Raw genomic sequence first — 60,948 nt, 5'->3', positions numbered from 1 at the left:
CTGTTTGCAATGAGTAAAAGGACCAGATCTGGCCGGACCTGCTGCTCTGCTCGTGCAGGATGGACAAGCATAACAACTGCGGTTTTCGGTTCGTGCCAGAGGATGGAAGACAGAGAGAGAGATGAAGGTTCTCAAGACAGGAGAGAGAGAGAGAGAGAGAGAGAGAGAGAGAGAGAGAGAGAGAGAGAGAGGGGTGGGTGAGAGAGTGGAGAGGGAGAGAGAGAGAGAGAGAGGCAGAGAGAGATTGAGCGGGGAGAGAGAGGCGCAGAGAGTAGGTGATGGGGAGAGGTAAAGGGCCGAATGAGATTAGGGCACCATGATTTTTATTTAATAGGGACCCTTTGCCCGCGGCCGGCTTTGGTTCGCGCCGGCAAAGAGTTCCATCCACCGTCAGTTTTGCCCTCATTTCTTGTAGTGTCTGTCCAGCAGGTCCCTGCTAACCTGAGCAAGCATTCAAATATGTCCCACATTCATTTGCAAAGGTGGTACTTATGGGTTGAAGACCACATCAACTGATGTTCCTTGCAAATAGGGCATATCTTGTCCATGGAGTTTGCATGGTCCAACTGACCAATGTTTTGGATTAGTTATTTAACCATGGGCCCCACTTGTCAAAACCTGTCTGAACACTTGAGAAATGCCTGACTCAGCTCAGTCTACTAAATTGGGTCAGTTATTATTGTGAAACAGGGAAAACTCAAAACTTCACACCAGACTTAGATGTGTCAAGGCTCTACAATACCTAAAATTTTAGATATAAACATTACTAGGTTTTGGTGTTAAAGACCCGAAAAAAGACTGACCAAGCTACATGACTAGACAAGATCATGCTACTGTGCGCCTTGCATATGCCGGCCAACATGTCATATACAAGACATCTAGGCCATTAATATGGTTGGCCCCACATTGAATTACAAACTGCTGCTTGAGATAGATGTGAATGCATATAAACTCCAATGCCAAATATTTAAAACCACCATTAGTTTTAGCATGCCAACCTGTTTAAGGCCATGATTCTGCCACTGCAATAGGAGTAGAATTTCCAAAATCCATTAAATAAAGGACCGGTTTACGCAGAGGCAAAGCGGCAGACGGGATAATGTGTGTCATAGAGTGCACCTGCTGTCATTTCTAGATGAAATGGAGCTGCTGGAGCACTCTCCCATAGAGTGACATTCAGCTGACGTTTAAACATAACTCAATGCCGAGATCGCTAGCTGCACCATTTGCTTTCAATGACTAATTCCCACACCCAACCAAATGGCAAAGAAAAGTTTATGAAACATAAAAGAGGAAGATTAAATAGAGATCTGTAACTGATCATAACAATATTCAACACAATTAGTGTACAAAAAGGGGAAGAAACCCTAATCCCTGTTAGGGTGATTTGTATATTAGATGATCGCTGAATGCAGGTGGGTCACCCCTTAATGATGTGGGGATGATCAACTACATTTAAATAGTTCAAAGGACACATCTCAAGGCTCATATGAACCACTGCTGCCTATCAAAACTGTGGGCCGCAGAAGCTACGCGACCTGCATATAACCCCTAATGACAAAAACAGAGAATAATCATCCTAGGGTTCTGAAAGTGTAGTGTATCTCATCAAAAGGTGCCACTGTGATGGTTAGGCGGCCATCGGCTATCTGGTCATGCAGCCACAGGCTTTTTAAGTCACCAAGGGTCAGATTACAATTCATCATGGGACTCTGACTCTGCACCAGCGTCCGTGTCAGATGAAGTGGAAGGATCTCCTGTAGGTTGTTCAGTTTGGGAAGAGCTGTCCTCAGTAGTAGAGTTGGTGGTGCTTGTGTTCTCCTCTCCGCTCTCAGTTTGTTCTTTTGGAGGTTTCTCGATCTTCGGCTTTGGCTTGGGGATTCTGTTGATGCTTGCAACCTATATGAATATGTTTCTCGTTTCCATGAGAAAAATTGATAGAATTCGATGAATACAGCTTGTTAATGTTGAGATACATGAAGTTCAATGGAGCATTTGCACAGCCCTATAAACTGAATTTCATATGGTTGGTCATTGGGAGATTATACCACAAGTCTTCCCCAATGGATGGATTCTAACCATTCCACTGGGACCCTGGTTAAGTGTGAGGCATTGGTTTCTCATTCTACGATTTGCATTTTTATGGCTAGGATCATCCGATGGGGGAGTTTGGGGCATGGCTCATCAAATGATATTACTCACAAGATCAACAGCTTGGGGCACACCAGTAACACCGTTTCTTTTTGTCAAGCATTACATGATACCCCTCTATTATGGGTTAGTTGTGGGTAGAGGAGAATTTGCATTTACCTTGTCTTGGAGGTTGAAAACCTTGTCATACACTTCATCTGATGTGAATATCGGTGTGCTTGATGCAGCAGCCCTGTCAAAGAACCACAATACTGAAATTAGCAGTGCTGGTTGTAAACGAGAAAACAAGGTATAATTTAGTCATAATTTAATATTAAAGCTTCACACAAACATACAAAGCCTGGAATAGAAAATATAATGAACTTGCAAGTCATGACTCTATTTGAGTGAAAAATAGCTCTATTTGCAAATGCAAACGTAAGAGCTATATATGGTAATCAACCATTACTTGCGTGTTAAAATAGATCTGCTGCTGGATGCTCGTATAGCATGAAATGATTAGGAAGTGGCTAAATATTTGTCAATGTAATCTAAATGCCTGAAAGCATAAGCTAAACTACATAACAGTATTCTTTTCAAAAAAAAAAAAAAACTACATAACAGTACAAGAGATCCTACGCATCCCAAGCTTATTTAACAACGTATATACTCATTATGATAGAACATGAAAAATAAAAAATGAAGGAGATCCATAATATTCTGATATCTGCTTGCTGATAACAAAGCAGATACAAGAACCACTACACGGATAATGACTGTTTGGTCTTGGGAATAACAATGTGGGATCTTCTGTGTTGTCCAATAGAGTTTTCTATCAACTTATATGAATGAATACAGGGATCCATATCAGCACAATAATATGTGAAAATGTACCATTTAGACACGCTTGATATCTCGGCATTGACAGTCCCAAAAAGGAAAAAGTGATGCATATCATATTTAACAATAATCCATCTAAGAAGGCACTTTTATTAAAGGAAAGAAAATCCATAGTGCATTATCGCTTATAGAGGCTGAGAACATAGCCACATAATGCTGAGTGTCATGGACACCACTAGGTGCACAGTGGACTAATAATCACTCTATTTAGCAATAATCAGGTTACCATCCACCAAAATACTTCCATGCAAAGTCAAAGTAAATTGATACCAGATCTCTCTCCACAGAAGGGGTTAAATGATTTGATACTACCCAAGTAAGAGATTTTTGCAACCCCTTTACTAGAGTACCTGGAGCTCAATCAAAAGTCATCACTGAAAACCAAACAATTTGAGAAACTGGGGATTTTATGATCCCGAGGAATGTTCTATGGGCTCAAAAGTCAGAAGCACCAGATCCTGATATTCTAATGTTTTCCTAGATTGATCCCTAGAACTTGCTAGTGTTCTTTGCATGAATCAAGTAGAGTTGTTTGCATTTTCCCTACTGGCTCAACTTTTAACTGACTTTAGAACAATCGTCTACACAAGAAAGATCCATCGATGAACAGAAAACTTGTTTATTTCTTTCTTTCTTTCCCCAATTTTTAAAAAGAAAATAGCAACATATTCATGATAAGGATTATTAACAACTCTTGCCTAAAATGACTACTCAACACAGCAGATTCTTTCAAACAAAGAGTGGCACATACATCTTTTGTTGGGCTTCCTTCTCTTCTAACCATGTCTTGAACTTGTCAGCCTCAGTCACAACCTGAAAACAAATATCATTTATATGTTATCAGTATAAACTTCCTTTATCCAAGAGGTAAAGCTCTAACATGCTAACTCAAGATTAATCCTTAGATTAAAAATAATAATAATAAATAAGGGGGAAAAAAGGAAGAGGGAAACTTCACTGTTTAGAGCTCATACCTCATCTATTCTGGCTTTAGGTACCCAAGGTTTGTCATTCTCCCAGCCAATTACAATCTGCAGGAGATGAAACAAGTAGAAGTCAAGGCACCAGGCATCTGCAACATCGGAATCTAGGTATTTCCAGCTAAAACAACCAACTGATTAGGTGCCGGTTGTAGGACATGTGATGGAGAGGAGAAATCAGACTGCAAAAGAGAGTGGGCTGGACTGACTCAGCCTGCAATAGCTCAACCCACTTTGGGCTGGAGCCTAGAAGACCATGGGCTGGACCTAGACCCAAAAAGACAGCACGCTCTGACCAACTTATTCAACACTATTGGGCTGGGCTTGAGCCTGAAATGGATCCTCAGTTATAGGGTTGGTCTTGGCCTATACCCAGGCATTTAGCTCACGGGTTGGAATGACAATCCTTAACCCAGCTTGGCCCATTTATACCCCAACACTAAGAATCATGATTCAGCTTATGGAATAGAAGTGATGAATCAATGGGGATATGGAAAAAGACATTGTGGATTCTGGGTTAAAAGAAGCTTTTTTTATTCACTTTCCTAGGTGTTTCCAATTGCTGCTCTTTGTTGCTAGTTGCATGAAATGAGTAACAAAGAAGCATGGTAAAATAAAATTCTAGTCTCAATTTGAAAAGAAAGAAAAAAAATGTTGAATGAAATTTTATCTCCAATTCTAAAAATAAGCTGTTAAAATGGAATAACTTCCTATAGGTTGCCCCTCTTGGATGTTCCATGCGGTAAAGAAGAATGGCAGGAAAGTAAAGAAAGATGTGAAAAAATAAAATAAAATTAAAGAACATATTTATCAACTAAATCTGAGTTACAGTTTCCTACAGAAATAATCATGAATAGTAGGCAATATTTTAAATATCGACGATATCGACCGATATATCCCATGATATTTCTTGTATCCCACTTGTGCGATACGAAACACACAAGTAGTGCGATATATCCCACATGTTCGATCTGGTAAGCATTTTTTTTTTTCCAATCCTTTTTTTTTTTTTGTAAATCATGTTAAATCAGTGTCAAATTGTTACAAATCCATGTTTTTCCATATTTTGCATGAAAAATCATGAATTGGGAGCTTCGATTTTGAGATTTGTAGAAGAAGGACCAAGCTGCGAAAATTTGAAAAAATAAAATAAAATTTTCCCAATTTCTCACAAATTGGTTGCAATCTATGTCCAAAGATGTATGTAACCTGATTTAGTGATTCTTCTTTTGCTTTTGAATATATTGCTTGTGTTTCCATATGTTTTCTTACATTTATAAATTATATGAATAAACCTTGAATATACTTGCATCAATTCAGTTAGACAACGCATAGATTAGGACCCCATACAAAGAAAACCCATTATGTTCACTTGTTTTTTGTAATGTTTTGGTTTGTAAGTGTGTATTGATGTCTTTTTTAACAATCACTAAAATTTCATTAAAAAAAATCTACCAATTTCCAATGTTTTCCCATGTTTCCAACAACAGCAATACATTATGTGATACAACTGATATATCACATGCGATAACTGATACGTATCCGTATCCCAAAGGTGTGATACGTAATGCAATACCGATATTTCGAACACTGATAGTAGGTTATTCATGCATAAACAGAGACAAGTCCCAGTTAAATGGATCTCTCAGTGTACTTGTGCTGTTTAAGTTGCTGATAAATAAACAAAACTTTAGAGCATTTTTGCAATTTCTGAATTACGTTGAAAAGTCTTTATTCCTTTCGTTTTTTTGTTTTTGTTTTTGTTTTTTTCTGTATGCCTTTGTAAAAGGATAAAGTATCTCCCTTTCTTGATTTCTATAACCCAGTCCATGGAATGGGTCTGAATTTGGGCATTTCAATCCCCTTTTCGATTTATCAGTTATGACGAAGAAGCCAAAACGTATCAGCCCATCCATATGCTCCATAAAGCAGTGTTGTATATCATTCATGATAACTCCATATTATCACAGCATGCTACTACTCACTATCTTAAGTACCTTTTGCAGCCCAGCCAGAAATTTTTGAGCATGTTCGGATGCCGCAGGGCGTGCACTTAACTCATTCAATCTGCATAAAATAGAGTCAAACATTAGGATATATTCCCTGCCTCGAAAACGAAGCCTTTTTAGAACTAATTGCAAAGGAACAGACCTGAAGAATATTGGATCACCAATAGCTTTTAGTGAGTCTAGTCGTTCTTGGAAATCAGTTGCAGAAGCATCCTCACCATCAGTATATAGCCACTCTTGCACCTGAAACCATAACAGGTGGAAGAATTAAAAAAGAGTTGAACCATAACATGTGGAAGAATTAAAAAAGAGTTAAGAATCTATCCATAATGGCAAAGATGGGTCATTTACAAAGAGATCTGAGAAGAGAAATCGAAAAACAAGGAAAAGGCACAGATTACAAGAGAGTGAGTCTCTAATCAATATCAATGGTCTAAGCCCTGAGGAGCACCAAGCAAAGCTTACCTCCTCAAGTTTCTTTATGAAGGACTGACGCTCCTGTTCAGTTGATATTTTCTGAATGTCCGAAGAATCTTCTAACTGGCAAAAGAAACAGTGGCAACATCAAAAGAAACATCAAGAGAAGTATATAAGTTAAAAAGTCAACTTCAAAGGATCTTGCTACAATCAAAAGAAAGAAAGACAAAACAGGTTACTTGGTCCTAATGAATGGAAACTGTAATGAGTTACAAAATGAGATCTTATGAAACAAGAAATATCATTACAAAACCTAGACAGAAGACTCGGTGCATGTTGTTTGCAGATGACATAGTTTAGATTGACAAGATGTGGTAAGGCATAAACACAAAGCTAGATTTATGGAGGGGTGCCCTAGATTCAAAGGATTTAAAATTAGTTGGACTAAAACAGAACATATAGATTGCAATTTTATTAACAATAGGAGTGAAAACAAGGAATTAGTTAAAGAGTGCTGACCAAGAAATTTCCCAAAATGACCACTTTCGATACTTTAGGTGAATAATTCATGAGTGGAAAGATTGAGAAGGATGTTGCCCATAAGATTCAAGCTAGGGGAAAGAAATGGAGATGTGCCTCTGGAGCTTTATGGGAGTGTCATGTACCACTCAAACTGAAAGGAAAATTTTATAGGATAGCTATAAGACGGCCATGCTTTATGGTACAGAATGTAGGGCAATTAAGGAACAGAATGTTCATGGGAAGTGCTGAAATGAGGATGTTGAGATGGATGAGTGACAAGACAGGGAGGATCAAATTAGAAATGAATGTGTTAGAGGAAACTTCGGAGTAACACAACTAGGTAATAAGATGAGGGAAAGTAGATTTAGATGGTTTGGTCATGTGCAATGGAGACTAAGAACTTTGCCAGTTAAGACTGAGTTGGTACAAGTTAAAAGTCTCTAAAAGGGCAAGGGGAAGGCCCAAAAGGACATGAATGGAGGTAGTAAGAAAAGACTTGATGACCCATGGTCTAACTGAAGGGATGGGCCCTTGATAGAGTGGCATGTCAGAACAGGATTCATGTAACTGACCCCAAGTAATTTGGATAAGGCTTAGATGATGATGATGACCCTGCACAAAGGAAACGATACAAATGGAGATTTTAATAAGGCTGGCAAAGGGCAGGGCCTGAGCCTAGCAAAATCAAATTTTGAATAGGCCTGACCCGAAAACCTGCCCCAGGTCCAGCCCATTGCCATGCCTAGATTTTAAGAACCCTTAACATGGGAGCAACCAAGATGGCAGAGTGAATTTTCTCTCTCAACTATACTTTCCTACCCAAAAAGTCATATCAGTTATGGGTGGAAAAGAATGAAATAATGATTCCAGGGTCTCCAAGGATAGTCAGGCTTTTTTTCCCCTTCTTTTTTGAATGGTCCTAAAGGATGCTCGGACAAGCAACAAGAATTTCACCAACTTGAAGATGAGAACAATTCTAAAGACGGAAATATAAATTCTCAGTTCTATACCTCAAATATAGATCACAATAAGGACATAAATGAGAGGAATAGCGAACTTAACACAATCCAGAACCATCAACCATTGAAATCTGAAAGTAAGATAAGATACCCAAAACTGTTGACTAAAAAACCACACAACATGGCAATTGTCATCTCTTCAAAAAGCATACAATTTTATAACTTCAAACCTTTTCTTTTGTGGCATATATGTATTCCTCCAGGTTGTTTTTGAGTTCTGCAGTTCTCCTTCGCTCTGCATCTTTCTTATCCAGTGCCTCCAATCTGATCTTAGCTTCATCAAGAGCTTCTTTTGAAAGAGGCATTCCGGGGCCCACCGTTTTCTCCACTACCTATGTATGGCAGATGAAATGTTAATGATGTGATAAGATGGCAAAATGGTCAAATCAAAATGAGCCCAACTCACTGCACTCCTATGTCACACAGTACTTGATGGTGGGGGTGAACCCATTTTTGGGTAAGGAACCTCCCCACCAACAGTGGACCTTAACAAGAGGTGTGAGGGAAGTGGGAAAGTGTTTGTTTCCGATAGTATATATGGATAGGAAGCAGGAGAAAGGGCAGCATAAGTTTGAAGCAGGAGGTTCCTGCAGCAGTGGGAGATTTTGGTACACTATACATTAGGAACACAATTTCCATTCGAAATTGCCTCCAGTCAAACTACAGTTATTTTCTATTACTGAATGATAGTGCTAGAATTCAGATTCAAAGTAGCCTATCAGCTTTCACCTTCAGTTGTACCCTAAAGATTCGCTTCTTCAACTTCTTTTCTGTAGCAACCTCTGTAGTGCGTTGCTCCTCTACATTGGGGTTTGCTGTGTTATTAGTCTCCCCCTCAATATTCAAGTTGTCTTTGCTCCCATCTGAACTGTTCTCAGGGCTTGCCTCAGCTGACACATCAAGAGTGGCAGTAGTTGAATTCTCCGCAGTTAAATTTTTTACAGGAATTTCCACCCATTCCGAAATCTCAATGACAGCTTCTGCTCGATCAAGAGAAAGTATCCCACTTCTGCTCAGAGAGAAATGTAGATTTGCCTTGATGGGAGAAGATAGGTTGCGAGATGCATACCTGAAAAGGAACATAAAAGATAACACCATAGCTAAATGTTACCTAACAATGAGTGCCAATGTCTAAACATATCAAGGCAGGATTCAGCTCAGGATTTGTGTAAGTTAATTGCTCGCCTTTCACTGGCATCTGTCAAACCAGACACTGCATACTGGGCAAACTTATCAGAAGAAATCCCAGGTGGCAATGCATCCAAACTCTCATAGCTAAGTGAAACTTCAAAATCTTTGTTATGCTTAATAGACCTGAACATCTGTAGAATATGAAGTATATCCATACATGATTAGAAAGAAGCTGAGACTATTTTCTAAGTGTAATTTTAACATTTTTATTGAGGAGGAACACATTCAAATTACGATGCGCTTACCTTGCTGTTGAGCTTCTTCATTCGCGGTACAAGTAACTGTTTAGTGCTCTCATCTTTCAAAAGATCAGGACCATCTAATTCCATCATGAAACCATATGAAGAACCATCGTTCATCCCTAGCTTACGATTTAGCTTGATTCCATCACTTATATTAGCAGCATGAAGAGCTGCACCAAGCACTATAGCTTCATCAGCATCAAGGTGCTTGTCGAGATCCTGTCTCCCAAGAAATTCCTGAAGCTTTGCCTGTATGGAGAGAACAAAATTAAAACTGGGCCACATTGTCATCATGGATGAATTGTCAAAAGCTGAAATCCAGGCCCAAGTCAAGCTTAAGCATGAGATGAAAATTTTGGGTGGGGCATCAGCTTTAAATTGTAAGGCATGCAAAGAATCACAAATATTCACGCACCCACAAAGAATGGTTTCAACTGGATCAAGCGGGCCATATATCCTTGGAAATGAAGTGTTATATAAACACTAGTGGGTATGGCACGTGTGATGCACATGGAGAGAGAGAGAGAGAGAGAGAGAGAGGTTGCAGACTACACTTAGGGGAGGGTGGGTGACGCAGGACAACCCTAATTATGATGCATGCTCATGGAGATAATTAAACAGCGGAAATAAAAGGAATAAATGATCTAAAATTCTAGCAATAATCATCATAACTGAGAAAATCATAAAGGAAACATGCAATGGAGCGGGCCATCACTACAACCATGGAGTATGGAATTCAATTACTACTTAGGTTGGATCCGGCGAGGGATGAGACCTCCCGATCTTGCATGGTCACACCCAATCGATCAATGAAGATCACTAGTCCGAAGAACCAAGAAGTTTCTCGGATTAGGGATTTGAGAATTTGGGGATTTAGGGTTTAGATCGGTTCTCAAGATTTTGATCGAAGAGGAATTAGCCAAAACAAAAAAAAATAGAAGAAAGAAAGTTATTACCTTGAGGAAGTTGGAGGGGCACAAGAAGAAATTAGAAGAAGAAGATCAAGGGGAGAGAAGAAGCACCATTAGAGAGAAGAGAGGAAGGAGGCAACCAAAGGGTTTGCTTTTCATTCATCAATAGTTGAAATTCGTGTTTAGGGCTTTACCCCACTTAAATAAGCACATAAAGACATAAAATTACTAAAATACCCCTAGGATAAGCAAATAAAGATATAAGATTACTAAAAGACCGCTAAGTCAAAAAACGTGCAAATAACATAAGTATGGGAAAGTTTGGGCGCTCGGTCCTCTTTCTCCAATCTTCCTTCACATGTGTCTTCCCTAAGTGGGGTCTTCTATATGTCCAATCACATGTGAAAGGTCTTCAGCTCCTCAATATTCGCCTATCCACAAGGACGGCACTTGTGGTTGGCGCTTTCTTCGTTGGTACACCTTGAATGCACCCGTGTCCGCATCAGTGGGTCTGGAGTACACAGAGCAGGGGGGAGAAAGGGTTGTGCGCTACTCACATGAAAAACTAAAATGTAATGAATGCAGGAAACAGTAAAATCTGAGCCTTTGATTGACTTGCAGGCTTGCGGCAGGTAAAGTCCGAGCCATCCATTGATAAGCACACAGACTTTCAAATTTCCCTAAATACCCTTGAATTTTATTAGGAATCCCTTTTAATGTCATGTTAAATGTCAAACATTACAACTCTCTTAAAACTAATTGTGTGGGCAATTATGCCTGTTTGCTCCTGTGTTACATGTAGAGATATATCAGTTTGGAAAAAGATAGAAAAGATTTCTTTAAAACAATAATTCCAGTAAATAAACTAGTTAAAATCACAATATAGCAATATTACAGTAACAAATATAATATCATATATCAGAAATAATATTAAACCATGAAAAAAGTACTTTTCCACTTTTAAAACCTTTTTCTCTTTTTTAACACGTTATATGGAAGACAAATTCTGTGTTAAATCAGCAGGCTGTCTCTACTTTTCCATCTCAAATCCCACAAACCACATAAGTATATTTTTTTAATTGAGATAAAAACTCAATAATAGGAAGAAAAAGCAACATAAAAAGATAACAAAATTAAAAATATTCAATCCAGTTTGCTTGTGTGTGCGCGGGCGCATATTCAGTCCAGTGACTCACGATTCAGTGTCATAGACTCATATTTTTATGAGCAAGGCTTTTAATGTGCGAAGCTGAATCTATAATACACATGTATAGGATGCATAAGCAAATATATGCCTGAATGTGCAAATGTATGTAAGCATGCATGTGCATAGACTGTGTGAATATACATGCACGCATACATCCGAATATCTTTATACATGTGTTTATATACTTAATCACATGCCTTTTGCTGATAAAGACAGCCAACATTAGTTTCAGCAACATAAAGAAACTATTGAAAGGGAAAAAACTGTGTTTCCCATTTGGTGTGCTGTTAAAGTTGAATCATATTCAATATCTTCATAAGGGAGAGATACATAAAATGAAATAAAAACCTACTAAAGTAAATCTAATAGTATGCCCTTCTCAAGTTCATTGAAGACATTGGAAAATCTCTTTTAGAATTTACAAGGAGCAACTGTGTAAATGCAAAACAATTTTGATCTCTATGGTGTAAAAAAAAAAAAAAAGGAATAGAATTTACAAGGAGCAACTGTGTAAATGCAAAACAATTTTGATCTCTATGGTGTAAAAAAAAAAAAAAAGGAATAGAATTTACAAAGAGCAACTGTGTAAATGCAAAACAATTTTGATCTCTATGGTGTAAAAATAATAATAATAATAATAATAATAATAATAATAATAATAAAATAAAATAAAATAAAATAAAAAAGAAGAAAGAAAGAAAGAAAGAAAAAGAAAAAGCACTATTGATGCAGGCCACGGCCCATCCAAGATCACAGTATGGCTCAACAAGATATAGACCCACAGCCCACCATAGGCCCAACATGTGCTGATTTTTGAATTGTTTATTTACAGATTTAAGTGTCTAAATCATGGATTGTAATTTACTATTTTTGAGTGATATGGGGGATTAATTTAAAAATGTGATTTGCGTGATTAAAGATCAGTGTTTTAAATAGTGAATCGCGTGTAGAGTAGCGTTCACCCCTCTGAAGCGTGAAGCATAAGCTACATAGCGTGTAGCGTATGCTACATGCTACTTCTAGATTTTTAATCAAGGTCGTGCTTAGTTGCACCAATTTCATGATATTTCGGACCAAATTAGACTGATTAATAATAAAATTTAACAATATTTCATGATATTTGGTGCAACTAAACAACCTAAAATAATATAAGGTAATGATTAAGAGTAAATGTAAAGAAAGCAACAAAACTGATTTAATACTGTTACTTATATTATTTTTACTAAAAGTATTGAAAAATTAACTAATTTTATTGAAAAAAAAAAATGTAACAAATCATTGAAAGCATTAATTGATTTTAATGTTGTAGTGAAAATTTAATTGTAATGTGAGCTATATAGCGTGTAGCGTAGTCCATGCAGCATGTAGCGTAAGTAAATTATCATGTAGAGTAGACTACACGTGATTTAAGCTATTTTTATGAGCTACGTAGCGTTAAGGCTAAGCTACGCTACGTATCATAAGCTACACGCTACATATGGTAGTTATTTAAAACACTGTTAAATATATAAAGGAGATGTGATCGATATGATTGAAAATATGGGACTGATTTAAAGATACAATTCCTTTCTATGTTTGTTTTTTATTATTAGGCTTTTACTATATTAAGGAAGATTAGATTGGTTTGAAATAAATTGTGATTGATTTAAAATCAATCTCTTAGTTGGGGATTTTAATTAAAGATTTATTTAGGATCTGTAAAAGAGGATTGTGGTGTAAAAGTTAGTCATTCGATTTTTTTGGTAAGTGTGAGTTTTCTTAGAGTTTTTTTAGGAGAAGAAAGTTGATGCCAATAAAGTTCTTTCCAGGAAATACTTCTTTATTTTTATTTTTTTACAATTTGGGTATCGAGATCTCATTGACTTGATAATTGGATTGCACCAACTATTATATATTTTTGGCTCATACAGATTCAACTATAGGACATGCACGTAACCAATGAAGACAGTGACCTGCAATTTCGGCACACGAGTTGAACCACCTATCAGCTCCACCGCATATATCTCATCAAGCTTCAACCCGGAATGCTTGAGCACTTCCTTCAAGGGGATAAGAGATTTCTCCCAGAGGTCCCCACATAGTTCTTCAAATTTCTCACGGGTTATAGTACTCCTGGATGATAACAAATAAAGGGGATCTATGAGAACATGGCTATTTCTGTCAGTGCATTACAAAACAAGAACAGAAACGCATTTCAAGGTTATTTCAGATGAAGAAAAAAGACAAAACAGCAAACAGCATCCTCTTACATCCCCTCTGTTAACTATTACCAATTTGTTAACTGTAAAAGTGATTTTTGAACTACTTACGTTTAACAAGACAGGAAGTTGCATAGAGAAATCATGAAAATCAAATAATTAATGCTACACAAAAACAGGCTGCACAAATGATAGCATTTACATGCATAGGAGAAATCATAATTAAAACTCAACCTAATGAACAAAACATAAGAAAGAGTAACTAATCCACAGCATAATCACCGCAGTTCAATTCATCATTCATCAGCATCAGCATAGCCTTTCTCCCAAGCAATAACGGGTCAGCTTTTAATGTTATATTGGCAGAAGTTTTTCTACTGGCTTCCACCAGATATCAAACTTCCTCTTCTACCCAAGCACTGGAACCATCCATGGCAGAAGTTTGCAAAAGATCTTTTCCAAATGTTGGCTGAAAGTACATTACAATCTGCATAGCTCATGTGGTAAGAAATCTTAATTATAGAGAGCTGCAGCTTAAGCTGACATAGCAACAACCCAAAAATATCTACCAGTTCCATTGAGGTTCTGACATCAGTGCCATGGAAAAATAATAATAATCCTTGGTAGTACGATATCATCAAAATGTGAATACACACTGTAAGCAATGTGTTACTATCTGTGTTTAACAGAATAGCAAGGTTTCGTTAAAGAATAAGTTTAAAGAGTATCAAAGTCAGATAACCGTAATAGAACACAGAAAGAACAATATATTTTGCCAAACAGAGGGAGTTCATGCAGGGGGAATCAGAATGGTGGATACTCAAAATGGTTATGAAAAAAAAAAAAGGCATACACATGTAACTCCTGAGTCTCACAATGACCATTACAATGCCTAAAAGAATGATTGATTATTTCAATCTAGGAATTTAGAGAAGGTGGTCGATATTCTGCCCACCTAAAATCACGATCATCATAGAGAGAATCAACTGAAATCGGAGCCACAGTGTTTGCACCTAAAATATCTTTGGGCATTTAACCTTAAGGTGCATCAAAGTGACATTACCATAGTTAAGCACAGAAAGGACAATATATATTGTCAAACAGAGGGAAATCATGCAGGGGTAAACAGAATGGTTACAGAAGCACTACCAAGACTCATAAGGATCACTACATGCTTACAAGAATGATTTTTTCATTCTAGGATGTAGAGAATGGGATCAAACTATGCCCACCTAAAATCACGATCCTCATAGAGAGATTCAACTGATATTGGTGCCACAGAGTTTGCACTTAAAATTTCTTTCGTGCGTTTAACCTGCTTCTTCAACTTAGCCATTGCCTTGGGGGACTTTCTCACATTTACTCCATTTCCAACTTGATTATTGAATTCATCTGCAAAATACTCCACCAAACGTAATTCCATATTCTGGCCGCCAAGTTCTGTGTTCCATCTAACATCTTTCACCTGCAAAAAGTTCAAGAGTAAAAAATAATAATAATAAATAATAAAATAAAAATAGCAACAATGCTAACAAATTCAATGTGGGAACCAAGAAGAAAGAAAAAGATCGATAATACAGAACGAAGTACATGTAGAGATAATATCGCAACCACACTGAGGAATACATAGCATGACCATCATAGAGTGCATAAAAATATACAAAAGAACCCAAAAAATACCAGACATGCAAAGAGTGAGGACACTGAAGGATAGAGCAACATGTAGAGATGAAAAGCCATTACTTTAATATACTTATTAAACTAAAATTATCTTTCAGATTTACAGCTTAGAAGAAAAGGTTTGTACGAATGGAATTGCTAGTAAACATCTTCAATCTAATGTCGATGCGAAGAGGTCTTTCAAGAAACCATCTGCTCATTGTATCACCCTTTGCCTATATTTTCTAATGGCCACGACCATCAGGCATCTTGCCAAGTTTCTATCGAGCTAGCAATGCTAAATGACATACAAGATTTGGAAGAGGATCGAAGTACTTGGAAATCATCTAAAATCACGAATAAGTTCACTTGTCACATACTGTTACGTAACACCCTCCGTTCTTCACTATCTTGCAAAAAAAATAAGAATGCATTGCCTGCCTTACGACTTCTCCAAAATGAAGTGATACATAAATTGTGATATTAAAAATACTCAAAATCATCATTTCAAGGGTTCACGCAGATCAGTACTCGCCCATGTGAGATGGACATGGGTTTCAAGGAACAAGTGCCAACATGGATGATGGAAATGAACACATGTCTGAGATGCTCACAATTCATTAGTTTGGACAGACATCCAGTCTTTTCTCTAACAATCGGTTTTTCTCATGCAAGACTGCCTAACAAATGGAGCAGTATGATATTTGGGCCACATCATCCAAACAACAGGCCCTTTCTAATGATGTCCTGGATCTCACAAAAATTTGCCACTTTGGCACATGTGACAGGAAGCCCCACAAAAGAGAGTACACAGCATTCCTCATTTCTAAAAAGAAGAGTACAAATTTTACTCTCATCCTACCCCATGAATTTCAAGCAAACCTAAGACATAATTCAAAATCTTCGATGGAAAGACCATCCAACTAATCCTACTTGTTCCTGCTCTGAATTGACTGATGTATATTATGAGAATGGAGTGTCTCAAACAACCTCTAAACCAAGAAACTATGAACTATAACCCTCTAAGCATCGATAATTTTCAGAAGTAACGACTTGTGTGTATCAATACAACAGGATATACAATAGGCAACCATTAAATTTAACACCACATTTTCAATAAGAAACTGAGACCAATCAAAACTCGGTAATAAAATACAGAACCCGAACAGCACCATCATCATAATCATCTTCGCATTTCTCACAGCAATTTGGGGTCGGCCCTTTAGATGGTACATTGGCAGAAGTTCTCAAGGTATTCCATAACAGTAACAATGGCCGTAATGGCCACTGACATTAGCATTATGATTCGGGCATTACACACACACACACACACATTGGAAAAAAAAAACCTATTTCAGCCCAATTATAGCCATTACCGGCCATTAAAGGGCAATTTTTGGTAACGGCTGTTACAACCCTGTAACACGTAATGGTTACCACCGTCACCATTACATAACAGCCGTTTTGGAATACCTTGGAAGTTCTACGGTAAGCTACACTGGGGATCTCATTGCAGCGCTCACATACCAACACGGTCTCACCAAGCATTGAGCCCCAAGACCAACTGTGTTACATTCACCCCTCAAAGGGTTGGCTAGGCAAAGTAGGGCCATGGAAGGCAGTTCCCAGGCAAACCAGTGAGCACAAAGTACCTGCAAACATGGAAATCATGCTCAAGTAGTCGGCTGCACCAAATACCGGTAATTACTACAGGGGAAAGTGTCCAGTAGCAAGATACATCTTTTCATTAGAATCTAGAAGAACACAATCTGCCCTTTTCCAAAAAGTTAATTTCAAACATTCCCATATCAGTTACAAGAACTTAAGGCTATTTGGACCCCGGGAACTACGAAACAGGGACTTTTTTGAAGGCCGCATTTTGGATTTCTGGAGGAAATAATCAATATCAAGAATGCTTCAGATATGACCTTTTAGGTAATCAGTTTGGGTAGGTAAGGTCGAAATACTATATCCCACACAATGTAGTTCCATTTTTTCTACCACCCCAAATGCACAGCAGAACATATAACCAACCTTTCTGCCAAACAATACATTCCACTTAGATGATTTTTCATTAGATGATTTTTCAGTACCAATAAAACATGCCCTAAATCATCTAAGTCGTGAATTGTGTCAAACAGCGGACTATTCAATCCAGGAAATCATAAGCCCAATCATCATTTCATTCACAGTTCCACCGCAATTACCCAATTTGGATTTCCACCCCAGTTTGAGGAATGAGAAATTTTTTGACGGAAATCTGTTCCCATTTCCAACCCTAATTACGTCATTTGCCAACTATGCTGTTAAAAATAAAAATAATAATTTTTAAAAAAAAAAAAAAAAACAAATTATTAGTTTGCTTCAAGTCAAGATTCACCTGGAACTGATTGACCGAGACTGTCTTTCCATACTCCTTCGTATTATACGCCGAGAAATACACAAGCGCCGCATATGTAGTCCTCGACCCCATATCATAGATCACGACATGGCGGGACCCATTCGAGAAATCCTTATCAATGCCATACTGGAGGGCTGCACCTGAATGCTCATTGATCAGCGAAAGCACATTAATGCCTGCCAGCTGGGCCGCCTGAACCATACCCCTACGCTCTGCCTGCCCAAAGTACGGTGGGACTGCGATCACGGCATCTTTGATCACCACCTTCGAATGGAACTCCGCCAAATTCATCCCATACTTAAGAATCATTGCAGTCAATTCCTTGACTGTGTAGACCGTGACTCCATCATCGATCCTGATGCTTGCACCGCCCCTGGGATCCTCCACCAGATCGAACGGCAAGTACAGTGAATCAATCATGGATTTGACATAGGCGAAGGGCTTGCCGATCATGTCACGGACCTGGGAATAGACCTTCTCCGGGTACCGGGCCACGATTCCGGCGGCCTCCTCGCTGACGAGGCGAGCACCAGCATGGAATGCGATCAACGGCGGGGATTTGCGTTTGGACATCTCGTTGATCGCGATGGAAATCGGGGCTTGGCCCGGCTTGAGGTGAACGACGGCAACCTTCATCCATTCCGAGCCGAGATCGATGCTGGAGACCGCCGATTCGGATGGTACCGCGGACAGGGAGATGACTGAGATGAGCAGGAAAAGTCGGGACCACCAGATGGACGGTCGAGATTGCATCTTGGGGCCAGATCTGAAGCTCTCTCTCCCTCCCTCTCAGAGTCGCTGTGATTGACGAAGGGTTAGAAACGGAACGAAATGGGCGTTTTTTATGGGCTGCGATGGATGGACTTGGATTTCCTGCATAGCCTTTCGCCGGAAGTTCCTTCGCTGTAAACCTAGGTGGGGCCCATCGTGATTTTTGTGAGAAATCCAATACGTCCATCCGTTTTTTGATATCATTTTAGGGCTTTAGACAGGATTTGAGAAGGATCCAAGATTCAAATGGGCCGCACTAAAGGAAAATATGCGTAGAGAAATTCCTACCGTTGAAACCTACTTGGGGTTGACAGTGACGTTTAATTGCCATCCATACCGTTCATAACGTCATTACTACTGGGATGAATTTAAAAACCAAAAAAAAAAAATTTATTATCATGATTCAAAACTTCTGTGTCACACGAATATTTCGACTTGTACGTTCAATACTCATGTTTTCAGCCCCCATGAGTATTGTATCCGGCTCATCTTTTGTTTTAGGTACTAAAATAAGCTAAAACAACGAATGAACAGAGTGGATTTCTCACAAATATCACACCCGGGCCCACCTAAGTTCCCAACGCATGAACTTCATGCAAAGGCTTTTGCAGGAAATCCGCGTCCGCGATGTAACGTTCGGACGCGGATCAGCCGCAGGTTGAGTAGCGAGACACTAAATTGACCTCACCAAGTTACGTGGGTACCACCATGATGTATGTGTTGTATCCACACCGTTCATCTATTTGAAGAGATCATTTTAAGTTATAGTTAAAAGAACGAGGGAGATCAAAATCTATAATGGACCCCACAGAAAACAGTGGAGAGAGTGACGCCCACCGTTGAAACCTTCCTAAGGTTCACTGTTATGTTTATTTGAGATCTAAACGGTAACGCAGACATTAAAGAAGAGAAAACTCAAATATCAGCTTGATCCAAAACTTTTGTATCCGTTAGAAGTTTTTAATGGTGGGCGTCACTCTCTCCACTGTTTTCTGTGGTAGGGTCACTAGAGCTTTGCATCTAACTCATTATTTGTATTACGCCATAAAACGGTCTCTTAAAATGGATGGACCGTGTGGATACAAAACATACATTATGGTGAGACCCACTTAACTTAGCTTGGTGACGTCACTTCAGCAGGGAGTCTCCCTGCTCAACCTGTTAGTAGCTGATCCGCGCCCGTAATGTTCGGGTTCGACCCGTCCTGGACGCCAGGGAGTTTTCTTGAATTAAAAAAGAAAATTATTATTATAAAAAAATATTTATTTTAAATGTTTTTTGAAAAGTTACAGTAGTTTTCAGGTGTTAAATTGGAAACAATTTTTCCAACAATAACAATCCACCCCATCCATCAAGTAAGTTGGCTCATGTTTACCCAAGAATCTAATAATCATGATGGTTTTCTACTATATCTATCCACAAAACCCAAAAAATAGCAGATCTATTATTCAAGTGGACCACACAAGTGAAAAATAATAAATAAATAAATAAATGTGCAGGGAGCCCACTCTCCCAAACTATTTCCCTCAGTGGGGGCCCACATAAATCATGGATATGCCTAATTTCTGGGCCTGGCTTAAATTTTCATGAGGTAGCACATGGTTGGAGTGCATTTCAGGTAATCATCATGGTAGGCCCTATAAAAAAAAACAAGGGTGGACGTCCCCTCTCCCAACCTTTTCCTTTGGTGTCACCCACATGAATCACAAATCAGTGAATACCTAATGGATACTAGGCAATTGGGATCTTCGATCGGCCACATTACCTCATCTTAACCAATTGTAATTCTACATTGTTCCCAGTGGGGTGGCCCATCTTAGTGCTTTTTGGGGTGATCTTTTGAATTTACTGACCCAAGGGCCTACTCATAGTGTTCGGTGCTTGCTTAATGTTAGTAACGGTAACAACAACCTGATTCATCCAAGTAATATTACTTGCAATCGATCTTCTAAATTAGATAACACAATTCAATGTTTAACACCCAATTCCAACACATTATCAGAAGTCAGCAGATCAATGTCAATGCAGTAAGTTACAAAATGCTTTAGACTCATGCTTTTCACGTAACCATACAAGTCATATGGTTAAAAAAGAAACAAGCAGACATTGGAAACAATTCAAGATTCAAAAACATACAATAAATCACCAATATACACAATCGTATGGGACTATTGAAGTTATACGATTGCACAAATTTACCTTTTCTATCTCATATGGTTTGTGGAAAAATAAAAAATATAATAAAATAGAAATCAATCAGTTGGACTTGTGGGCCCCACATTCGAGCTGCTTTGTTGCGCAATCAGGGCCATTTGATTGGATTTGTGGACCCAATTGGATGTCCTACAGTCCAATTGGACCCTTGATATTGGCTAAAACATTTATCAAGAGAGCAAGTGACGTTTTGATCTTCCATTAGATCAACCTGGGCCAATTTGGAACCTTGGCTGCATAATAAGCTTTATTTGGGCATTGCATCTTTCTTTGTTGATAAATAATGAAATTATGATGCATTGGAAGTACTCTCCTCCATTAATTGGCTCTATAAGTGCAGGCACAAGTATTCTGATCACGGCATTTCATATGTCAAACATTGTTGATGCTTCATACTCCATGCTAAAACAAGTTTCACCTCCAGAAACACTGCAAATGCATACATTAGTTAGTAAATAACAATCATAGAAGAACCTCTTTTTTTATTCTTTTTTTTCATGCTAACCAGTAACCATTGAAGTTCATTAGTTCAACTGACCCAATACAGTTAGCAAATCCAAATTAAAGCATCCATCCAATTCCCATACCAATAAAAGACTCATATGTTTAGAAGTTTTTTAAGCATTCTGGAAACCTACTCTAAAACCTCTTAAATACCACAAAACATACTTGCATGGTGGACGTACATATGAAACTATTCAGTATTGATGATACAATAGAAGTTTATAAAGTCATCAAGAAGATATATTGCCATATGTTATCAATGCCACAATATATCCAATGATATCAACAACACTTTTTTGCTACTTTCCCCATGACGATGGTATCAGCGGATACTATCAATACCACAAACCAATTGTAGGTGAGTGAACTATATCTGCAAGAAAATGAAAAACGCTCAACGGAAAAGGAAAGCTCCAATCCTGGTAAAAATCTTCTCTCATGATTGGTCGAGCTTGATGTCAAACATTCAGTGTGCATCTTCAAACAAGTACGACCGACTTCAAATCAATCGACTGGATGAGGACAAAGAAGAAAAAATTGAAAAGATAAAATCAACGGGATCTAACTTGCTGTGATCCTGTGTTAAACAAACAAATAAAAAGAAACACGAGATCTATATTAAAGGGCTGCACGTTCTTACTTAGAATAGAACTTCCAGGTGTACAAGGTTCTACATGCACAATCCACACACGAGGCTGATGACTTGAGCCCCATTATGTAGAGAGCAGCTACAAACCACTCTCCCCACATGTATCCAATGTGGTAGCAAACTCGCTAGTCAAAAGCATATATTAAAAGGCTTGAATTTTTACTCTCAAAAAACAGGATGGCATTTACTTTTGACAATATTAAGATTTGGGGAACTGGGAGTTCCTAATTTTCAAAGTCATCCTAAGAAGATGAAGAGGTGAGATACTGGTAACATGCTGACATCACTGTAGCTAGGAAGAAAGATGATTTGTGAACAAAGGGAGGCAAGTTTCTTTTTTCTTGACCTTTCAAAAAAAAAAAAAAACAGTTCAAGATTCAAGTGGAAATGAATTGACAAAATATATCTTCAAATTCTAGAAAACAAAACCACTATTCCCCAAAGTCATACTTGCCATCTTGTTTTTGTTCCCAATCCAACAAAAAATGGTAGTAAAAAGTTGGGACTGACCATTCCAGTCTGCGGATATGTCAGTTTGCCACAGATTGATCATTCAACAGAAATCAACTGTACATCCTAATGCAATCTAAAAGCTTACATAAGCTATCATTCTCAATGACAACAACAGGTAGATATTCAAATACAAATCCCATGGGTGCATGCTGGAAAGGAATCACAAGACATAAGCATATACCCCCCATCTCTAATCTGGCAAAGCAGTTCCGCGCTCAAGATTGTTCTTGATCTCGAGTGTGTATTTGCCAAAGGCTCTTTCAATCTTCTTATTGAAATGTTCATTCCTGTCATTGATTGAGTCAATGTCCTTCTCCTCATGGAATCTTCGTCTCCTGCTGAATGACCTGCGTTTCTCGTCCCGGTCCTTGAGTTCCTTCACCATTTTGTCTATTTTCTCCTCCGAAGTCTTCGGTGCCTGCTCCACCAAAGACATTAATGGCAGCTCATATTGACATCTAACTGAAAGGAAGTTGTGTTTCTGAAATATAGTTACCTTCCCATACTGAAGACTGGAAGCTTCACGGTAAAACTCTGGATCAGCTTCTTTCAACTTGTTGTATTCTTCCATGTCGCACTCTATGTTCTTAGTGCGTTTTTTGTAAGCATTGTACAGCGTCTTCTGATTGAATACTGTTTGGGACAGATGGGATTTATTGGCTTAATAAACTACATAAAACCATGTGAATAATTGATTCAACAACAAATAATGTGTTCTGATGATGGGCATAGATGTCCATGCATGCCCAATTGGGTTTCTGAAGGTTGCACCAGCTGGACATGAACAGCAAACCTCAGTAAAGAACATTGAAAGGAAAAGGAAAGGAGAAACAAAAGGGCATGTTTGGAAGTTCTCAATTTTCAGCAGACTGGATGTGCTCCACCCAAATTACAAGAGGGACAGAACCGCTCAGTGTTATTCTTATCCCAGTTACCATTTGGAGCAGAAAGCAGGGCAAAGGGACCTACTTACAAAAGCGCAGAAAGGCTAAATGGGGCCTATATTCGAGAGTGGAAAATGTTTAAATAATATTTTATTTTATTTTTGAAAAGTCATGATATATATATATTAGAAAAGAGAAGGGAATACGAAAATGTTTAGATAATATTATTTTATTTTTTTGAAAAGGCTAAATGTTTAAATAATATGAAAATTAAGCTAGTGATTAGTGACCTAAGAAATCGTTGGGGATGTATATCAGATTTTTTATTTTTTTTAAATAAAAAAAACCTAAGAAATCGTCATCATCATAGCTTTGTCCCAGCTGTTTGGAATCGGCTAATACAACCAAACAAGTTTTTAAAAAAAGAAAAAAACGAGCACTGCAATTTAAGCTCACCATCCCAGCCAAACGGGGCAGGATCCTTATCCCATTTCTTATATTTTGATTCTGCTGTCTCCTGTGTATCAAGCATGTATGCCTTACTCATATCCAACCCATTTGCATCAAGCAGTTTTCCAATTTTCTTTTTCCTCTCTTCAATCCATTTCTGTTTGGAAATGCCTCTTGACTCAGCAGGAGCTTCTATTCGTTTTTTCTCTGCCAGCATTGCAATTTGATTTGCCTTTCTTGCCTCATTCTGCAAGCAGAGAACCATGGCCAAAAAAAGTCATGTTAACTTCACATAGTGATACTACTATTTTAAGGTAAAAGGAAATGAAACAAGTCATGTTAACTTCACATAATGATACTACTATTTTTATGGGTTGGAAGAGACTCACCATCTTCAGCCTCAATTCAAACAGTTTCTTCTGTCTCCCAGTAAGATTCGAGTAGTCTACTTCAATATTTTCCTCAACAGGCTGTCCATTATCACCATCAACATGTTCTTCACCATCAGTGTTTTCTGCTACACCTAGTTTTTGTTCTTCATTTTGATCATAGCCATCTACGAAGGATGGCCCACCACCACTCCCCTTTTTAGTTTCTATAACAATATATAAAACAGTCAAAATTGAGAAAGAATTAAATGATTGAAATGGATGAATCATTACAATACTAGAATATAATATCATACAGTCTTCATGAGGCAATTGTTAGTTGTTTGATGCAACAAAATCCAATGAAGGAATTGTACATTTTTTTTTTATATATAAAGATAACTTTATTAAAAACAGCAAAGCCGAAAGAAAAAGAACAGCAAACAACAAAAAAGACAGAAAGAGAAAGCAGAAAAATTACGAGGGCTACAGCCCAACGCAAAGAACTACATTGGCAAGGGCCGAAGAGAAAACACTCCTGGAGGAGCCACATTTATCTCTGAAACATCCATTATTCCTTTCGGCCCAAATAGCCCACAAACCAGCCAAAAGGAACATTCTCCACCTCCAAAAAGATATTATCTCCAAGGAATTGTAGATTATGTTCAATATTATTTCCAAAAAGATAAAATCGAGCAAACTCAAAAAAAAAAAAAAAGAAAAAAAAAAAAGAGGAGAAATCTGATTAAAAACAAAAATCATTCACTTGAATTGAGAGAGAGGGGATATGGTTGATTAACTTTGATACAAGCTAAAAGAATCATTGTTCCAAGCAATGTTTTAAATATCGTTATCGCGTAATGTATCGCACCCTTGGGATACGGATACATATTGGTTATTGCATGGGATATATCGGTTGTATCGCATAATGTATCACTGTTGTTGGGAAACATGGGAACAACATTGGGAAATTGGTCAAATTTTTCAATGAAACTTCAGGGATTGTTGAAAAAGACACCAATACACACTTAGAAATCAAAACATTACAAAAAATAGTGCACATAATTGGGGTTTTCTTTCTATGGGGTCCTAATAAATGCACTTTCCAACTGAATTGATGCAAGTATATTCAAAGTCTATTCATATAATTTATAAACGTAAGAAGACATGTATGGAAACACAAGCAATACATTCAAAAGCAAAAGAAGAATCACTAGATCAAGTTACATACAAGTTTAATTTTGTGTTTGGATACAAAGATTGCAATTGATTTGCGAGAAATTGAGAAATTTTGATATTTCTCAATTTTCCACAACTTGACCCATCTCCCCTAAATCTCTAAATTGAAGTTCCAAATCCATGATTTTTCATTGCAAATATGAAGAATCATACATTTGTAATCATTTGACACTGGTTTAACGTGATTTACAACAAAAACATGGATCAAAAATAAAAAATGCTTACTGGATCAAGTAGGTGGGATATATCGGCACTACCTGTGCGTTTCGTATCGCACAAGTGGGATACAAGATATATCGTGGGATATATCGGCTGATATCGTCGATATTTAAAACACTGGTTCCAGGAGCACCCATTTGACAATGAACTGCAAATTGTTGAAGATAAAATCTTGTTGTCAAGAAACAACTCCTGAAAGACCCAAGTGATATCACATAAGAAACAACTTACGAAAGACAATTGAGATCTCATGAGGCCCAGTTGAAAAGAAGCTCAAAGCTGTGATTGTGACTTAAGTACGCTGACTTGATGCTCGGCAGGGCCCACCTATAGACCTACGTTGTGTTGTGTCAAGGAGTAAGCTTAGGGCAAGATCATGCTTTAATGATCTGGCTATAGATACTCATCATTGGGTGGCAAATGGGGCCCACTTAAAGATCTGCTCCAGAGAACACTTCAGATTGAAGGCCACAACACGACAAAGACGTGCGAAGTTTCATCCGATGGTTGGATCGTGCAAAATCTTCATGTCCACGGCTATCCACCATAAGTGAATTGGTGGAGTGGGCCTATGGATCTGTGCCTAGAAACGTGCGTGGATGAAGGTATTAGCACACTGAGGGTGTGTAAAGTTGGAAGCTTATCAGAGGTAGGATCATGCTAGATCAGCCCATTTACAGTTACTCATCATGCATAAGCCAAGTGGGACCCACACGCACCAGATTTGCCCCATAAAACACACCAGGACAAGATATCAGTATGCTAAGGACACCTTTATAGTTTGAAGTCAATCTAATGTCAAAACCGTGTGAAAGTGAATCAGCATGAGTAACCATCATGGGGTGGCCTAGTGGGGCCTGCTTATCAGATTTGCCTGAAAACTATGCCAAATCGAAGACCACAATCCAGTGAATGCATCGAAGCTACATGTAAGGTTTGGAGCCATTCTGATGTATCAGAAGATATGAAACTGCAATTGCTGCAGACCAGACAGGCCTGCAACCAGCTGCAAACCTGGCAAGTTTGCAGCGGCTGCTAACTCAGGAGGCCCGCAACAAACTGCGAATCCAGAAGGCCCGCAGCCAGTCTGACACTCTCATTAAATCGGCCATATCTCTCACATTTGATATCCAAACGGTGATCTTGGGCTTGTTGGCAAGCTAATTTGATAAGCTTTCAAGTAAGACTAGTTTCACAAGATTCTGACATCATATGGTACCTGAAACTGGAACTACAATGTAAGACGGTTGGGTTACCCAAAACCCTGCAACCCTGTAGCAACCTCTGTTGACTTGGTTGGCTCAAGTGAGGAAGAAATCAAGGAATAAGGCATAAGGGAGTAAGCAATCAAAGATGCTTAAAGCTAAAACAAATAATGCAAGGGAAGTGGAATGCATAGAAGGGTCCCAATTGATGAATGAATGATGCTGGAATATAAGTTTGAAGTAGATCAGATGGAGAACATTTTCCCATTGACTGTTGGCTAAGTGTAAGATTGAGCGGCCCAAATGTCGAAGGCCTCTGAAGAAGAAGGCAAAATGGGCAAACCTAGATACTTCCTCTATCGTAGTCTTGGAACATAATTTAAGATTTTGGTTCGTCGTGAAAGACAAGATAACGAGTTTATATGCAATGGAGTGATTACCCTGGTCCAATAAGCCAGGAAGCTCACTGCTGATTTTATTACTGCATAATTTGGGAGAATTGAGCTTGCGGTGGTCCAACAAAGGATGTTTAAGGAGAAGTTTGAGTGTCGAGCTATGACTTAAGATGAACTTAGCAATGTATGTATTGACATCACCACTGATTGCAACCTTGGGATAAGGAAGCATCCTAGGAAATATCACATGTATCACATAATTACACACTTGGAACTCAAACCATTATATATATAAACTACGCAATTAGTTTTCCATTATTTAAAGGACAAAAACATGTGTTGTCGGCCATAAGTAATGCAATTCTATCCAAAAAATTAATATTTTTAAACAACATAAATATGTACCCCATTACATATTTATTATATAGAATTTAATAAAAATTTGCCTACCTTTTCAATTTTCAAAATAAGAAAAGAAATTAATTAACTAGTACATGCACTAATTTGTTAATATACAAAGTTCAATCATTTTAATAGAAATCAAGCACTTATTTACATCTCTATTTAGATGCACACATTTTTCTTCTTTATTCATTGTGTATCTAATACAGGGGCATTTTTACACCGGGCTCGAGTGGGGTGGCCTGTGGGATGCAGGGGCACACTCGGGGTTGGGCCCACAGAACCCATGGATTTGGGGCCCGTGTGAGGCAAGTGGCTCATGTAAGGCGGAAACTCACATGAACAAGTGGTTAATTGAGGAGGAGGAGGAGGACAAGAAGACTTGCAACAAGGTGAAAACCCTCCCTACATAAGGGAGAGACCGTACCACAAAACCACCGCAAATGGAGTTACAACAGTTTGTAGAGATGCTCCTATATTATGCAAGGTGAGCCACTCTAGGATATACTTCTACAAGTGCCCGGTCTCCACACTAACATCCACCCCAAAAACGGGTGCAGTTTCCAACACCAAGCAAAAAGGAGATCCCACTACGAAACATATGCCCTGTCAACACTACCGCTTTCCACAAAATAAAGGCATGGTAGAGGAAGCTCTTCACTCCTCGCCCACCTACCATACTTTCTCGCAATAAGTTCCCTCCGTAGTCTACCCTCTTTAGTACCAAATCTCCAAACAGACTTTCCAAGGAACGCCATGTTCATGATTCCAAAATTCCTTATGCCAACTCTGCTTTCATCTAGTAGCTTGCACACACATCCCATTTGAGAAGATGAAACTTCTTTTTTATCTCAACCCCTTTTTCACAAAGTCTCTTTTCAACTTTTCCAACCTATCAAGCAACAATTTAGGGCAATTGATCCAGTCTCCTCCCCTCTATGCAACAACTTACTAAAGGGGCGTTCGGATCAAAAGTTACTTAAGATAAGCTACTTATGCCTCAAGTAGCTTATTAAGCTGTTACTAACTTTAAGTAAAAAAAAGTTACTTATAACTGATCTTAAACCAAACTTATTTATCTCAAATAAGTTACTTATCCACTACTGTAAGTAGAAAAAGTAACTTATTTGGTAGTGTATCCAAACGAGCCCTAAGTGCCTCCCCAACCACTACAAAAAGGTAAGGGGATAGAGGATCACCCTGTCTAATGCCCCTAGATGCCTTGAAAAAGGCCATTGGCAATCTGTTTACTAGAATGGAGAAAGCAACTAATTAGACACGATAATGCATCCAACCCCTCCATTTCTGCCCGCAACCCAATCCCAAGCACGTAGTCTAGGAACTCCTAGTTTATGATTGTATGCCTTTTCGATGTCGAGCTTGCCAATTGGCACACGCTTCCCTCCCTTACATCTAGAATTAATGCATTCATGAGTGATGAGGGTGTTATTCAGAATCCACTTGTTGTAACAAAAGCACCCTGGTTCTTTAAAAGCACTCCCCAAAACCTCAAGGTACAAAAACTCAAGGTAAATACTTAAGCTAGAAATTTATACAAACCCCCAATTAGGCTAATGGGCCTAAAGTCTTTCAACCTTTCCGCCCCTTCAACTTTAGGAATGAGAAATATGAATGACTCCTTGAGATCATTTGAAAGACGACTTCGCTCAAAGAATTTAGAAATGAACGCCATCACATCCCCTTTAGCTGCTTGCAAAATTTCTGAAAGAACATCATCGGGAAGCCATCTGGACCTGGGACCTTATTTCCACACATCGAGTTAAGAGATGCTTTAGCTTCTTCATAGATCGAAATTTTAACAGATGCCACCTCCTTACTTGATAATTGAAGAAATTCCAAATTATCTAGTCGTGGTCTCTTGTACTATTTGCAGGATAACAAGTTCTTGTAAAAATGAACAACTGAATCACAAATATGCTCCTTTTCCAATGTACTTTTGTCCACCAATACGAAATTGTTTATTCAGTTGCCCCACGCGTTTGTTGGCTATGTTATGAAAAAATTGTGTATTCTTAGTCCCATTCTTTAAGCGACAACGCTCTTGATCTTTGCTTGCACTTGATTTCTCCTCTTTAAGGCGGTTAGTGTATCTCAAGGCTAATATAGCTCTCATTTCACGTTCTTCACCTGCCAGCTGACATGCCTTCACTTTAACATCCAACCAAGGTGTTCCAAAACAGTAACGGTAGCCGTAACGGCCACCAACATTACCGTTATGATACGGGCCGTAACGGCTGTTACAACCCCCATATCAGCCGTTACGACATTTTTTTATTTTTTGAAAAAATTGTTACAGGACCATTACAAGGCCTTTATGGCCTATTTTTTCTGTAACGACCGTTATGGCCGTTTCAACCCCGTAGCGCATAACAGTTATGGCCATTACCGTAATGTAACCGATTTTGAATACCTTGCATCCAACTCGTGAGTCTCCTCCAATAAGATGTTGATCCATGCCTCCCAAACACTGAGAACTTCCATATTTTTAACTTCTCTTTTAGCAATTTAAGTTTTCGACTTAACCTAAATCCAACAAATCTATTGACCGCAAATGAAGCCCACCAATCAATTATCAACTCTGCTTAAATCCATAGATCTCTAGCCAAGCAAGTTCGAACCTGAAAGGCTTTCGAGCCCCAGTCCTCCTCAATCACCCTCAACATAGTTGGACAATGATCAAACATACATCTTGGCAAACCATGTTGACAAACAAGCGAGGATTTCTCAAACCAGTCGACAAACACCAAAAATCTATCTAAACATGATAGAATAGCTTTTTCCTACCTATTTGTCCATGTAAATTTAGCCCACCCTATTGGAAGGTCCACCCAATTTGGGAAGTCTTTCATGCTAAGAGTTATAAACCCCCGCATTTGAATTTTCCTGCAAGAATCAAGCTACATTTAAATCTCTACCAACACACCATGACAAACTCCACCTCTATCTGACTCTATTTAGCTACCCCACAATTGCTCTCTCTCACTTAAGATGCAAGGGCCATACACGGTTGAGAGAACCCACTGAAAGTCGGAAGATTTGTCTTGTAAAACTACCGATATTGAATACTCACTAGAGACATTATCTTCCTTCCTCCAAATCTCTCAGTTCACTATACCCTCCTCAAAGCCAACAACATCCACAAAGGCATAATCGAGTTGGAGGCTCCAATGAGCCAGATCAAGAAGAGGCTAGAGATTCTGGGATACCTTACGAGTACGTGGGCAAGAAGCAACGTTTGTTTGCGGGCAAATCCTGACAACCCAGTCTAAGAGAAGTTGGGATCGGCTTACTCAATTCTTATAGCGGAGATCATTTGAGAACCGAATGAACAGTAGATGAGTTTATAATAGAACAAAGAAGCCATCTCATCTAACCTTCTGTTCAGCCAAGAGAGGAATCAATAATAGGTGGTTTCATTAGAAGCCAGGGTTCCCCTAAGAAACTTGCACTAATGTTGTCGTGGTCGGATTATACTGATAGATAGCATGGTTTTCTTCTCTCATGATGGTGGCAATGGCATGTAAAGGAGTAATGATCAAAGCCTCTTCCAGAATGTCCTCATTAGGATCCACATTCCCCAACACCAACGCAACCCCCTCCATCTCACCACATTCTTCCTAGTGATTCATTAGCGACCCTCTTCCAACATCTACCTAAGCATCCCACTATTCATTTGAGAGAAGACACCCTTGGTCGATCTCCTCACTATCAAGCTCCACCAGGCTATCACCAGAACTTGCTGGAAGAAGTTGCATGCAGCTTCCAACTACCGAAGGATTAAGGGCCGAAGTGTGCTCCTCACTAAGATCTTCAACTGCCCTAGCAAGCTTCAACAAAGGAAATGCCTCTCGCCTATGATAAATAGGGGGAGGGAAAGCTTCGCACGTGCAGACACTTAATGCATGAGCAGGACAAAACTCCTTGACTACTTGTGGGGGGATAAAACAAGTGCGAGAGGGGCATGGGATAAGGTTACATGAATCCTTTTCTGCCATTCCACAAGGGCCATAACTATAGCTAAACCATAGGTCATCAGGTCTTTTCTTACTACCTCCTAACCACGTCCTTTTGGGGGCCTTCCCCTTACCCTTTTAGATCCTTCAACTTTTACAAACTCACTCCTAACTAGCATAGTGCTTGGTCTCCATTGCACATGACCAAACCATCAAAGTTTACTTTCCCTCATCTTGTTACCTATTGGTGCTACTCTTAAATTCCCTTGAATGCATTCATTTCTAATTATTTCCTTATTTTGCTACTCATCCATCTCAACATCCTCATTTAAACTACACTCATCTTATGGACATGGTCCTTAATTGCCCAACATTTTGTCCGTAAAGTATGTCTGGTCTTATAGCCATCCTATAAAGTTTGCCTTTCAAACTTTGAGTGGTACACGACAATCAGATAAAACTCCATAGGCACATCTCCATTTCTTACATCCTGCTCAGTTTCTATGAGCGAGAGCATTTTCAATCTCTCCACTCTCATGAATTGTCGACCCAAGATATCGAAAGTGGTCATTTTGGAGAACTTCTTAGTCAGCCATCTTTACTAATTCGTCGTTCCCACTCATGTTATTACTAAAATTGAACTCCATACACTCTAGTTTAGTCTTACTATTTTTAAATCCTTTAGATTCTAAAGCACCTCTCCACATATCTAACTTTGTGTTTATGCCCTCCTGCATCCTATCAATTGAAACTACGCCATCTGCAAACAACATACACCATGGGATCTCTTCTTATAAATGTTTCGCTAACTCATTCATAACTAATGAGAAAAGGTATGGGCTCAATGCTAATCTCTAGTGCAAGCCTACAGTAATTGGGAACTAACTTTTCTCTCCACTAGTGGTCCTCACATTTGTTACTACTACCATATATATCCTTATTCCTTAATCATGTCAATATATCATCTTGAACCTCTATCTCCCAACACCCACTTGATTAACTCTCTAGGACCCTATCCTAAGCTTTCTCTAAGTCGACAAAGACCATGTCAAAATCCTTCCTCCTCTCCCTATATTTCTCAATCAATTGCCCAAGTAGAAAAATACCTTCAGTGGTAGACCTCCCTGGCATGGAATCAAACTAATTTTCAAATACATTTGTCTCATGCCTAAGTCTTTGCTCAATCACTCTTTATCAAAGTTTCATACTATGGCTCATAAGTTTAAACCACAATAATCGGTGCGGCATTGTATGTCCCCTTAGGTACCATGTACTTTTCCCCCATTCGTCTGCCATTTGCTTCAATCTTACAATCCTGTTGAACAACTTTGTCAACCAACGTATCTCCCATACACTTCCAAACCTCTATTGGTATCCCATTTTGTCCAACGGCCTTTCTTGTTTTCAACTTTCTCAAAGCTTCTTTCACTTCAAATAGCCTAATCCCACAAAAGTATCTATGGACTCTGACGTTATTTAAGTTTATGGTTCATTCTATCTCTATGCTACTAGAGTGATTGTCGTATAACAAGTTCTGAAATAGCCTCTCCAACTTCCATTGATCTCATTTTCCTGGACTAGTACCCTCTGGTCATCACTCTTAATGCATCTAACATTAATCTAGGTCCCTACTCTTCCTCTCATTTTGCAAGTTCAAAGACATCTTTTTCATTTTCTTGTCTTTAATCTATTGTAAAGATAATCATAGTTAGCTTCACTTACTACTTCCTTAGCAATCTTTATGACATTTCTATATTGTTCAAGATTTTCATTGTTTATAGTCCCTTGCTAGGCTTTGAAACATGCACGTTTCTAGTTAATAGCTTTTTGTGCGTCGTCATTCCACCACCAAGTTTCCTTATATGATTAGCTTTTCCATCTACATACTCTTAAAACATTTTTTGCCACTTTCCTAATGCTGCACTCAACCATCTCATTTCACATGACATTTACTTTTTCCTTGGCATTCTACTTTCTTTCTTCCATCAATTTATTTATGAATGACATTGTTTTCTCCTTTTAAATTCTCCCACATTTTTAGACACCTATTAATTCCGTTCCCTTTCTTTGATCCCTTAATATAAACATTCATGACCATTAACCTATGTTGCACAGTCAATCTCTCTCTAGGCATCACCTTGCAATTACATATTGATCACTTTGTCTTCCTAAGTAGAAAGAAATCTATTTGGCTCATATATGATCCACTTTTAAAATTGTCCTTCATAACATACCAAAGCTTAAATGTTCATCTCTCTTTTTAAAGTATATGTCTGCTAGAGCTAGATAGTATGCATAGCGAAGTCAAGGATAGCTTCCAAAACCATATCCTCCATGCACCCTCTCATATCCTCTACTTTCTTTTCCTACATGACCATTTAAGTCTCCTCCGACAAATATCCTCTTTCCGTTGCGAATTTCTTGCATTAGTCCATCTATAGCCTTTTAGAATTGTCTCTTAATGCTGTCCTCCTATAACCCTACACGCAACGTATATGCACTAAAAGTAACGATTATCTCCTCTCCGAAGACAAGTTTTATTAATAAAATCACATCCCTTACTCTATTAACATCCACAACTTTACCCTTTAAATCTTTATCTACCACTATCCCTATCTTGTTTCTATTATTGTCCTTCATAACATACCAAAGCTTATATCCATTAATTTCTCCAATTTTGGCCCCTTTCAACTTGGTCTCCTGAACAGAAGCTATGTTAACTCTCATTTGTTTCATCATATCTACTAAATACATAATCTTACCTATCAATGTTCAGGTATTCCCTGTGGCAAGACGAATCCTATTCTCCAGGACTAGCTTCTTTACCCACATAGGTCAAGAATGATGCAGAAGAACCCTTGCTTACTTCTCACAACAACTAGGCGTTGTTATGGCACATTACTTTCAGGGGACACCCTAGCCAACCCTTGCCCATTTCTCGCTACAACTAGGCATCGGCGCAGCACATAGCTTACAAGGAACGTCCTAGCATGAGTTGGAATGTCATATTGTTCATATTCATGTTAGAAGTTTTCGCATAAGTTTGATGCCGGCTACCGATCTGATGCAATCGCCCCACATCCCACACGTGCACGCTCCGCACATGTACAAGAAAAGGACCACCTTCCCTTTTTAGCCCATCACTACTTTCATTTTCTTTTGAATCTCTAGATTATAAAATTTCCTCTTTCTTTCATATCTTTATATTAGGCATGTAATAATTTTATATTTTTCTTATCCAAGTATCTTCTTATTTAAGCACTTTCTTAATTATCATGCTTTGTTATTTAAATATTTTCCTATTTTCTCAGATGTTTAGATTCCATAGCCTTTTATTGCAAACCGTAAGGTTTGATTATAAATAGGGCCTATAGCCTATGGAATAAGACAAGTTGATTGAAATTTTCTTATTTTCTCTATAGTTGTTGTTGTTTTTTTTTTTTTTTGGGGGGGGGGGGAACTCTAGTTCAAGACTAGAGGACTATTGAGCTTGCTCATAGTCTTGTATTCGTGATCTCTAGCATTCGACTAGAAGATTGTTGGATCTTTCCCGCAATCTTTTTCTTTTCTTATTGATTTATTTGCTTCCCCTTTCAGGGTTTGCATCACAATCTGATGCAACCCTCCTCTTTTATCTAGGTTGGGAAGTGGCAATGAGAGCATAAATCCCACAGGCGCAATGTAATAGACTATTACATAGTTTAATTACAATCAAGCACTATATTACATAGGTTAATTACAATCAAGCATTATCTCATAGTTTATGACATAGATTAATTACAATCAAAGAGTTTTTCATTCTAATCAATTTAATAATTCAAGTTCAGGAGAAATAAAGACAATAGTAAGAGAATAAGTCCTACTAATGAAGGGAAAAGTACTTCTATTTAACTAGGAAACTAATTAGACAAACAATTCAACCAAGCAATGAATGTATATGGATGGACAAGTGCACATGTGAACAGCGCACAAATCAACAATACACACGTGGGGTCCACAATAAGATCAGACTGCTTGTGGATCCACCAAGCTGATCTAATTGCACATGGGGCCCACCCTATTGAACTGAGATGCGATGGTGGGAGCTGATTGCATCAAGATTAAAGACTAAGGTCCAAGTCCATTTTGGAGAGGAGAGGGAACCATATATATATATATATATATATATATATATATATATATATATATATATATATATATATATAGTTGTCCCCCTTTTTATCGTTGATGGGCACTTGATCACGCTGTGATTGAATCCACACTCACACACTTGTATCAATATCTAGTTATAAGATAGAAAGGAGAACAATTGCTAGCAGAACACTTCCAATAGATTAGCTCGGCTCAACTGAAACAAGATGTGTATTTGCCCATTTACAGTTTTTGCTCAAAACTTGAATAACCCAATTAGTTTGACCCTGTTCTAGTAAACTTGGCCCAAAATATAATGTAAATGTTACTCACTTTGCTAACTTGAACACCAAATCCTGTGGGTTCCATTTGGACGCAACTTCTGTGAAAAGGAGTTTGTACAGAAGTCTGTAACATCAACTCGCCAAAAACCAGTCAGATTGGTCTTGGGCGAGCGAGCTTTTCTCGTTTGTCAAGCAAGAGATCAAGGGGGGTTGAAAGTGCATCCAAATGCATATCTTGAAAAGAGGTTTGGCTCAAAATTACGTCTAGGCCTCAAAACCCCCTTTTGGGGGTGCATCCAAATGGGTCCCTGATGTTGACACGACTAACCCACACCCAATTGAGCAACCGAGCTAACTTCAGTACTAAGCAGTGCTGCAAGCACATATCATGGCAGGATCCATTTCTAATTAGGCAAGATCTTACTACAAGGCCGGATTACCAAACTCTAATCACTTGCAATGAGAAAGATCTCCACCAATGTTGTATTACTCTCATGGGAATATGGACAAATGTGATATATATATATATATATATATATATATATATATATATCGAATGATCCAAAAAGAAGAGTCAAAGTAATGGGAACAAACCCAATTCGCCTCTCTCCACCTGTTCTCTCTCAATCCGCTCCTTTGCTTCGATGATTCTTTTGAAGCAGAATTCAACGCATTCATGGTAAGGATTGGACGCGTTTATACATTCCGGGTGAGCTCTTCCCTCGCCCATCATAATTATTTGATTCTCTATGTTTCTATCGCCTGAAGAAGAAGAAGAAGAAGAAGAAGAAGAAGAAGAAAAGGATTCAACAACGGATTACAGCTGTGAAAAAAGAAGAAAATACGAATTGAAATCAGCAGAATGCTCGCAAAACGTTAAAGATACATGTATCAAACTACTAGAAGAAGGGGAGGGGGGGTGTGGGAAACCAGAGTCTTCCCTAAACACTCCGATTACACCAACACCAAACCCTAGAAAAACCAAAATTCCTACCAAAAGAAATCAAATCACTCGAAAACCCCTATATTTCGAACCAAAACCCAACGCAAATACAAATTTCCACAAATAACTCCGATTCCACCAAAATCAAACCCTAACACTTATTTTCTAGAGATCAGAGGCGAATCGCATACCTTCTGATGCGAAATCTGAGAAACAAAAAACCTCCGAAACGAGCAGCCAATAGAAACAGAATCTCGCCGGAGATGGAGATCGGGTTTTGGGTTTCTAGAATCCGAAAAGAAGAGCGAGAGAGTGGGATATAGAATTCGAAGGAGGGTTTTAGAAATCCCCAAAAGGACGCGGTTTTCCTGCGAAAGCCTTTGGCAGGAAGTTCCTGCGCAAGGATGCGGGGTGCGGCCTACTGAGATATTTTTGAGAAATCCACCCGATCCGAGGACGCGGATTTCCTGCGAAAGCCTTTCGCAGGAAGTTCCTGCGCTGGAAAACGGGGTGTGGCCCAACGTGATGTATGTATTTCATCCATTCCGTCCATCTATTTTTCTAGATCAATTTATAGTAATAAACAAAAAATGAGGTATATACCAGTGTCAAGTGGACCACATTACTGGAAACAGTGTTGAATGAACTTCGACCATTAAAAACTTTTTGAGGGCCATAAAAGTATTGGATCAAGTTGATCTTTGTTTGTTCTCTTCATCTGGGTCTTTATGACCTAATCAACATGTTGGATGTCAAATAAACCGTACAGTGGGCCTTAAGAGGATTTAAATGATGGATATCCAATCACTATTATTTTCCTGTGGTGTGGTCCATTGAGATTTATATCCCTCTCATTTTTGGGATAAAGATATAAAATGATACTTAAAAATAGATGAAAAGAATGGATGAAACACATACATCATGGTGGGGCCCATGGAGCACTAACTGAGGCTTTAGATTTTTGTGTTCACTGCTGTTCTTCCTTGTTCTATACGCATTTGGGATCCAACGTGGGGGGGTTGGGTCGGGCTGAGGGTCAACCCCAGCCCGACCAGACCTCAAGAGGACCCAACCTGCAAGCCGAAATCCTCTATCCTCAACCCTAAACCAACCAGACCCGACCTGGATTGACCCAAATACATGTGATTGCGCGCAACCTTGAGTCATGTCTCGTATTTTAGAGTCGGCTCAACCCGAGACTTGTACCCTAGCGACCGCGTCGTTGTCACGATTCCAACGCCGCGTATTACGCGCCGAGGCGATACCCATGCCAGAAGATGTGAGACCGCGTTTAGTTTAAGGAAAACGCCGCGCATTTGCAAATCCAATATAATCTTTCAAATCAATCACATCACATCCCATCAATCAAGTACCACATCACATCTCACTTCAAGTATACATCGCCTTTCACCCATCCCCAAGCAACCCCAAAGTCAAAGCAACCCATACATGTCAAGTACACCTATCACTCCATCACTTCTCTCTCTCTCTCTCTCTCTCTCTCTCTCTCTCTCTCTCTCTCGTTCTCTCTTCATTCTCAAGCAACCCCAATGAGAGGATAAAACTTTAACGTCCAAGCTCCATGAGAAAGCTTTCTGTGGCCCACTGTGACGCCCCAAATATCGGGGGTCAAGCAAAGCTCAACTCTCGAATTCCAACGCATCACTTATACAACATAAATAGCGATGATTTAATGTTGTCCATATTAGTGCATTTAACATGAGTGGGATTACACTACAACAGCATATCGTGCTTCAAAGATAATGTAATTTAGCAAGCGGAAGACTGAGATAGATATATAAAGTATATAAGTGTTTCACAACCTCCAGAGTATGAGTATGTTACCAAGCTTGAATACATACATATAAGATTCCAAAATTTATAAAATATCAAAGTGTAACTGTCCAACTAATCCATATAACCCTATAATCCCGTCGAATCAGAACAAGGTCTACGAAAACTCGCTTAATAGCTGAACATAGAAGAATTCCCCCTCCTCGTCCATGACGTCCATTTCAATTGCATAGAATTCGTCATTACCTGCATCTACAACAGAATCTGGTTTGTATTTTAAAACACCATCCCAGGTGGGAATGAGCAGCTAACTCAACGGAACTATAAAACAAAGGTTAACATATTATCAATTTAGTCAAGCAGCAATGATAAAGCAATACATCAAACAATCCTATCTACTCTTATTAATGCAGGGATGATATGTGGAAATGATGCATGCCCTCGCCTGCACTCTCTCAGCGACTTCATCTCACGGTCGCACATGGCAAACTCCCTAAATGTGCGCTTCCTCGCCAAAGCACATGCAATGCAGTGCATGATCGTGTTAACCAAGTAGTTAATTAGGCTTATTCGTACAACAGATTCGGGAAGCCAAGGTACCTCCCTTTATATCATTAACACAAACAAATGATCCATCCATAGTCTTCAATCCTAGTTAATTGCATACGATAGGCAAGTTGTGGGGTCATCACTCCCGGTTAAAAGTAGTGGATAGGCAAGTTCATGAGTTTATACTCGGGGTTGCTCCACCAATGCCTTACCAATTGGAGCGATATTTTCGAAGGGGGTCCGGATCAGACGGTACACCCCAACCCACACTGGAACTGCAGCCAAGCTGCACCGGTGTAGGCCGACAGCTCGAATACAGTGTCTCATACCACCGTATTCGGTTCACGAGTTTGGGTTGCTCACTGATCACTACGGGGAGGCTCGTCACCCCAGTGAAGGCCGACAGCTCAACCACGGTGTCTCATACAACCGTGTCCGGCTTATGAGTCTTGGCAGATAGAGGTACCATGGTTGAAACGGGTCTTTACATTAGTAAATGGTACCTTAGATTCAAGCAGTGACGTCCATATATAGTAAACATACAATAGGTCAATCGGTTTGATAGGGAAGTTCGATTGGTACGGACACACGCTAATGTAATCGACATGGAGTGCATAAGCACCCCTTGTGGCCTAACCATTGTCGACAATCGTCGTACGACCTAGATTCATCGAACATATACAATGTGGGGAGACTGGTTCCGCCACTCAAATAAGAATTGTTACCGATTGCCTAGACTACGTAGCAATCCCAATCATACTTAAATACAATAGATATTCACCTGTGATAGTTATAACAGCATTTAACAAACAATTCAAATATAAACCCCATTTGAGCATTTTACAAATACATCGAACGTGTCATTATACATATACGTTTCATCCATAAATCACTTAGTAGTAATTTAGATTACATGAAGGGAACTTATAAATATTGATAAGGTCATTGAGAATCATATCTCAACACCCTCATTAAATACAATTCATCAAGCAATTTCTCATTCAGACATTTTATCAAACACATAGAACATGTTATTATACATATGCATTTTATACATAAATAGCGTAATTGAAATTAAGATTACACGAAGGAAATTATACATCTAGATAAAGTAGTTGAGAATCCTATCTCAACGCCTTTAATAAATACAATTCATCGGACAATTTCTCATTAAGACATTTTATCAAACACTTTGATTACACATTACCATATATATAAACTAAATTAGTTATAACATGTATTATGGCAAATCCTTTCATAAAGGAGTTGTCATACATATAACAATCATGTATTATAGGTTAATAGTCACGGCAAACACAAATCATGATTTTATATTCATTCGAACATTTCAACAAATATGTGGAATGCATCATATATTCACATAATTCACACACATGTACAAATTATCGCATACATCCCAACTAAGATCATATGGCAGTAATCAAGTCAGACATAAATCATTAGCTGACATTGAAAGCCTTGAAAACTATAACCTAAACGTTTATAGTTTGCACCTTTCGTCGGATAACTCATTTTAAATATTACGTTCCCGTATACAGAACAACGGGTACCTAAATCACGAAACAGGTTAGCTATTACGTCGATTACTCTATTTGGATTCCTAAATCAAGATTAGGGTTAGGATTTCTTACCTAAATCGAAGTTGAAATAGACGGTGTAGCGATTGTGGGGTGGCAATTCGGAACGTGGAGTCGTGGGAGTGAATCCCAGTAATGATCTCCCTATCTCTCTCTCTCTTCTCCTCACTTTTTCCTCCTCTTTTCTCTCTTCTCTCACCTAGGGTTTGAGAAAATCATATGGAATGAGAGGGGTGGTTTAAGGGCATTATATAAGCCCATAAGTGATGTAAATGGCCCCGGGGCCATGGTATACTTGGGTTACAGCCAAAAGGCATCTGTTTCGGGCCAACAGGACTCATCTGGAGGTCCATTATCTGTCTATGTCACAGAGTAAGTTACCTGACAATGGATCTAGGTCAGGATACGATTTCAGTCCAATCAGATTAGCAAATTGACCGTGGAGGACCCGTATCAGATCAACGGTCGTTGTCACCCGATCAGGGCCATAAGTATACGGACAAGAGCAGAGAAATTTTCCTGATTCATGGGTGAAGTTTGGTCAGAATCCGACGGTCTGAAATCTTCAATTTCACCTGTAAGCGAACGACTCAATTCACTTAAGTTTTGGTTTGTTTTCTAAAGATATTCGCGTTTCTCACACACTTCGCTCATGGCTCAAGTTGTGCGTTTCTGGACACTATCTGGGCTCAACAACTATCTGGGCTCGATTCCCATGATGGTTGTCAAGCCCAATAAGACGGTCATAAGCCTATAGTTTCGTGTCCAGGCTCAATAAGGAGTTTCAATGTGCTCCCGAGAGCAACTGGATTTTAAGATTGCTTGCAGGTTTTTAAGTAATGTTGAGTTAATGATTTTAATGGTTTTGGGTCTTGTAATTTGTATAGAAAGTGGTTTAAGCTAAATCCATCGATTGTTTAGTTTAGCGCTTAATTAAATTCTGACCTAATTACGGCAGAATAAGGTCCTAGGGGTAGTTCTATGCCACTTTTTGGCATTTTTAGTTAGTATATTATTTTAATTATTTTTTTAGCAGTTCATCTTCAAGTTTACTTTATCTCTACTAAATTTTATTAGATTTCGTATTGTAGAAAAATTCAAAAAATTTCAGAAGTAGCAGTTGTCCGCACTAATAATTTTTTTATAGTTGTCACATCAACCTAGATTCAAGTATATTAAAAATTTTATTATATTTAAAATTTTATTATATTTATCACTTATTTTTATATGAAACCAGACTTATTAAGCTTCAATCTGGCTTTTGAATCACTTAAATCGGAGTTATATTGAGGGAGATATGACTTTTTGAAGTCGGTCGAAAAGTGCAGAAATTCGCGGTGAGGATCCACCGAATTTCGGTGCACTGGCGATGCAACGCGGTAGGCGCAATGGCACCGCAGTCGACTATGTTGTCCGGTAGTGGTTTTGCCACCCAATATTTGAAACGAGTGTATTTTGTAAATCATAATGATTTATTCGACGTGCAATATACCATTTTGGGGTATGAGAAGCTGCTCTATCTAAATAACCTACTTATTCCATGAGATTCCAAAAGGTTAATGGTCAAAAACCCATTTTATTTATATATTCACTATTTATAGTAAATTTTAGTTTAAGTATTGTTCTTCATTATTTAAACTTTAGGATTACTGTTTTATATGAAAGTACTTAGAAAAGTTTGAAGAATAAGGTGGTGAAAGGTGAGATTTTGAAGGAAATGGGTTGAAAGGGGATTTGAGGCTTTAGGATTTGAGTTATGCGAAGTCAATAAGGTGTTATGATCGTCTCATTGCCCAAGGACGTCTAACTCTAAGTTGGCAAAAATCTGAGACGTTACACCCACTTTCTATCTCTCATCCTCACCATTCAAGTTTTATCTCAACCGTTGAAATTGTTCCTTTGGAACTCTAGCATGCATTGGCGAAAGAAGGAAGAAGAGATCTAAGGTGTGTGTTTCTATAGGCCTAGATTTTATTCTTTTGATGATGGGCCAAGTGGGGTCTACCAGTTGATGGTATGGATCCCACTTTGGACCCTAGCTGTGGCCGATGGCCCATCATAAGTCTCATGATCATTCTATAATGGGGTCATTCCCCATGGACCCCATCATGATGTTTAAATTCCTTGTATGAACAAGGGTCATTTAGACCTTGCATTTTGGTGGAGAAGGGATCTCCACCATTGATATTGATCAGTGGCACCACATGTAATAGGACCCACTTGATGTATGCTGTAAAGCATGGAAGGGAGGGCCCATAGTGCCGGGGTCCCTCCATCACTCGCCTCTTTCTTTCTCTCTCTCCCTCTCCCTTTCATAATTTTTTTTTTGTGATGATGTGGTCGTGTGGCCCACCCGGATGGACTCCACCATGAAATATGTATTCTATCAAAGCCATCTAGCAAGTGGGCCCACCTTACTGCCGTTTTTGGGGCCTGCATGACCGGTCAGTCATGCAGGCCCCGTTGAAAGGAAAACACTAATATCAGCTGGATCCTTAAGTGGGGTGGCCCACATGCGTGGACCCCACCTTGATGTATGCCCTATCCACACCATCCAACCATTTGGTGGCCCACCTGGGCAGGGCCCACCCCCTGGTAGCACGTCTGTAGGTGAGGCCCACCTTAAATGTGTTGTATCCAAACCGTTCAACGTTTAGGGACGCTGGACGTGGCTACACGATGAAGTGTGAATTGACAGTGTGGTGTACTGACCAGCTACTAAAAAAATAAAAGAATAATAATATAATATTATTATAATATATTATATTATCATATATATAATGGTGGGCCCTGCGTGGGACCCACTTCAGATGTATGTGTTTCATCCCTGTGCTATGGGACCCATCATGATGTATGTAGATATCCACACCGTCTGTCCATTCTACTGGACTGGTGGGTCACACGTGTGGACCCACCTTGGGAAGTAGATTGGCTGGAGTGCCACACACCAGCTATATAGCTAGTGTACATGACGTCAAAAAATTCTGTGGGTCCCACCCGTTTCATCCACCCGTCCATCTATGGGACCCACCATGATGCATGTGTTGTATCCATACCATTCAACCAATTGAGAGATCATTTCATGGCTCGAGAGAAAGAATGAGTCAGATCTCAAGTTCAAGTGGACCCCACCATTTGCAATAATGGGGACAGTGACATCTACTGTTCAAACTTCTAAGGAGCGACAATAGTTTCCAATCAAGCTGATATTTGGTTTTCACTTCATTTATCTCTATGTCAACTTATAAATAGGTCAGATCTCAAAAATACATAACGGTGGGCCCGACTTGATGTATATGAGGCCCATTGTTGTGGCCCGTGGACGCAGTCCACTTGATGTATATGAGGCCCACTGGTGTGGCCCATGTGATATGGTCCACTTGATGTATATGGGGCCCATTGGTGCGGCCCATTAATACGGCCCACTTGATGTATATGGGGCCCATTGGTGCGGCCCACTTGATGTATGGAGCACATGATGCAGCCCATTGGTGTGGCCTATGGATGTGGCCCACTTAATGTATATTTGAGCCCCAATGTGATGTATTTATGACCCATGTGTCGAGGGCCATTGTGATGTATTCGAGACCCATTGTGATATATTTCGGCCCATGTGATGCGGCCCATAGTGATGTGTATTGGGCCCGTGTGAGGGGCCCATTGCAATGCATATTAGGCCCATATGATGAGATCCGACTGGATGTATGTTAGGCCCGTGTGAGTGATCCATTGCGATGTATATCAAACCCATGTGATGTGGCCCATTGTGATGTATTCGAGGCCTATGGTTGAGGCCTAATGCGATGTATGTATGGCTCGCTACGTTGTGTATGATTCCCTTGTATGGGCCACTCATTGGGAGTAATGTTGGTTAAATGTCCACATTGATGGGCAATGATGGTTGAAAGTCCTCATTGTGACCTTCCATTAGGCCCTTGGTTAGGCTGATTTTCGATTCCAATTGTCGAGGCCGATTCCGATTCCGATTATCGAGGTCGATTGTTGAGGCCGATTCCGATTCCAATTCCGATTGTCGAGGCCGATTGCTGAGGTCGATTCCGATTGTCAAGGCCGATTCCAATTCCAATTGTCGAGGCCAATTATCGACGTTGATTCCAATTGTTGAGGTCGATTGTTGAGGCTGATTCCGATTGTTGAGGCCGATTCCGATTGTCAATACCAATTCCGATTATCAAGGCCGATCGTTGAGGTCGATTTCGATTCCGATTATAGAGGCCGATTTCGATTCCGATTGTCGAGGCCGATTGTTGAGGCTGATTTCGATTATCGTGGCCAATTGGCAATTCTGATTATCGTGGCCAATTGTCAATTCCGATTATCGTGCCTGATTGCCGATTCTGATTGCCGTGGCTGATTGGCCGATTATCGATCGAGACTAATTATCGTGGCCGATTGTTGATTCCGATTGTCGTGGCCGATTACCGATTCCGATTGTCGAGACCCATGTGATGTATATGCGGCCCGTATTTGAGGCCCATTGTGATCTGTATTCAACCTGTGTTTAAGGCCCAATGCGATGTATATGAGGTTTATGTGATGAGGCCCATTGTGATGCATTTGAGGGCCAGCCGATGGAGCCCATTGTGATGTATTTTAGGCTCATGTGAAAGGCTCATCGTGATGTGTATTAAGCTCTTGAGTGAGGCCCATGATGTTGTATATTTGGCCCTTGTGTGAGGCCATGGGTCCACTATATGTTAGGCTTTATGTGGGTCATTCTTTGGGGGCAATGTTGGTTAAATGTCCACATTGTCGAGGTCGATTGTCAATGCCGGTTATTGATACCGATTATGAGTATGTAACAGTATAACACCATGATACATGCTCATACGCATCATCTGCATGTTTGTTATGAGATATGATTGACCATTGCATATGCCGTAGGGCAGGTTGTTTATGGGACTCCCTGATAGGCGGAGTTGCCCTACCTGAGCGCACGGTACCCGCAGGTTTGATGCATGACTAGATGATTTGACTCATGTAATTTGCATTTTGTGATATGACCACTGTACGCCCTAACGACATCAAGGTCGTAGCCTCCACAGGCATATCGTGGATGGTCAGATAGGACACCAAATTTTTTTTATACGTGGGGTGCTATAGATATTCATGGGTGAAAGTCTCAGAACCCTCTTGGTTCTAAAGGTTGCTCCAACGTCTAGACCGAGTAGATGCATGAGCACATGAGGGTCGTATACCGTTAGGCCGCATCTCTCACTGTGTTGTGGTCGGTTGGAAGGGGGTACAGCCTTACCTGCCCGAGAGGAGGGGGTAATGCTAGGTTGAGTCTGACCAACTCGAGGAATGGGTCTGCTATCGACGAGCCGGGCCCGATATTGGCAGGTAGATAGTGAGGTCTCTTCTACTCACCTTGTTGCGCGCGATGGAGTAGCAATCTGGTTTGGAGTATAATAGACCCCAGTGATTCTCCATAGAGAAACCATACTGATATGTGGAATTATTGAGTAGGAATTGCATACTCATTCATTCATTCATTATACACTTGGGCTGGTGGTACGCAACTAATTGCTACGTGTACCTTCGCAATGGCCACGATTTCGGTTGGGGAGCGTAATTAACCTGAAATCAGGAGTTTACCACATTGAGTCTGACTATCCAAATTTAGGTATGGGACTGGTTTGGATAAAAGTCCCTTGTGGTGGACCCCGTAGCCTGTAATACCATATACTATCATCCCGACTTCACATTCCAGCTTGGTCATTTCATTCACATCATATATTGCATTGCATCCTCAACACATAGCATTTGGCTTACTATGTTTCCGCATTGCATAATTGATCTACATTACTTCCTTAGTATATGATGTTGGTTTATTATATTTTTGTATCGCATAGCCTGGATAAGGCTAATAATATTTATGAGCTTATCAGCATGTTTTCACATTACTTTGATATCGTATGATTTATGAACTTGTCAGTAATTCTGATATTGTATGATTTATGGGCTTGTTAGCATTTTCGCTTACTCTGGTTACTCTGATATTGCTTACTTGACACTTACATTACGTACACACTTTCACCACCCTCTAAGCTTTCTATAAGCGAATGCACGATAGATGCATGCAGGTGGAGTTAGGTCGCAGCAGCGTTGAGCTTGGAGCGCACAGTGGACTTTTGGAGCTTTGATTTTGACATATGTATTTCCCTTTCAGCATTGTATTCAAATGTTCATATTAGTAGATATATGATGATGATGCTGCCTTTGTGATTTGGGTAAACTTGTGGTTATGCTTCTTATAAGATAAATGTACGTTGGAAAATCCTCTTTGTAAGATCCCAGGATCGGAATCTGGCGTATGCGCGCTGGGAGCCAAGAATCGGGTACTACCGAGGCTGTCGGCACCGGATTCGGCGATCAAAAATTTTGTGAGCCCGGTTTCTGAGTTTGGGGCGTGACACTCGGGCTAGGAATTCTCAACCCAAGCCCAACCCAAGCGGGCTCAGTCGGGTTGATCGGATGGATACATGATAATACTTTCATTATTACATTAGTCTTTTTATTTCAATACACGTCTTATTTTTTATATCTATAATTTTATTAATTATATAGGTAGTTATTTATATTACAGGACTTCGTTTTTTTCTTAAAAAACAAGCTAAAATATAAGACAACTATTTCTTTAAAAGTCATGCTGTGTGGGATGCAATCTATTTGGGAGAGAAAAAATTAGCATATCTTATTTGCTTAAGTCATCAGAAATAGTGTGGACCAATGAGACTAAACAACACTGGAATTTCCTATATCTTCTTCAACACAAACAATCCACACTATTATAATTTATTAGTAACTTATATATTGATTGGGTTTGGGTTGGGTCAGGCAACCCAAGACCTCAACTCAAGCCCAACCCAAGATTTATCGGGTTGGTGTTTGTATAGCCTAAGCCTAAGATCGAACTCGATACATCCTGCCCGAGCCCAACCCGATGTCGGGTCGGTCACGGGTTAGTCGGGTTGAACCCGCCCAACTTTCAGCCCTAGTAAGGGGGACACGAATTTCCTGAGAAAGCCTTTCGCAGGAAGTTCCTGTGCAAGGATGCTGGGTGGGGCCACCACCATGTTTTTGAGAAATATACCCCGTTCATTCATTTGGTGAGCTCATTTTAAGAAAAATCAACCAAAAAAGAAGTGGATCCAAAACTAAAGTGGGCCAAATGAGAGGAAAAATTAGGGAAAGACATACCTATCGTTGAAACCTTCCTGGGCTCCACCTTGATGTTTATATGTCATCCAAACCATTTATAAGGTCATTAACACATAGATGAAGTGAAAATACAAAAACTTTAACATGAAACAAAGCTTTTATGGTCATAAGAATGTTTCAACGGTTCTCACTGAATCTCTACTATTTCCTCTCGTGTGGGCTTCTTGAGTCTTGTATCCACCTCATTTTTTGTTTCTTGTCCTGAAATTAGCTTGCAAAATGGATGAACGGAGTATATTTCCCAAAAATATGGTGGTGGGCCCCACCCAGCATCCTTGGGCGGGAATTTCTTGCAAAGGAATCCGCGTCTGTATAAGGGAAATGGATTGGCTACTCTCCTTGCCACCAGCCCGGAGGCTGGTGGTTGGTGCTCTGTGGACCCCACCGTGATGTATGTCTTTCATCCATTCCGTCCATTTTAGTGTATGAGACCAAAAATTAGAGGAATATAAATTTCACGTGGACCACACCACAAGAAAACAATAGTGATTAGATACCCACCATTAAAATCCTCCTAAGGCCTATTGTACTGTTTATTTGTCATCCAATATTTTGAGTAGGTCATAGAGACCCAGATGAAGGAAAAAATAAAAATCAACTTGATCTGAAACTTTTGTGGCCCTAAAAAGTTTTTAATGCTCGACGTTCATTCAACATTGTTTCCAGTAGTGTGGTCCACTTGAGATTGGGATATACCTCATTTTTTTCTCCTACCATAAAATGATCCAGAAAAATATATATATACGGCATGGATGAAACACATATATCCCAGTGGGGCCCACAGAGCACTGACCACCAACCATTGGCCGGTGTAAGGGAGAGTAGCCAATCCATTCCCCATATAAGGGAGCCCATCTACACGCCACCCCGAGTGCCACCAGTGACATGTGTATCAGATACATCTCGTCGATAAGACGAGCCCCATTTGTAGATTTCCTTCCTTGAAGAACCAACTGCTCCGCTCAACATATGAGCCCAAGCATCAAGAATCAAATGACGGCTTAGGAACACCATCCTTAAATATATATATCTTTTTCTATCCATTCATTTATTTTAAAAAGTGTAGCTCACCTGATGAGCAGACTGCCTCTAGATACAGTATGGACTCATCCATGGACTTCTTGGATCTCACACATGCTGCTACATTGCCAGTGTATAGGCACGTAGATGGGCACCCTTTTGCCCGGTCTCAGACACATGGATAGGCATATAGATGGGCAACCTTTTTATATCCACGCGCACCATTGAAAGCTTACTAGGAACGACCGTTATGTGTGTGTGATCAACGTCGTATGTCCGTTTTGATAGCTCATATCAGGCAATAAGCCAAAAAACGAGATGGATCCCAGGCGTAGCTAGATTGCACCAAACAAAACAATGGGGATTTTGACGCACGCCATTGAAAAATTCCTAGGCCCCACCATGATGCATGTGTCCAATCGACCTGTCCATCCATTTTCCAGCTCATTTTACGGCATGAGCCAAAAAAGCGAGGCATATCCCGAGCGCAGGTGGACCACACCAAATGAAACAGCGGGGATATTGGCACCCACCGTTGAAGCCTTCCAAAGGCCCACATGTGATTAAGATTGCCTCATTTTACACTCAGATCCATAGCTCAACTGGTAGACTGAGCGGAGATACCTCGTTTCAACACTTGAGGTCATGGTATCGATCCCTAGTGGGGGTGGCTAACATGGAGTGTGTGTATTGACATGGTTGTATACTAACAAGCTAAACCCAAAAAACAAAAAACAAAAAAAAAAAGAAAAAAGAAAAAAGAAAAAGAAAAAGAGATTGCCTCATTTTTTAGCTCATAGCCTAAAATGAGATGGAAAAACAGATTGTCGGTGTTAATCACACACATATATTAAAGTGGGCCCCATCAGGCCTCCCACATGCTCAGGCCTGTCAATAGGTGGGTCTGACAAAATTGAATTTTTGAATAGGCCTCTCCTGAGTAGTTTATAATTCGGGGGAAGCCAACCTCAGGCCTGATTCATTGACAACCCTCCACACGTGGGTACAACCGCTAGAATAAAAGTTCACGTAGGGCAATTTTGACTTTTTAACTAGTTATCATTTTTTTCGTCACTAATTAGTGGTCAGTCAATGTTAAATAAGTATTTTCACTGAATTTCAAACACGAGGCATGTTACTTTAAATATTTTAAACGCCAGTATTTTTTCGATCGATATCCCTAAATGCAGGCGATTACATGAAAATGTTATATATATATATATATATATATATATATATATATATATATATATAAAACATCTTATCTCGTGAATAATAATAGAATATCGTAATAGGTGTTTTTCTAAAATCCTGAACTCTTTATAAAAATATTATATACACGAGGAAAATGCACTAAACAAGTGTATAGAGAGTCTTCAATGACCCGTCACACACGTGTGACATATGGGACCTATCTTATAGAGGGCTTATGTCTCCCTTATCCCTACTCCAAGGGCTAACATGTGGGCTCTCTCCTCGCCTTCATCTAGGATACATTTAGGAGAGATTTATTGTGTTAAAATATTGACAACAATGAAAATTACATTTCGATAAATGGGATTTAATCATATAAATCCTAACTTTTTTTTTATAAAGAAACTTGAGAAGATCTAAAACAGATTTTTAAGGATGCCTAAATTTTGCAACCATTGATTACCAAGGTTGTTTGGATTTTGTAAAGCTATTTGGATACCTGAATTTGTCTTTAAAGGCTTTACGGGCTAAACACACAATAGCTTTTAGTTATAATTTAAAACTTGCAAAAAACCATGTTGTATATTACACACAAGGTCTTTATAACTAAAAAAACATTACGAATAATAGAACACAAAGGTTGAGGCACACTCATGAAAAATGTGGGCCTACCTTACTATGTGTAACGCCCTAAAAATCGGGGGTCGAGCATAAACTTGACTTCCGAGTTCCAACGTATCACTTATGCAACGTAGATAATGATGATTAAATGTTTCCATATTAATGCATTAAACATGAATGAGATTATACTAAAACAGCATATCATACTCTGGAGATAAGTGAATTTTGCAAGCGGAAGACTATAATAGATGTATAAGATATATGAACTATAGTAAGTCTCCGAAGTGTGATCATGTTACCAGGTTAAACATATACATATATACTCCGAAATTGTACAAAATGAATATACATGTGTGCTCCAAAATATAATCATAATGAGTGTAATGATATCTAGTCAGCATCCCTGTAAGCCCCGTCGATCAGAACATGGTTTACATAGACCCGCCTGATAACTACACGTAGGAGAATTCCTCCTCGTCATCGAAAAAGTCCGGCTCCGCTTCGTGAGCATCGCCATCATCTGCATCTATAACAGGGCCTGGTTGGTGTTTAAGCATCATCCCAGAACGTGAAGTGAGTGATCAACTCAGTGGAGCTATAAGGCAAAGGTCAACATGTTATCAACTCAGTCAAACAGTAATGATAAAGCAATACAACAAGCATTCCTAGGTACTCTGGTTAATGCAAGGATAATATGCTATAATGATGCATGCCCTCGCCTGCACTTCCTCTTGCGACAACATCTTACAATCGTGACATGCACCCCTTCATCTGTGCTCAACTCTAACGCCAAAGACACATGCAAATGCGGTGCATGTACGTGATTAGCCAAGTTCTTAATTAAGCATATTCATACAGTAAGATTGGGAAGCTAAGAAACCTCCCTTTATATTATTTACCCAAACAATGATCCATCTAGGGTCGTCAATCATAGTTAATCACATACGATGGCAGTTATAGGTTACTATGGAGAGGCTCGTCACCATCAGCGCAGGCCTAGTTTATACTCAAGGTTACTACGGAAAGGCTCGTCGCCTTAGCGTAGTCCTAGTGTATACTCGAGGTCACTACGGGATTGTCACCTGATCGTAGGCCGACAGCTCGAATACAGTGTCTCATACCATCGTATTCGGCTCACAGGTTTGGTTGCTCACTGGACACTATAGGGAGGTTGTTGCCCCAGCATAGGCTGACAGCTCGACCACGGTGTCCCATACCACCATATCCGGCTCATGAGTTTTAGCGGATTGAGGTACCAAGGTTAAACGGGCTTTTCACTAGTGAGTTTGGTACCTTAGATTCAAGCAGTAGTGACCATATATGGTGAACATACATCGGGCCAATCGGATTACTTGACAAGCTCGACTAGTGCGAGCACACGTTGATTTAATTGACATGGAGTGCATAAGCATTCCGTGTGGTCTAGCCACTGTCGTCAAACGACGTACGACTCGGATTCGTCAAACGTATCCATCATGGCTAAAATAGTTCGGCCACCGATCGTAAACCATTACCGATCGCCTGGACTACATTATAGCCTCAATCACACTTCAAAATAATTTTATTCACATGTTATAGTCAAGACAACATACGACAACCAAATCTAGATAAAAATCTTATTCGAGCATTTCAACAAACACATGCTACACATGAAACCAAACATGAGCATTCCATCCATATATCGCATAGTAGCAAGATAGGTCACATAAAAGAAACTATAACCATGGCTGAAGGGATTGAGAATACCATCTCAATACCCTCATTTTATGCATTGAAACAAATATTTTCTCACTCGGGCATTTTAACAAACACTTAGACTATGCATACCCATATATATGTAATATACTAGTTTAACATATATTTTTGACATGTCCTTTCACAAATGAGTTGTCAAACATACAACCATCATATAATTACAATTTATAATCATGGCAAGCACAAATCAAGATTTCATATTCATTCAGGCATTTCAACAAACACATGGAATGCATTTCAAAATCAACATAGTTTACAGAAACATCGTATCTAAGCATGTGAGATAGCAATCAAGTCAAACATAAATCATTGCTGACATTGAAAGCCTTGAAAATCATAACCTAAACATTTATAGTCTGCACCTTACGCCAGTAGACTCGTAACGAACTCAACTTAAACACTAAGTCTTTGTCTATGGCGCCACAACAACCTATGGTATAAAATAGATTAGTTATTTCACGAGTTACTCTATTTGAATCTATAAAATAAGTTAGGGTTGAGATTTCTTACTAAAGAACGGAGTCAGAATCGCCGGAATAGTGATACTATAACGATGGTTAAGCACGTGGAGTGGCAGGGAAGAATCTCAGGAACAAACTCCAGCACTCTCTCTCTTCTCCTTACTTTCTTCTTCTCTTTTCTCTCTCTTCTCTCTCCTAGGGTTGCAAATTCGTATGGAATGAGAGAGAGAGGGTTTAAGGTGCTTATATAGGCCCAGAACTGATCGAAATGGCCCCAGGGCCATGGTATACTTAGGTTACAGCCAAAGGCTGACCGTTTCGGTCCAACGGAGCACATCTAGAGGCCCCTTTTCTGCATGCGGTCGGACTTAAGCTCTCTGACATTGGATCTAGGTCGAGTTAATTTTTCGGTCCGATCGGATTTGTGGATCGACCGTGGCGGACTCGTTTCAGTTCAACGGTCACCGGTACTCGATCAGGGCCACAAATGCACTAACACGTGTTGAAAATTTTTCTTAATCCGAAGGTATAATTGGGTTAGATTCCGACGGTAAGAATCCTTAGATTTGGTCTGCAAGTGAACGACTCAATTCACTTAAGTTTCAGTTCATTTTCTAAAGATATTCGCGTTTCTCACACACTTCGCTCCGGGCTTAAGTTGTACGTTTCTGGATATTATTAGGTTTATTTCTGAGATGGTCGTCAAGCCCAGTAAGGCGGTCATAACCGTATAGTTTCGTGGCAATCGGACTTTCGACGCATGGTCCGGGTCCGATACGGAGTTTCGGTGTGCTCCCGAGAGCAACTAGGTTTTGAGATGGACCCTAAGTTTTTAGGTAATGTAGTGTTAACGGTTCTACTCGTATTGGGTCTTACGGATCATATTTAAAGTAATTAGTGCTAATTTCATAGGTAATCTAGTTCAACACTAGTTAATTCTCGTTTAATTTCTAAAGGATTTGGTCCTTATTGATCTCTGCCTAAGGTGGTACTCGGGTCCTTGTACGGATTTTTCCGAGGCGTTACATTATATAAGGTGCATCTAATCTATATATCATATGCCTCCCTTAATATTTCCTATAGCCCTAAAAAATAATTACATTCGGGGCTGACTATGATGAGTAGAGGACATCCAATTCATCCAGATCATGCATACTTTGATGTTTTCTTGGAGACCCAAAAATATAAGTCATTTTTATTTGATTTCCTAATTTTCATGGGAGTTAACACCCTAAACTCTACGCAGTATGGATACCTACTTTATATATTGTAAATACTATAAACACGTAATCTATTTATCTTAAATATATAACAACTTAAAAGTAAAACAATATATTACGTAAATAATTTATATTTGAAATTCTTTTTAAACATAAATGCTTATAGCTTAAAAACTTTACTGGCATCCAAACAACCCCTCTTTTAGAGCTATAAAATCTGAAATCAAGATTTTCAGATGTTTTATTTTCCACTACATTTTAAAATCCCAGCAAGACATCCATAAGCTTCGTACAGAAATATGGGAAATGTGAATGAGGTGCACTTTGAAAGTGCGCTCCCTCAAACATGAAAATTAGAAGCACGTGCGCAAGATCAGAACCGCTTGTTTGGTGATCCACACCTGCGAAGTGGGCCACGGCTGAGAATAGGAACCATGGAACCATACTGTTGTTCCAACTCCATTGACCATTCCATTTATTTATGAAAATTGGCCCATATGATGACCATATCAGCCTGATTTCTGGGACATGGAATCAACCTAGTGGGTATTGCTTGATGAGCGGCTTAGATTTGACACAAATGCTCCCCATCTACCCATGCGAGACGAGTGTAATTGTAGTGGGGCTTGCTCGATGAGCAGCTCGAATCTAACACACATGCTCCCCTTTTATACGTGCGAGGCGGGTGCAATTTAGATTGGTACGAACCTTAAACAACGATTCACGATCCTTAAATTTATTGTAATGTTGTAAGGGAAGTAGATCTCAATCTACCATCAAAAGAATCTTATGCCTTTTTTTGCCCTCAAAAGGAGAGAAATACCAAAGCGGGTTGCACGTGTTGTATGATTGGTTGGTGGCCCACATGAAGAGATATTTTTTGGGGATATGGGAATATCAGGAGTGGGGCCCACCTAGTCAATCATCATCCCACTTCGTCTGGCCTTTCTTGCAGGTTTCATACGCACCGAACCCACGTCTCAAATTAAAATAAGGTCAGAAAGAAATCCATTGTGTATCCGGCCCACTATTCAGGAACCGGTCGGTGCACGACACATGGAATGCTTGTTTATGATTTAAGTTGTTCATCATGTGTGGGCCTAAATTTAAACAGCCAAGAAATCCAATAATGTTGGACATCAAGTGGTCAATGATTTCACACATGCTTCCTGTTGATTTGACATGATCTTATTTACAATACCATTATTTTGAGTTGTCAATTTGACTACCTGTTGCTCAGAATTCAATCAACACACAAGAAGGTCACATGTGTGATCGGTAATTCAATTAACACACGAGAAGGTCACATGTGTGATCAATAATTCAATCAAACACAAAGTCACACGGGTGATCAAGGACATGTATTTGAATTCCGCATGTGATTACCATGCACGGGTATGCTCGAGTCTACTAAACTCAATGTTTGATTAAACACTAATGTCCCTCACATTGAGTTAGATTGATTTGAGATTAGATGCAGGATATAATTATCCTCTCAACTACTGATGTTGATCAACGATCAAGTGGCCTATGAAATCGTAAAGATTAGTCCTTTTAAATATATTTTTTTACCTAGCGTCTGAAGATTTGTTCTTTCACTGGTACTTTTGCAATATAGTTCTTAAAAGAATGAAAACGAATAAATAAATAAAAATAGTTGAATAATGTTGATTTTATTAATTGAGTATGTGACTCATTACAAAAAAACAAATGTTGAAAACAATCTAGAAAAATAAGCAAACGAAAGATAAATACCTGACTAGTCACCAGACAGGTGTGATTGCCTAAGTAAGAACTCAGTAGATTAGATTCAACAACTTAGGGATGTGAAGATTTAATCTAATCCTACGGTACTATATAACTGAACATTGATCTGTAGCGAACTTAGGCTAAGCTAAGAAAATGAAAAGTGAATTAAAAAGTAGACATGTGTTTGGTGTAAGGCCTTGAGTTCTTTTTCATGTATTTTTTTTATAGCTTATCGAGATAGCAAAACCCTCGTTGGGTTTTCGTACTGATCTTAGATCATCTGTGTTTACGGCGTACATTCCAAATAAGAAAAACTTGAGATAGATATGAAATTGTTGACTTATAAGATCTTCTTTTTTGTAGTTGATCTCTTTATGAGAGATCTTCGTGGCTTACTAATCATATTCGACATCAATCCAGGGAACCTCTAGGGTTGATTTCGGACCTCAAATTGATCATGGTGATGCATATGCATGACCCAATCAAATCACCACCTACATCTAACCTTAGGTCTCATTCCTTGATGGTTAGGAGTGTTGGAAGGGATACATGGATAGGATTCACCAGATCCTTACTCCCAAAATCTTCATTACAATCGAAGTATGACCCCGTGTTTTCATAACCCGAATATATGACTTGTTTTTCAAAAACCTGAGTGTTAACCTTTAAGGAAAGTCAAATTCTACAAATACATTTTTTTATTCTCTTTAGAGTGAGCAGTTTCGCGGAATAAGAATAAACCAAACATAAAGGAAATTGCATATGCATTCAAATTACACGAGCGGCTGCCCATAATGACTTATACAAACCAATGTCTCAATACTTACAATTACAAAATGAGATAATATCGTATGTGAAATAAAGTAAATTATAACTAATACTGATATGTAAAATCACGTAGCAATTCTTGGTAATGCAATCATGCATCATCGACGATTGAACCCTGCTCCTCATCAATATGAACACAAATATTATCTAGGCCACCTGCACTACCTGTACGATTATATATTCGATAAATGAGTGGCCAAGTATGAATTGCCCTCAAGATTACACACCGCTGCATTAAGTAAGCATAGTTATAAAAACATAACAAGGCATACAAAACAATACATGATGCAGTCTTATTAAATGCACGGATGCATGAGTGCACATCAACTGGGGATACTCATCCAGTTAGCCTTTGGGCAAAACCCATGCATGTAGCCGGTCACTAACGAAAGTACATAGTACATGCGCAGTGCAAACTCATCGAAGGTGGGTCGATAGTCAATGGTCTGGGAGCTAGCGAAACGACACCACGACTACAGGCACGTGCTACATCATCTAAAATTAGCCACCCATTATCGCACGTATGCTATGAATGTATGATAACCTAATCGTTATTATTCCATTTACAATCAGCTCGTTTAATAAAACTCAAAGGTCACTACGGGAGGCTCATCACCCAGCGTAGGCCAAAGCTCAGAAATAGTGTCTCATTCAACCATCCCCAACTCATGAGATTATCACCTTACGATGTTTAATGGAAACTCATCGACTAGTGGCCAATTAATTTCAATATTTGGGACTTATCATCGCATGCTCATGTAGAATAAATCATCGAACTCACACAGGGCAAATATTAAGTCAAAGCCATATAGAGCAAATAACAAATCGAAATCATATAAGGTAAGTATCAAATCAGCACGATAAAAGACCATCCTCAAAAACCACGTAAACACAATAACCCAAGGATGGTAGACTCGCTTCAATATTCACATTATTCAAAGTAACCACTATATCGATGGTCCGTTATAAACACAATCAATCAAGTTACATCCTAAGTGTGTGTGTACATTTATATGTGGGGTTTTCCACTGATTGATGTACCAAATTAAGTTCCATAAACAATTCACAAGTAATCCACATGCATAGGAAAATATACAGGACAAATATTGAGTGTGTAATCTAGTATTCAATTCCAACAACTAGCACATGTAGTTATAAGATAAATATATCAATTATTAACCAAAATTAAAATAAAAACTATCACTTTAGCTAATAAAAAAATGGAAAGCTCAAGGAGAAGAAATCATTACCTTATGAATCAAATGGGCAACTAACATTGCTAGGAAGCATGTGCGTCCTTGTAATCGAATCCTACAACGAATGATGAAATTGTACAGTTAGATTCAAGTTTTACGTACCATTTAGGGTTAAGATCATAGCCTAGGGTTCAAATTATTTATTTTCAGGGCTTAATGTAAAATTAGGGTTTCATCCTATGGTGTAGTTCCAGACTTAGATTCTAAGATTTGAATGTCAATTGATGTACGATCAATCACAACACCAATAATATTAATAATTATAAAATTGCCATTAATATTGGCGATATATAATATTATTAGCTAACATGACCTCGATAATCATTATGATAATAAATATTATGATATACTATTAATGAGAATATTTAAGAGCGATAAATAAAATAATAATATTTAATAATTACAATTTTGTTTATAATAACTTGTTTTAGCATAAATTATCCACTAATGACTAATCATATCTAATATTAGCAATCCTAATAATAAGAGTGGTATCAATGATATTAATACAAATAGGCAAGTCTAGTATTAAAAGGAAACATTGACTCACATACGTCAACTCGATTCGAACCACGGGCTTGATTTGCTCCCAACTTGAACCAATTGAGCGAGTCACCCAGGTGGCTTTGGATCTTCATGAGCATTTGTTGGACTGTTGGAGTGAATCAGTCTCAATCCGTGACCCGGTTGGCTTGCCAAGTCAACTCGGCAATCACCCTCTCAATCTCACTTTCTCCTTCTTCTTCTTCTTCTTTTTTTCTTTCTTTTCCTTTCTTACTTTCTCTCTTCTCCTTCTTCCTCCAATCTTTCTCCTTTTCCTTCCTTCTTCCTTTTAAGAGCAGCATCCAGCAAGTCCCGACCCAACTCGCATAGATGGACTCATGGAGTTCAGCCGAGTCGACCCAGTGATGTCTCTCTCTCTCTCTCTCTCTCTCTCTCTCTCTCTCTCTCTCTACTTCTTCTTCTCCTTCCTTTTTTTTTAGTCACACACGTCCAACAACCTGGACCATCACCCAATATCTCGACAATGAGTCGAGTTGGTGCGGCGAGTCAACACGATTGAGACCCGACTCGCAGCCCAACCTGGTGAACGGACCAGCACCCCAACTCTCTCTCTCTCCTTCACTGCTTCTTTCTATTTTTCTTCTCCCTCTCTTCCCTGGGATAACCTAGACCGAGCCAGGCTCGATCCGACTCGAATGACGTCGACTCGGTGCGGCACAAGGTCGGACAACAGCCCCAACTCAGTGTGGCACGGTCTCCCTCACTCTTTGTTTCTTCCTCTTCCTTTCTCCATTTTCTTCCAGCTGGAAACGTCCAGCAATGGATGTCTGGCCCCGCCTGACTCAAGCTTAGTCGAGTTGAGTCGGACTGGTGCGGTGCAACAACCACCTCCCCTCATCTTCTCTTCTTTCTTCTTTTTTCTTTCCTCTTCCATTTTCTTCCCATCTCCCTCTTCCAACACTAGGGACATCACCATACGCTGATAGCCTAAAAATGGCTCAACTGGACAAAGTCCAACTCGGTTTGACACGGCGGGGAAGACGGTCAGCTCTAATGGCAGACCTCAAACGGAAGCTTCTTCTTTCGATCTGGAGGTGTTGGATGGTTCGGATGGGCTTAGAGGAGCTCATGAAATGGAGGTTTTGAAGGTTAAAGGAGGTCGGGCTGATGGGTTCGAATGGAGAAGAAAACGGTCGTTTCTTTTACTTCAAGCTCTTGTTAGGAATGGAGAGCCCTAGCTCGAAAATACCTCCCTTTTATGGCTTGCCCTAATGTTGATAAACCGTTAGATGCTGATGAACATTCTGAATAAGGTTTGCCATAAGCTCCGAATACCACTGGTACAGAGAAACCGGCTATTAGTTTCTTTCTCCGGTATTGAGGGAGTGAAGCCCTAGCTAGGACGGTTGAGATCTAACAAAAGGGAGGGCTGAGATTGCACGGACCTCCCTCACACGGATCGCCAGCGTGGCAGCCAGACGTGCATTCCATTTTTGAAAGACGCTGTGTGTGCAGGCCTTGTTTGTATAAATGGTTGTGTGCATGCACACAAGCTCCAAGGCACCTGATTAGGTGGAGTTTGGTCAGAAATTTCATCCACACCAGATGGACAGTTCTGATTGAGCTACTAAGCTGTGATGGTGGGCCATGATCACAAGCAACAGACATCCATCCGCTCGCTGGCAGGAAAGATGAAAGGAAGGAGAATCCCCTCCTCTTAGAGTAGCCTTGGTCAAACGTGGTTTGACCGAGCTAGTAGGTCCGGTGCACAGCGGGTGCACGCCCCCTGGTGCACTTACGAGCCAAAAGTGAGGTCCACCGTGATGTTCTATGAAATCTACTCCGTCCACTACCTTTATTAGGTTTCATCATGACCATAGAATGAAGATGGGTTAAATATCCAACCTAGGTGGGCCATACAACTCTCTTTACGTATCATAAAAGGCATTTTCCAATCATCAAACGGTTAGATCCCTTTCAGATATGATTAAACCTGATTCCAAAGGGTCCTAAGGACTGTCTGACTGAAACCCATCAGTTGGATTTACAAGTAAATGTCATAACAATGAAATCCAATGGCTAATTTGCTTAATAGAATTATGTGGACCCGATGATCAGTGGATCTATTGATTTGGGTCCCAAAACTACTAACTTATGGTTTGATCTATGGGTGTACATTCTTCAAATGGTCAGATTTAAGCTCAATCGCGTGGTTTAGGCATG

General features: G+C 39.4%; 2 protein-coding genes and 1 long non-coding RNA gene across 3 annotated transcripts; all 3 read right to left on the bottom strand.

The window, feature by feature from the left end:
• Window positions 1–1,357: 1,357 nt before the first annotated feature.
• LOC131249434 (heat shock 70 kDa protein 17-like) lies at window positions 1,358–18,627 on the bottom strand. The gene is made up of 14 exons (XM_058250226.1): window positions 17,766–18,627; window positions 14,959–15,191; window positions 13,481–13,640; window positions 9,414–9,659; window positions 9,163–9,299; window positions 8,707–9,046; window positions 8,148–8,309; window positions 6,485–6,559; window positions 6,162–6,262; window positions 6,008–6,077; window positions 4,005–4,061; window positions 3,782–3,843; window positions 2,311–2,383; window positions 1,358–1,899 (listed from the first exon to the last, which is right to left on the bottom strand). The coding sequence occupies exons 1-14, from the start codon at window positions 18,537–18,539 to the stop codon at window positions 1,693–1,695; spliced, it is 2,697 nt and encodes an 898-aa protein (XP_058106209.1). The 5' UTR covers window positions 18,540–18,627; the 3' UTR covers window positions 1,358–1,692.
• A 2,014-nt stretch (window positions 18,628–20,641) lies between these two features.
• LOC131249441 (uncharacterized) lies at window positions 20,642–21,582 on the bottom strand. The gene is made up of 2 exons (XR_009172848.1): window positions 21,310–21,582; window positions 20,642–21,200 (listed from the first exon to the last, which is right to left on the bottom strand). It is a non-coding gene; the product is annotated as an uncharacterized LOC131249441 (long non-coding RNA).
• An 831-nt stretch (window positions 21,583–22,413) lies between these two features.
• LOC131249436 (uncharacterized) lies at window positions 22,414–37,262 on the bottom strand. Its single transcript, XM_058250231.1, has 6 exons — window positions 37,123–37,262; window positions 36,583–36,750; window positions 24,161–24,366; window positions 23,778–24,018; window positions 22,934–23,070; window positions 22,414–22,855 (listed from the first exon to the last, which is right to left on the bottom strand). Exons 2-6 carry the CDS (start codon window positions 36,719–36,721, stop codon window positions 22,628–22,630), a joined length of 951 nt encoding a protein of 316 aa, XP_058106214.1. The 5' UTR covers window positions 36,722–36,750; window positions 37,123–37,262; the 3' UTR covers window positions 22,414–22,627.
• Window positions 37,263–60,948: the final 23,686 nt, after the last annotated feature.

The sequence above is a fragment of the Magnolia sinica genome, chromosome 6 (genome assembly GCF_029962835.1).
Source record: "Magnolia sinica isolate HGM2019 chromosome 6, MsV1, whole genome shotgun sequence".
Taxonomy (NCBI): Eukaryota; Viridiplantae; Streptophyta; class Magnoliopsida; order Magnoliales; family Magnoliaceae; genus Magnolia; species Magnolia sinica.
The sequence above is the reverse complement of the archived record's forward strand: the minus strand, read 5'-3'. Positions and strand labels throughout refer to the sequence as shown.

Bases quoted from the DNA above. Each gene is read 5' to 3' on its own strand.
- LOC131249434 (XM_058250226.1), bottom strand. From the start codon at position 18,539: ATGCAATCTCGACCGTCCATCTGGTGGTCCCGACTTTTCCTGCTCATC. The intron at 9,660-13,480 runs GTCACTGTCTTC...CTCTCCATACAG, and splicing joins CTCGTGTGCCGAAATTGCAG to GCAAAGCTTCAGGAATTTCT. The intron at 4,062-6,007 runs GTACTTAAGATA...CATCTCCTGCAG, and splicing joins TTCTGGCTGGGCTGCAAAAG to ATTGTAATTGGCTGGGAGAA.
- LOC131249436 (XM_058250231.1), bottom strand. From the start codon at position 36,721: ATGATGGGCGAGGGAAGAGCTCACCCGGAATGTATAAACGCGTCCAAT. The intron at 24,019-24,160 runs GTGAGTCTCTTC...CTCTGCTTGCAG, and splicing joins TTGAATTGAGGCTGAAGATG to AATGAGGCAAGAAAGGCAAA. The intron at 22,856-22,933 runs GTAACTATATTT...TTGGTGGAGCAG, and splicing joins CCAGTCTTCAGTATGGGAAG to GCACCGAAGACTTCGGAGGA.